This window comes from Haliotis rubra, unplaced genomic scaffold (genome assembly GCF_003918875.1).
Source record: "Haliotis rubra isolate DU_JTF1 unplaced genomic scaffold, ASM391887v1 Scf1003, whole genome shotgun sequence".
NCBI lineage: Eukaryota > Metazoa > Mollusca > Gastropoda > Lepetellida > Haliotidae > Haliotis > Haliotis rubra.
This window is the reverse complement of record NW_025764897.1, coordinates 124,867-183,682: the sequence shown is the minus strand read 5'-3', so window position 1 is coordinate 183,682 and position 58,816 is coordinate 124,867. Positions and strand designations below refer to the sequence as shown.

The 58,816-nt window shown below is 41.4% G+C and overlaps 3 protein-coding genes across 3 annotated transcripts; 1 reads left to right on the top strand and 2 right to left on the bottom strand.

The window, feature by feature from the left end:
• Positions 1–4,774: 4,774 nt before the first annotated feature.
• LOC124267391 (luc7-like protein 3) lies at positions 4,775–5,299 on the bottom strand. The gene has a single exon (XM_046702303.1). It carries the CDS (start codon positions 5,297–5,299, stop codon positions 4,775–4,777), a length of 525 nt encoding a protein of 174 aa, XP_046558259.1.
• A 574-nt stretch (positions 5,300–5,873) lies between these two features.
• LOC124267312 (ADP-ribosyl cyclase/cyclic ADP-ribose hydrolase-like) lies at positions 5,874–29,891 on the top strand. The gene is made up of 8 exons (XM_046702234.1): positions 5,874–6,016; positions 9,364–9,541; positions 17,917–18,055; positions 19,571–19,792; positions 21,483–21,562; positions 22,134–22,220; positions 25,889–25,975; positions 29,654–29,891. The coding sequence occupies exons 2-8, from the start codon at positions 9,384–9,386 to the stop codon at positions 29,796–29,798; spliced, it is 918 nt and encodes a 305-aa protein (XP_046558190.1). The 5' UTR covers positions 5,874–6,016; positions 9,364–9,383; the 3' UTR covers positions 29,799–29,891.
• A 5,942-nt stretch (positions 29,892–35,833) lies between these two features.
• LOC124267380 (metabotropic glutamate receptor 4-like) lies at positions 35,834–45,040 on the bottom strand. The gene is made up of 2 exons (XM_046702295.1): positions 42,965–45,040; positions 35,834–36,343 (listed from the first exon to the last, which is right to left on the bottom strand). The coding sequence occupies exons 1-2, from the start codon at positions 45,038–45,040 to the stop codon at positions 35,834–35,836; spliced, it is 2,586 nt and encodes an 861-aa protein (XP_046558251.1).
• Positions 45,041–58,816: the final 13,776 nt, after the last annotated feature.

Genomic DNA, 58,816 nt, shown 5'->3' with positions numbered 1-58,816 from the left:
GCGTTCAGCTGGATTTTGCAGATCTTTGTTCATCTAGACTTAAGTCAGTTTCAATATTATCACAACCATGCCTTTTGTTCCTCAATAAGAACAATATGATGCTTAAGATATTCCATATAAGATAATCCATAATCAACCTTTACCCTTGAACCACTGACATCTGAAATTGTCTTTGTCCTTGACCTCTGGAATTGTCTTTGTCCTTGACCCACTGACCTCCCCGCTATCCGGATGACCATGACCTGAGACAAGACTGTCACGACAGGCCTTCTGCTTCCTCCTGAGTCTGTACAGCATGCAGCACTATCCGTTATGTTGTGCCTCTGTCTGCGAGTAGCCTACCCGCAGAGCTGCAACGTAACTCACATGTACTTGAGTGCAATATTCTCGGAATAAAAGACCAGTGAACAAGACTTGTTTGTGTTATATTTTACAGCCAAGACCATGGATGAGTTAGCAGCTATCAGCAGAATCAGGAACCTACATTTTAAATGAGTGTTTTCGCCACTTTTAGTAATTTGTCCGAAATATCCTGTTGGGGGGACACCAGATATTTGCTTTACACACACGATGTACACATGTGGTCCTGGACTCTTTAAATAATGGTCTATAATACCTGAGGTGAGGTGAGGTGAAATTGGGTTTAACGTCGTGCTTGAGAATATTTCGCTCATATGATGACGTGCATGCGTGTGTATGTGTATGTGCGGCTGCTTGTACTAGCCCAGACTGAAGCTGGTTTTATAGTGCTAGCCCACTGAGATACCATGCCGCAGTGAAGCACTAATACCCCACTCGGACACATTATACTGACTCTGAGCCGACCAGTCCTTGTTGTACCCATTAATGCCGAGCGCCAGGCAGGGACCAACAAGTACCATATTTTAACGTCTTTTGGTATGACGCAGTCGGGGATCGAACCTGCAACCTTCCGCTCTCCGGGCGGACGCTCTAACCACTACACCACGGAGGCGGTCCTATAATATTTGAAAGGTTATATTTGTATTTATATTTCTCCTCAGTGCAACAGTTGCCAATGATCAAACAGTGTGTAATTCAGTCAAGACCGGCCAGGCCAGTGGTTGACGTCATGAGCATTGATCGATGCAACTACGGATGCATCAACCATGTCAGCCACTAAGTCCAATCTGGCTGTTGCTGCGAGCCAAGTGTATGTTCAGGTGCTGTACACGGTAAAGACACAGACATACTCACAAATCATCGAAACTGAGAGTGAGTGAGTTTAGTTTTACGCCGGACTCAGCAATATTCTGGCTATATGGCGGCGGTCTGTAAATAATCCAGTCTGGACCAGACAATCCAGTGATCAACACCATGAGCATCGATCTACGCAATTGGGATACGATGGCATGTGTCAACCAAGTCGGCGAGCCTGACCACCCGATCCCTCTAGTCGCCTCTTACGACAAGCATAGGTTGCTGAAGATCAATTCTAACCCGGATCTTCGAAACGGTTACGTCCATTTAGATTCATATCAGCATTACCATGAGGCAGGATGAAGGTCAAGGTTCCAATTTTATTGTCTGCGATGTCGGTATTCCTGGTTAGAATTAGTCTTCAGCAACCTTTGCTGGTCGTTCGAGATAGCGATATGGATCAGGTGTTCAGGGGCCTGCTTGATTACACGTGACTGTACCCTGATGTGGATACCTGCTCTGATATCACTAGATTGTCGGAACTAAAACAAGTCATGAATACAAATTCGTACTCGTTCGTTGGTATCCAAGATCCGCTTCCCAGTGGTTACGGTGTTCGCTCGTCACGTCGAACATCCAGGTTCCATTCCTTACATGGGTAGTATGTGTGAAGCCCTTTCTGGTGTCCCCTGCCGTGATATTGCTGAGATATTGCTAAAAGCGGCGTAAAACTGAACTCATTCACTCCAATATGAACCTTTACTTGGGCCCAGACAGGGTAATAACTGTTTGAGATTGAAATACATTTTATAATTCCAAAATAACTTGTTGCAGTGACACAGGAATTATTCTCTTCTTCAGAAGCTACTTGACCCATGAGGCTGAAGTTTCACATACAATGACGACAGCCTATTTTGTTCAAGGGGTTCTAAACAGATTTCCAACATGGCTGCCACAGGGTCATTATCCACGTGTCCATGCGCACTACTCGAAATCAATTGTTTGGCTGAGAATGTTTCTTTATGGTATTTTAAATTTTGACCCAAATTTGTCCTTTGTCTATGTAAATGCTTGCATAATGCAGTGACACTTACTGCCCAGTCGTCCTACCCGTGAAGATCCGGGTTAGAATGAACCTTCAGTAACCCATGCTTGTCGTAAGAGGCAACTAACGGGATCGGATGGTCAGGCTCGCTGGCTTGGTTGACACATGTCATCGGTTTCCAAATGCGCAGGTCGATGCTCATGTTGTTGATCACTGGATTGTCTGGTCCGGACTCCATTATTTACAGACCACTCACTCACTCTAAGGAGCCCAATTCTCTGACATGAGTTGCGTCCCTTGGAGATACCGTAAAGCTTGTCTTTGTTCGAACCCTGGCGCAGGTTTGCGAACACCATACACTGGCTCATGAGTTTCCCCAAGCGGTAAAGAATAAAGTTTGATTGTTTTGAGCAAAGCTATAGCGCAGGCAAAACAAGAATCGTACTCCGGTGGAACATGGATACGAACTTACTGTCATCGGATCATGTCCCGCCTAAGGGACGAAACTTGGCACAGCAGACTCAACTGATGATCAGCCTCATTCTACTTTTTTGCAGCAAACAGTTTAAAAGATTATAACCAAAGGGATGACCTGACCTCTATAATGGTCATCTCTTTCACGTCCAGCAACATTCCGCTGCTCCCAGGCGCGCAGCAAGCCATTTGTCTCGTGTAAGCCCGATAGGTTGCAAAACTTTATATTTAGATAGTATTGAGGCCTTGCCCAACTTTTTTGAAACAATCATGTGTAAGCCCGGGCCTTTTTTTATAATGGTAGCTACACCCCTGGCTCCACCCTTCGATGTCTACTCTTTGTCACGTTTGAGGTACATTCGAACACGATCTTTTTAAGGACTCCGAACACAAAACCTTTCAAGGCATTTGTGAAATTATGGGAAGGTTTTATGGTGGACCTGACCGAATCTGACACAAATGATATCGCATACAATCAGCGTTCGAAATAGCTAACTAGCCCGCTAGCCAAATGCTAGCTCTTTTTTTAATGCACATAAATATGGTGAAGTCAATTATTAAGGTGTCTGCTAAAGCTTCGTGATACTTATTATCTCTTGTCACACGAAGATCGCCTTGTAAAAAAATGTTAATAGTGTTGCGCAAAAGAGGTTAGGAACCATTACAATACAAATGTTACGTTTAACTTGATTGGCTAAGGCTCTGCTAGTATCCAATCAGCTTCGCCGCTGTTATGCTAAACAGTGTACACGCTCATTGCAAATGGCAAATGGATGTTCAATTACCAAACATCGCACCAATTCTGACCGATGTGCATTTTGATCTTGATATTTTGCCGGGACGATGAAGTATGGTAGCAACAATATTTACATAACTTGCCCTCCTGGTCAGTGATTTATCAAAATTAATTCATACACTGCATACAATTCCCATAATTTGATTTGTACCAAATGTTCCTGTGTTTTATAAGGTGAGGTGCGGTCGGGTAGCCTAATAGTTAAAGCGATCGTTCGTCACGCCGAAGGCCCGGGTTCGATTCCCAGCATGGGTACAATGTGTGAAGCCAATTTCTGGTGTTCCAGCAACATCACGGCGGGGCACACCAGAAATGGGCTTCACACATTGTATCCATGTGGGGAATCGAACCCTGGCCTTAAGCGTGACGAGCAAATGCTTTAACCACTAGGCTACCCCACCTCCCCTAGAAAATACTTTCAGTCACAGCACAGAAGTATTTTATATGACCTTTTTATGAGAGAAAACTGTGACATTATGTATTTTAGTGTCCCAGTGACCTAAATTTTTGCTTACACTATCGCCGACGACCGAGATAGCTCAAACCCTCACAACGTAGATGACAATACGCTCTCTCCGCCTTCAACACAGCTATGCGTGTCTGTATCAGGGTGTACAAAGTGCGGCAGCTAGCGACTTGACTGTGGCGTATCTCTGAAGAAGGCAAACACTCTGATGTGGTCAACTACGGAGACAGAAAACTTTGTTCCTTGATTGTTTACACATTCAATCTCAGACTGCATGACCTGCCCTCTCAGAAAACTGTCAGTACTAAAACCACTACAATCGATCTCTTTTGTTGATGAGTGAGTTTAGTTTTACGACGCACTCAGCAATATTCGAGCTATATGGCGTCGGTTTGTAAATAATCGAGTCTGGACCAAACAATCCCGTGATCAGCAGCATGAACACCGATCTACATAATTTGGATACGATGACATGTGTCAACCAAGTCAGCGAGCCGGACCACCCGATCCCGTTAGTCGCCTCTGACGACAAGCATGGGTTGCTGAAGATCAATTCTAACCCGGATCTTCACGGGTCCTGTTAAATTGTTCATAAATTCTACCAGTACGAATTTGACCTTCGAAATATAAACGATTAAAAGAGTCCAGGTATTCACTTAATGCGTGCCCACCCTTCAGGAATCTTGCTCTGTCCTGTCGACCGGTTCCTCTTGTCCTTCTGTCCGTTCTGTCTCTGTTCTGTGGTTCCATCTCTGACTTCTTGTCTGTTCCGTCTTCTTGTGTTCTTCTGACTGGCACCCGTCTTCTGTTCACTTCTGTTCCTCTGTTCTGTCTCTTAATCCTCTGTTCCTTCTGGTTCGTCTGTCCTGTTTCGGCCTGTCTTCCTGTCTTCTGTTCCACTCCTTCTGTTCTGTCCTGTTTCTGTTTTGAAACCTGTCTGTCGACTTTCATCCTTCGAAACGACGAGTCTTCGACTTGTCGACTGTTCTGTTCTGTTCTTCTTCTGTTCGTCTGTCTGTTCCTTCACTTTGTTCTGACTGTTCTGTTCTCTTGTCTCGAAACCTGTTCTTCTTGTCTTGTCTGTTCCTTCCGTTTCACCCTTGTCTTCTGCTTCTTCGTCTTGCCTTCCGAACGAAAACGGTTTTAATTTTGTCTTCTGAAATCTGTTCTTCGACTTTGTTTCTGACTGTCTCCGTCTTCTGTCTCCTGTCTTCACTCGTTCTGACTGTTCGTCTCTGTTCCCACTCCCTTCTTGTTCTGGTCTGTTCCGTCTTCTGTCCTTGCTCTTGTTCCTCCGTTTCTCAACTTCTTGTCCCTTTCTGTTCATCTTCGCTTTGCTTTTGTTCAGCTTTGTTCGCATCTTTACCGAAATCTTGACCTGTCGACTGTTCCGTCTCTGTTCTTAATCTTCTGTTCCTTCTTTGTTCGTCTCTGTCCTGTTCTGTCTGTTCTCCTGTCTCTGTCCACCTTCTGTCTTCTGCCGATCCTCGTCTCTGACTGTTCGTCTCTATCCTTAATTCTCCGTTCCTTCTGTCTGTCTGTCTTTGTCTTGTTTCCATCTTGTGGTCTTCCGGCCCTTTCTGTTCCCACTTCTGTCTTGTCTTCTGTTCTTCTGTCTCTGCTCTACCTGTGTTCTTGTTCCTGTCTCTCACTTCTGTCTCTTCGTCGTTAGAACACTTTCCTAAAACAAATATATATCAAATAAAATCTTCAGGGGGTTTTGTGAATTCGGAACACACAGGTAAGGAGGAAAATATCTCGTATTGACATTTCACGTTTAAAAATTCATATTGCAATCTTGCACTTCTTCCAGATTATCATCACTGGTACGGACGGGAACCACCTACGTTATTTCAACATAAGTCAGATTATCGGATTGGAGCGACTCGCCCACACACACAATCATCTAAGTACACGCTGACCGCAATATGATATTTTAATGTATACACACCTTACTTACACAGGTGATTGTCTTGTCAAACAGGTTGATTAATATCTGTCAAGTTATAACAGGTAAACACACAACAGATAATGTTATTTCAACACACCTGCCTTGATCAACAGTTCGCGGAGTCAGGTGAGTAGACGACTCGGATGCTAACGGTATATTGTCCATGTGTATTTTGATGGCGGAAGAAGTTGCAGTAAAGGACTGAATCCAGGATGGATGAAAGATGCGAGTGAAGAGAGAACTACTGATAACGTTGTACTGTGGCCTTTTTCACGTACATGAAACATGAATAACCTTGATGTTCATTGAAAATGTGTACACTGGTTTATGCTTACAAAACCTTTCGGTTTTTTTATACATTTGGCCACTTTGTATGTGTGTTTTGGTGTCTATATGACGTATGCCTGGAAATAATTGAGTTTGGATCAGACAACCTAGTGATTGTTTATAATAAGCGTTAGGTTGCTCAGGGCTTAGAATATTTACAAGTGGTGGAGATGATACATCCGGTCTAAACACTCCCCGATATATCACCACTAATGGTGAATATAATATATCCAGTACAAATCTCCCCGATATATCACCACTAATGGTGAATATAATATATCCAGTACAAATCTCCCCGATATATCACCACTAATGGTGAATATAATATATCCAGTACAAATCTCCCCGATATATCACCACTAATGGTGAATATAATATATCCAGTACAAATCTCCCCGATATATCACCACTAATGGTGAATATAATATATCCAGTACAAACCTCCCCGATATATCACCACTGGTGGTGAATATAATATATCCAGTACAGACCTCCCCGATATATCACTACTGGTGGTGAATATCATATATCCAGTACAAACCTCCCCGATATATCACCACAATGGTGAATATCATATATCCAGTACAAACCTCCCCGATATATCACCACAATGGTGAATATCATATATCCAGTACAAACCTCCCCGATATATCACCACAATGGCGAATATCATATATCCAGTACAAACCTCCCCGATATATCACTACAATGGTGGTGAATCAATGGTGGTGAATATCATATATATATCCAGTACAGACCTCCCCGATATATCACTGCTGGTGGTGAATATCATATATCCAGTACAGACCTCCCCGATATATCACTACTGGTGGTGAATATAATATATCCAGTACAAACCTCCCCGATATATCACCACAATGGTGAATATCATATATCCAGTACAAACCTCCCCGATATATCACTACTGGTGAATATCATATATCCAGTACAAACCTCCCCGATATATCACTACTGGTGGTGAATATCATATATCCAGTACAAACCTCCCCGATATATCACCACAATGGTGAATATCATATATCCAGTACAAACCTCCCCGATATATCACTACTGGTGGTGAATATCCTATATCCAGTACAGACCTCCCCGATATATCACTGCTGGTGGTGAATATCCTATATCCAGTACAAACCTCCCCGATATATCACTACTGATATATATCACCACAATGGCGAATATCATATATCCAGTACAAACCTCCCCGATATATCACTACTGGTGGTGAATATATATATCAGTACAAACCTCCCCGATATATCACTGCTCCCTATATCCAATATATCACTGCTGGTGGTGAATATCATATATCCAGTACAAACCTCCCCGATATATCACTACTGGTGGTGAATATAATATATCCAGTACAAACCTCCCCGATATATCACTGCAATGGTGAATATCATATATCCAGTACAAACCTCCCCGATATATCACTACTGGTGGTGAATATCCTATATCCAGTACAGACCTCCCCGATATATCACTGGCTAACATATGGTGAATATCATATATCCAGTACAAACTCCTCCCCGATATATATCACTACTGGTGGTGAATATAATATATCCAGTACAGACCTCCCCGATATATCACCACAATGGTGAATAACATATATCCAGTACAAACCTCCCCGATATATCACCACTGGTGGTGAATATAATATATCCAGTACAAACCTCCCCGATATATCACCACAATGGCGAATATCATATATCCAGTACAAACCTCCCCGATATATCACTACTGGTGGTGAATATCCTATATCCAGTACAGACCTCCCCGATATATCACTGCTGGTGGTGAATATCATATATCCAGTACAGACCTCCCCGATATATCACTGCTGGTGGTGAATATAATATATCCAGTACAAACCTCCCCGATATATCACCACAATGGCGAATATCATATATCCAGTACAAACCTCCCCGATCTCCCCGATATATCACTACTGGTGGTGAATATCCTATATCCAGTACAGACCTCCCCGATATATCACTGCTGGTGGTGAATATCATATATCCAGTACAAACCTCCCCGATATATCACTACTGGTGGTGAATATAATATATCCAGTACAGACCTCCCCGATATATCACCACAATGGTGAATAACATATATCCAGTACAAACCTCCCCGATATATCACTACTGGTGGTGAATATCCTATATCCAGTACAAACCTCCCCGACCTCCCTATATCCAGTACAGATATATATCACCACAATGGCGAATATCATGGTGAATATCCAGTACAAACCTCCCTGATATATCACCACAATGGCGAATATCATATATCCAGTACAAACCTCCCTGATATATCACCAATGGATATATCGAATGGTGAATAAATATCATATATCACCAAATGGTGAATATCATATATCAGTACAAACCTCCCCGATATATCACTACTGGTGGTGAATATCCTATATCCAGTACAGACCTCCTAGATATATCACTGCTGGTGGTGAATATCATATATCCAGTACAAACCTCCCCGATATATCACTACTGGTGGTGAATATAATATATCCAGTACAGACCTCCCCGATATATCACCACAATGGTGAATAACATATATCCAGTACAAACCTCCCCGATATATCATTACTGGTGGTGAATATAATATATCCAGTACAAACCTCCCCGATATATCACCACAATGGTGAATAACATATATCCAGTACAAACCTCCCCGATATATATCACTACTGGTGGTGAATATAATATATCCAGAACAGACCTCCCCGATATATCACAACAATGGTGAATAACATATATCTAGTATAAACCTTCCTGCTATATCACTACTGGTGGTGATATCATATATCCAGTACAGACCTCCCCGCTATATCACTACTGGCTGTGAATATAATACATCCAGTACAGACCTCCCCGATATATCACCACAATGGTGAATATAATGTACAACGATAAAGCAGTACTAACAGTGGATGCAATACATATATCTTGACACTGAAATGAGAACATGGGATAAAGCGTCACGGCATGCCTTTGAAAGACATCCATATTTTTCACCTAAAGTAAATTCTGTAGTAATATTAAACTGTCATATTCCTACATATGTCGTTATCTTATCTGCTATATATTTCTATATTTTAGGCCCAATCATCTGAAAGAAAATGAGAAGAATCACAATTTTGTTGTCACTCCTTGTGATGACGTCATGTGTGTATGACGTCACCAGTGACAACCCTGGAACGACGCCTCACCTGTCGGAGATATTTGTCGGCCGATGTTGGGACTACAACCTTATCAAATACAAAACGCTGATGACGATGTAAGTTTCATAATCTCTTATTTATTAAGCGCATTTTTAAATTTATCTCTAAGTAAATATCAAGGAAACGTAATATTATTGTTTAGACGCCTGCACCGGTTTGTGCCTATGTAATCGGTTATATTGTTTGCCTATTGGCAATGATGGTGATTATATAAGGGATGTCTGCATTTTTCAACAAAAGGCACATATTCATACTTTCGGCTGTGAAAGGTTACGCTTGCTAGAGGGGTACGCAAAGTACGCGATCTAGTCTAGCATTGTCACACATCCACTTTGTGGAACCCCGCAGTGGCTCAGTGGGTTAGATCGCTCACTTGGGTTGCTGTCGATCGGGTGCTTCACTCTGAGGGTGTCCGTTCGAATCTCTGAGGGGGCTCAACCGCATAAGCGTTCTACAAACTGTACTCTCAGAAAGTCTTACCAAGCTATAACCTTTGTCACATTTATAATAGGCATTGCGTATCCCAAATGCTTAAAAGACATAAAATGCCTTCTACACACACTACTTGGACATTATTTGTAAGATGTCTTAACTTTAAGCAATGGTATCAGATTTCAACGCAACAATGAACCAAAGGGATGTTTCCTTACATCCACCGCTTGCAAAGTCATAAAGATATTTTATGTGAGCTTCAGTGACTTTTCAAGAAACGGTCAGGTTTTCCGAAAACAATAAACAATTGTAAAGATTAAACAGTGTTGAAATGACAAGTTCATTGTATTAGAATAAATCGAAAGCTGTTCACTTTGTACTGTGAAACCGTATACACATGTTAAGCAAGTGAAAGGTGAACTTTGAATCGTTCGCTTTCCCTTGTATACTGAACAACATTAGAAACGCACAACCCATTTGATACAAAATATCCCCGTCAGACTGAAATGTACCCATGATATCTGAGCATCGTCGGTGCATTTTAGTGTGGTGTGTTTCAAATGTTGTTCAGTATACAAGGAAAAGCGAAGATTCAATAGTTCACCTTTCACTTGCTTAACATGTTCATATTCATATTGTTTTTCGTTTCAAAGGAAGCGGATGTGTGGAAGTTCGGTTCATTTCCAGTGTGTATTGTTTGTTTGTTTGTTTGTTGCTTAAAGCGGCACTCAGCAATATTCCAGCTACATGACGGCGTTAGTAAATAATCGAGTCTGGACCAGACAATCCAGTGATTGGCATCATGAGCAGCGAAATTGGTATACAATGACAGAGCTAGCCAATAATGATTATATACCTGGGTAAAATTGCAACCCTTGCGACACACTTACATTAAAAACGCAAGATTTTTAATTCTAACCTGGTAAGTAAAGTTGTCCTTTGGCAAACTGTAAGTGTTTTAAGATCCCTTAGATAAAACTGTATATTTTTTATTTGTATCCAACAACTATTTATATACTGACTTATATCAAGATTAAGATTAAGACGTGCTCTTGTGTCGTCATTGATCTTCGGTAACCCATGCTTGTCGTAAGAGGGGACTAACGGGATCGGGTGGTCAGGTCTGCTGACTTGGTTGACATATGTCATCATATCTCAATTCCTTGGGTCGATGCTCATGCTGTTGATCAGTGGATTGCCTGGTCCTGACTGGATTATTTACAGACCGCCGCCGTATAGCTGAAATATTGCTGAGTGCGGCTTTAAACAACAAATCAAGCAATCATCGCCTGCTGAACAAAAATGATATACATCGAACATTCTTCTTTCACTTTTTCATTGCATATTATATAAAAAGCCCGTCTTTCCTTGATGTAATAACACTATTTACAAACCAACAGATTCCCAACAATATCTCAGTTACAATTCATGTCAGTAGTTGTACGACATATTAATCACACCCTTATCGATGGATTTACAAATGGTAAGAAATTATCCTAGAGAAATATCTCAGGACGAAATTAACGACTCTTCATAAAACCCAGTTGTGGTCTTGCAAAATTAAAGATATACCTGGTTTTGTCCCTTTTGCTGCAACCTTTATAATCCAAACCGGAAATTTTGGAAGACATTGAATTCTCAAAATAATTGTGAAGAATTTCAACAATAAATGTCACTAAATAAACTATAATCATAGACAGTAAAAGACAGAACTATAAGCGAATCCTTAATAATGGCTTCTTTCTCACAAGGAGAATACAACTGCTTAGACCGATGCTCGTGATGTCAATCACTGAATTGTCTGACCCAGACTCGAATATTTACGGAAAGTAGTCATATAGCTGGAAAATTCCTGAGTGAGCGTGAAACAAACAAAACATATGGAAAATAAGAAACTAAAAGTGAAGTCGATGAAACCGTGTGCTTTATGTAGTTCTTTTACATTCATTGACGGAAAAACATTTAATGTCCGTGAAAATATGAACTGTGCTTTCAAAACGTGATTTATTCAAGAAAATGTGAATTAATTTACACATTTATTGTACATTTTCCTACTTCCGTAATACCTCTATTATGAATGTTTATGAATCTTTGAAATACCGTTCCATAAAAAGGTAAAGCACCCTCAGCAGAACAGTGCCCTGTGACGTCAAAATACTAGGCGTGGGATGATACACCGTTATATCGCGGATCGCGATTTTTTCACTACCTGATATAAACATCGATCACTAAGTAACACATCGAATCTCACCTTAAACATTTTACTTTAATAAGTGGACCCGTGAAGGTCCGGGTTAGAATTGGCCTTCAGTAACCCATGCTTGTCGTAAGAGGCGACTAACGGGATCGGGTGGTCAGGCTCGCTGGCTTGGTTGACACATGTCATCGTATCCCAATTCCGTAGGTCGATGCTCATGCTGTTGATCACTGGATTTTCTGGTCCAGACTCGATTATTTACAGACCGCCGCCATATACTAGTAGCTGGAATATTGCTGAGTGCGGCGTAAAACTAAACTCACTCACTCACTCACTTTAATAACTGCCACACAATTTAAAACTGAAAATTAGTGGTGATAATGTAAATAATACATTGCGACATTCTGCCAACTGTAAATTCATCGGTGCGCCAGATTTTTAGCCATTTTTTGTGAACTCATGATATTTTTTACTCAAGAAAATCAAAATGGGGAACCGGGATATCTACTTATAATTTAGGACTAGGGTTTCGTTTGTTATTTGAAATAGGGGAAAAAAAGAATGGAATGACGCTTGTGTAGACAGTGTGCCGATCCGGGATTGTACGGTCCCTTAGTCGCATAGTCCCGAAGATCCGAAACTTGATTGGATTAACGGGGACCAGGTCAACTGCCGATTGTTTAACGGTCGCTGGTCGGTTCACAGTCGAGACTGCGTGACCCGATAGTTCGGATTGTCGTGTTAGGCCATGTCAGCTCGTGTCGGCTTTAATGGCGACCGGTTGGTCCGTAAGGTCGGAAATCTGATCCGAAATATCATATCGGCCTGGTTGGCGACTCGGCCAAGCGGTGTCATTGCGAGACCGCACGCTCAGCGGCTAACAACGCTAAGATCCGAAATTAAGCGTTGGGTTTACAGGGGATCCGAAAATATATGTCCGTGGGATCACGCAGGTTATTTTGCCATTGATGACGAGGGGGGTCATGCCGGCTGGCCTCTTTGCCTATCTATCTGCTCGGTTGAACAGGCTTTATTGTTGTTGTTTTTTTGTTTCTCCGAGTTAATATGAATGTAGTTTCAGTTTCACAATACACGCGATCGGCAATGTAAGCTGGTCACTCACTATCTCTTATGCCAGCCAGTCCTGCTAGACTTTAAACCTCTGTAAATTGAATTCAAATAAATAAAGAGACGTTTTGGGTATAAAAAGTAATGATCGATCTACTCATATATATGATCTTTTGTTGTTTTATTTCATTTCACGCACAGAAAATTAATGAACGATGATCATTTTTGTAAGTTCTCACCTCAGATTCTTCCGAGACCACTGAGTTTTCGCACTGTAAACGTGGTGCGGTCATTTGGTAAAGGACTTAATGGGCACTTTAAACCAAATGTTAAAACATGCAGTGAAGGAACTGATTATATTCGTTGCCACAAGCTGCATGGAAGTCTGTCGTCCATATGTACTAGACTGCTGTGTTTGGGCGTTCGGATCAAACATGGTGCTGGTGTGTTTAGCACTATTGGTTTTCGCTGTTTTTGACAATGTTTCCTTTCACTCAAACTCAACGGATATTGAATCAGTTGCTTCACTGCATGTTCCAGCATGTTGTTTATAGTGCCCATTAAGCACACAAAAAGTTGCATTTACCTTAGAGTATAAATGACCTCACCACGTTTAAGTCTATGTATGACTATCAAATTAAATGTCAAAGGTCACATGCAACCAAAAAATCAAACATAATTAAAACACAATTATCACTTATTCATGAATATAATATACATTGCTGATTATGAAAAACATAAACAAAATTATAAGCGTACAATCGCAAATCAAAAGTGCAATATTTTGTACTTGGGTTTACTTCCCAAGAAATGAAGCACCCGGGATACCGAACCCAGTCAGAGCGGGTGGGTGAGCACTCAAGTGTAACGGCTGGTTCATTTGCAGATGCCCTCACGGGTCATTGTGTGTGTATATAGAGAGATGTTGGGTTTTGTAAATACATGCTCATTTTTTGTGTATAACATTTTGTAATCAACAGACATCATAACATGTCATGTGTACAAGTATCACACCTGCCTGTCGGTGTAATTACATAATGTGACAGAGACCGAACTCGGGCCATAAAGCAATGCGTTTTGTTTATGGTGTATATATAGCCTGATTGGTGTTAAGTTCAAATTGCATGTGGTCAGTGATCGAAGTTGTGTATTGAATATTGTCATTAGCAGACAGGCAGGCAGACACATATGTGTCAATAAAACAGACATTGAGTTTTGTCTGTGACAACGTCATATCTTATCACAGTTAGAAATTCTGTCAACGCTAAATAATGACATTGGTTTTAAGTATCGAACTGAGAAAGTGACTAGGTAAGAAGAACGTGTGGTGAAATAGACAAATGAAATTATATAAACAGTTAAATCGGTAATCTACTGTCATAACATATAAAAAGCTCGCGCCTGTGAAATATCACCAAACATTAGAAAAATAGCTCACACCAAAGCCTTCACCGAGTATTTACCGGACAACCCGCTTCCAAGCTGCGCGAACCTATATCACTGCGCATGTGCTATGAGCGCAGTCCAGCGCAGCGAAGCCCCGTTGAACCAACTTGGGGGAAAATTAGTGAATCGTTTGAACTCCGATTTCGCGCGGGTTTTTTCATCGCGTTATTTTTCAACTTCATAAGTTGAATTTGCATTTTGGATGATTTGTTTCGTAAGTCCATACCGAAAGGTATCATAATCTGCAAAGTTGTGTTTTACGTTGCATGTGACCTTTAATCAAACTTAGTGCGCATACGCACACACACACACACATACACAAAACAGAAGAAGGAAACAATCAGAATTTGTCTCAAACGGGCTAGTTTTGCGTAAGTACAACTTTGCTTGAAGACCAAAGTGATGCCAAAAGTGGCAAATTATTTCTCTTGATATAATTAATGCGACTTGATAATTATTTCTTATAAATTACCCAGCAGTAACATTTGAACGATAATGACGTGACTGTCTAATGAGAACATACGAAGTCAACATGAAATGTTATTACCGCATTAATCTTAATTTGTCAGACTTAGTCTCCAAATTACTCGTGTAAGACGCAGTCTTGTTATACAACATGTCTGCTAATACAGAGATTGATTATATATTCAACCCAATAACGAAGGGCTCACCATGCTGAATACATCAACCATTTTATAATGGAAAGATTTCCGGAATGTATTGTTTAACAGAAGGTGTTTGTATAACGTGTCCAGTGAAGCGTCAACGATTTGGATTTGTTCGTACCTGTTCCACATTCTTTACACAATTTCCCTGCCTCTCATAAAACTTTGAATTAAGAAAATCCATAACGGGAAGCAGAACCAATGTGTCATTTTAAGTTTAGATAAATAGATTTCCCTTTTCGTGGTATTGAAACACAAGAGCTGAAAGAATAGCACGTTTTAGTCAGTAACACTATTTTGAAATTGTCTGTACAGTCACCCCTTATGAAATGATATGTTGACTGGAGATGCAACATATTGACATTTACAGACTCCTTTAACCGGTTCCAAAATGGTAAATATTGTAACTTTTTGAAAACTTGTTGAATTATAATCAGCAGCAAAAGAACGTTCAAAATTAGACAGGCACTGTAATCAAATCATTACAGAAATGGACATAAAGAGCGGATCAAAGACATTTTTTTGGTACAATATCTTGACACATCAATGAATAGCTGAGCACAATAACAATACAATACGTGAACGTTTGCAGTCAAATCAGACTCTTGACTTCAGTATCTAGTGTGACCACCACAAGCGGCAATAACTGCAGCACAGCGGCTATGCATGGAGTGGACCAGTCGATTGATGAAGGCCATTGGCACCTGGAACCACACTCTGAGAAAGGCCTGGTGCATTAAATCGGCTGTATTTGGCCTTGGTATGACATTATTCAGTCTCCTCTGAATTTCATCCTAAAGATGTTCAATTGGTTTTAAATCAGGACTAAGGGCTGGCCACTGCATAATGTTGACACCGTTCTGCTGTAGGAAGAGTCCCGTGTAGCTCTAGCAGTATGGGCCCGGGCGGTATCATGCTGGAAAATGTTGTTGCGGTGACGTGCGAAATGTGGTATGACGTGGGGTCTGAGAGCTTGGTCGATGTAGCGCACCGCTGTGATGCCGCCTCCTCTCCCTGGACCAAGGTTCTGGAACACCGCAGGGCCCACTCTCTGGTTCAGGCCTATTCCACCCCAGACCATGATGCATACTTCCCCACGAGTCTTTTTCCATAACACATTGGTCTGAGTAACGCTGGCCATGTCGTCGCCATATTCTTGTTCTGCCAGATGCAGCTGATACGCAGTACTGACTCTTATCTGTGAACAGAAAAGTTCTCCATTGCCTGTATCGCCAGTTGTGGTGTTGTAGGGCAAACTGTAGACATTCACGCCGATGACGAGGGGTGAGGATAGGTCAACGGTAAGGTCTACGGCAATGGAGGTTCCCGCTGTTAAGACGTCGGCGTACTGTACCAGTACTGTTTGGTCTTCCGTGTGTTGCCACTGTCTGGCATGCTGTTTCGGATGCCTGCATGAAGGGATTCTGTCGCTCAACATGGAGGTCTTGTCTTGTGGTCACCCTTGGTCTGCCAGTACGGGGGCGATCATTTGTTGTGTTGGTGGCCCGGAAACGTTGCTGCAGCCTGTATATGGTCCGAGCGTTGACCTGGAAATGATTGGCAACGGCTTGTGCAATGTGGCCAGCTTCAAGTCTTCCTAGCGCCTGGTTCCTCTGAGCTGTCGTGAGAAGGGGCATCCTGCTGGCGTTGTAATGTGAATGTTTCAACCAGGTTTGGGGGTGCATTTAATGGGGCTGGTCCTTGTGAACAGCACATGCAGCATGAGTTGCATGAAAAACATGGAGAACACCGTGCCATCTCCGAGATCAGGTAGTGTTTTTGAGACCACTTCCTGGGTTCCATTCTGAGTTTGGGAAGGACTGTCTTTGCTCAGGTAAAGTTGGAGATGTTGTCAACAATATACAATCAAAACATTAAATGAATTTACAGTTATCCGTTTCTGCGAAGGAAACTTCCAAACTGACGTTTCTTTTGCTGCTTAGTATATTTATGTGGCTATTCGAGTCTGTGAAAAAGAATAAAAGTATTTTTTCATGTAGGGATTATAAGTGTTTTATTGTCGTGAGGTACCTAACCAATGGGCTATCATAAGGACTTGGATAGGGATATCTGATTATGTATTTGTTGATGCAGAAACAAACATATCACAAAGAACCTATGCTGGTAGTTCGAGGCCACAAAAAGGATCAGGTTGCAGGCTCGGCCAAATTTATAATTTCGTATCATCGTACCCCGACGACAAAGTGTGAAGCTCATTACATCAACCACTGGTTTGTCTGGTCCAGACTCAATTGTCCACAGACCGCCGTCACGTGGCTGGCATGTTGCTGTGTGGGGCGTTAACAAACCCCCTCCGTGGGACTTTGCTTGCCGTATGAGATGCGGTGGGGATAGACTGGTGGGTGAAGCGTTCGCTCACCACGCAGAAGAGCGGGTTCGATTCCCAACATCGGTACAATGCGTGAAGCCCATTTCTGGAATATTGCTAAAAGCGGTGTAAAACTAAACTCAGATATGTAGTTCCACCTTCTATTTCCAGGTCGATTCCCCACATGGGCACAATATGTTAAGCCCATTTCTGGTGTCCCCCGCCGTGATATTGCTGGAATATTGCTAAAAGCGGCGTAAAACTAAACTCACTCACTCATACACTCATTTCCAGGACGAACGTTGACGTGGACTGTGAAGCTCTGTGGAATGCATTCTTCAAATCGTTTTCCTTCCAACCCCCTTGTTCCCTCTCCATGCAGAACTACCAGGAATTCATGGACATGGCCAAACAAGATCTGCCCGTAAACAAGGTAAAACCTTTCACCTTCACCGGTTACCGCAGGTACTGAAGCTCACCCTTATAGTTTACGAAAGAAAATCGTTAACTTTTTTATCCACTTATATGGGTCTCTCATACAATATTAACATATCCTGCATCCTTTTCATGATAATTCTGCCCATTTGTTTTATATACACTACAGTTTAGAGTGGCTTAAAACCAATTTATCCAAACACCCCTTTTCTTTCTGTGATCACGTGTAGCCAAATTGGCTCATGCATCCTAGATTTGCCCTGATCAAGGTTAGAACGGGAGGTTGTAGTCAGTCATACCAAAAGCGTCAAAGGATGGCACCTTATCTTAGCTCGCCAGGGTGTGGCTCTTGGTTTGATTTCACACATGTCGTTAATTGCATCCCTCAAGCCTTCCTTGTACATGACCGTGAAAATGCGGGTTAGAATTGATCTTCAGTAACGCATGCTTGTCGTAAGAGGCGACTAACGGGATCGGGTGGTCAGGCTCGCTGACTGTCATCGATGTTCATGCTGTTGATCACTGGATTGTCTGGTCCAGATCCGATTATTTACAGGCCGCCGCCATATAGCTGGAATATTGCTGAGTGCGGCGTAAAACTCACTCACTTCTGGTGTATTAAGCTTACACGTCAGACCCGTGAAAGTCCGGGATAGAATGAACCTTCAGTAATCCATGCTTGTCGTAAGAGGCGACTAACGGGATCGGGTGGTCAGGCTCGCTGACTTGGTTGAAACATGTCATCGGTTCCCAATTGCGCAGACCGATGCTCATGCTGTTGATCACTGGATTGTCTGGTCCAGATCCGATTATTTACATACCTCCGCCATATAGCTGTGTGCGGCGTAAAACTCACTCACTTCTGGTGTATTAAGCTTACACGTCAGACCCGTGAAAGTCCGGGATAGAATGAACCTTCAGTAACCCATGCTTGTCGTAAGAGGCGACTAACGGGATCGGGTGGTCAGGCTCTCTGGCTTGGTTGAAACATGTCATCGTATCCCAATTGCGCAGATCGATGCTCATGCTGTTGATCACTGGATTGTCTGGTCCAGACTTGATTATTTACAGACCGCCGCCATATAGCTGGATTATTGTTGAGTGCGGCGTAAAAATAAACTCACTCACTCACTTTTCAGATTCTATTGTATGCCCTCTACACATTGGCACGAGACATACTTGTCCCATTCTGAAAATTCAAATGTAATTTTTCATATTTGGCAAAATGGCCACAAGAAAACAATTAAATTCTTCTGTATATTAGAGCATAAGATAATATAACAGACCACAATAATATCGTCGTTAGTTGTCGAATTCGATGTCTGGTGAGATTTGAGCGCTCAAACACATAATGCGCATATCTTATGCTTGAAAATTGTCCGTGTGTTTTTAATGATTATTTACATACCTCCGCCATATCGCTGGAATATTACCGAGTGCGGCGTAAAACAACAAACCAAACCAAAAACCAAAACTGAAGGTCTACCTTCTAGGACACTGTTTGTATTTTAAGGCGATGTTCTGGTCTGGGACCTATGTCATCGCCCACGAGTATGCCCAGGACAGTGGACGATACGTGACCCTCGAGGACACCCTGATCGGGTACCTGGCCAACAGCATCGTGTGGTGTGGGTCAGCGTCCGACCCCAGCGGAATGAATTTAAGTCGGTGCCCCTCGTGGACTGACTGCCCGCTGGAGGCTAGTGAGTCATTCTGGGCGTCGGCATCCGCAACTGTGAGTATTGCAATACACAGTTGAGTGAGTGAGTTAAAGTTTGCAGTCACATCGACAGTTTTCTGCCATATTGTGTCTAAAACAAGGAATACTTTTGAAATCGGGACTGTTTCAAGACATGAGCAGACACAGGTGCTGGTCACATTACGGCGATGTTTATTACTGATAAATTATTTGTTCTATCTACCAAATTATTATTATAAGGGACTGTTAATAATTTATGGGTGGTGGTGGTGTGATGCTGATTTTAATGTGAATGACCCCCACCCGTACAGTTTATGTACAAAGTAGGTGACCCAACCCTGCATGTCATGTACAAAATCAATGCTCGTCACGCCGAAGACCTGGGTTCGATGTGGTCATCAATTTTGAACATAAAATATATATTTAAAATTATGGGTAGGGGGTCCATTGATTTTGTACATGACATGCAGGGGGTTCACTTATTTTGTACATAAATTTTAGGGGGGTGTCATTCACATTGTACATGCTTCTCCATAATAATCATCAACACGCACGCACGCACGCACGCCACACACGCACGCACGCACACACACACACACACACACCATAAATTATGAACGGTCCCTAAGTTGTCTGAAGATCGGACTGATGGACGTGAACCCACTCTCCGGGCGCAGCGCACGTGAAGTCCGGGTATGTGCTTTGACACGCCAGTTCGACTGCACGTGGAGCACGAATTCCATGTACAGTGGATGCTGTGCATTGACTAATACACGAGGAAAAGCAACTTCACGTGCACTGCGTCACTGTTAAGTTGAAATGGAATGGTCTGCCCTACTTGAATACCCGAGAAGATCCGGGTTAGAATTGGTCTTCAGCATGCTTGTAACAAGAGGCGCCATATTGGACACGTCAAAACATTAAATACACAACAATCTCGTTTCCTGTTGACTGGGTTCCGTCCTGTTGCGCAACTTAGTACAATAACCAGTCCAAAATTCTGAGACCAACTCATTCAACTGGATATATAGATATTAATCAGTATTATTTGATACATCTAATCATGTATGTATATTGCAACACTACGCTCCTTATAACCCTCGCAAACACGTCGTGCGGCGTGCTCTGTCGTACAGCGTGCTCTGACAGACGGAAATCTGGAAATCGTGGAAATCTCAAAACGAGGCTCCGCCGCTAGAAATGTTTGGCGGTCTTGTACGACCTTGATATCTTATCAAATCACATTGTACGTTACAGAATAAACCGAATGCGCGCTAAAAACACATAACAGGTGTAACCAGTGAGCCAGATGAATTGTGATTCATTTTGCTACCTCTTCATACAGGGACAGTCTGTGACCTCTTAGTTAAAATCACGCTGCCTAAACCTCTTTATAAAATATAGAAATTCAATTCATTTGTAAATACCATTTCCTTATGAAACAAGGAATTGGAATTTCCTTTAACCATAGTTGTTTGTAGTGTCTCTTTTCATTTTCACACAAGAAAATTCGGATCGGCTGAAAAGAAGGTCATTGTCTGAATTGGTTCATGAGACTCATGTTTCGGTTTGCGGATGGTCAGGCACGCTGACTTGGTTGACATATGTCATCGTATCCCAATTACGTAGATCGATGCTCATGCTGTTGATCTCGATTAATTATATAGCTGGAATATTGCTGATCTCGCCTTTGTAAAACTATGTAACACATTGTATCTCTTTAAAGTTTGCCAAATCTGCAAAGGGCGTGGTCACTTTGGTGCTTGACGGGTCACGTGACGGCAAGCCATCATACAGCAGACAAAGGTATCTTGTTCATCTGTTAACCTGACAATATCTCCACATCTTTTCGCTACATATCTGCAGTGCATGTCAAAATACTGGACTTAATAAAGAGCTAACATGCACTTAAAGAGCATCCTTACTACTTTGATGGTTTGGGGGCGGTGGGGAAGCCTAGTGGTTAAAGCGTTCGCTCGTCACGCCGAAGACTCGGGTTCGATTCCCCACATGGGTACAATGTGTTAAGCTAATTTCTGGTGTCCCCGCCGTGATATTGCTGGAATATTGCTAAAAGCGGCGTAAAACCAAACTCACTCACTCACTCACTCTCTTTGATGGTTTGCTTGTTAAACAGTCATTGCCCATTTTGATTTAAACATATTTTTATTCATGAAGATGAATTGGGATTACTGCTTATGTTAACACCGCTCCCATGTAACGTATAATACAACATGAAATGGAGGATTTGACGTCATCGATACTGACCATTGCATAAATATAATATTTTTAAATATATATAAATATATACAGATTACATGAAATACAACTATTCTCTAAGTAGTTGGCATTGTCCATTTTCACTCTGTACTTCCAGCTTCTTTGCTAAACACGAGTTGCCGAACCTAGACGAGAGTGTCCAGGTGCAGGTGTTGGTCACACATGCCATCGGAGGTCCGGCCAGGTGAGTAGTACGTGCGTGCGTGCGTGCGTGCATACGTCTATCTCACTCACTCACTGTTTAACGTCAATTCCTCAGGTGATTCATTAACAGGAAGCCTCTCCTCCAAATAACTCTTAAGTGAATAAATACAAACGCACACGCACGCACGCACACACGCGCGGAGTGTTACAGAAGTATGAATGTTACGTACACACAGATCGTGTTCTGATTGCCAAACCTTCGTATAGCCACATACATACGTACACACAATATGTCTGTAATATGCCCACGCAAGTCTATGATATGTGGCAGGTCTAGATTTCTGCTCTGGGCTCCTTCTTATATAGGGGCGGTGGGGTAGCCTGGTGGTTAAAGCGTTGGCTCGTCACGCCGAAGACCCGGGTTCGAATCACCACATGGGTACAATGTGTGAAGCCCATTTCTGGTGTCCCCCGCCGTGATGTTGCTGGAATATTGCTAAAAGCGGCGTAAAACCAAACTCAGTCAGTCAGTCCTTCTTATATTTTATTCTAATATATAAACAAACACGAACGCATGCACAAACACGAGTTAACCGCTGATGTGACCACTGACACCTGGGTTGAGACTATAATGATGAATATTGATCTGGTTGTTATGACAACACGATTTATAATAACGACATGTTCTGAGTATTAATGCTTACCTGTAGTTTGTAAGATATTGCCCAGACTGATTCATAGTTACCTCTGACATGTAGACGGTTCTGTTGCATGTCTATTTTTGTGGATGCGGGAAAACATAATTAAGCAATACCAGGTATCGCTTTTGTGTTAATTAGGGAAAACATAACGAGTCACTGTTTGACGGGGTTTACGGTCAAATATGTTACATCAAGGCCTATTATCTTCAGTCGATCATTGATTTCAAGCACTGACTGCCATATTGATCGATGGCTTCTTTTAATATTATAGGCTTCCCGAGAGATCGTAAGTGTTCATTGTATGGCCAAATATGACGTCGAATATTTGGTTTTTTTTATTGTTGATTAAAGCAACGTTTCATTAGTATAGTATTCCCAGAAATTATTAAGAAAGTTGTTTCGGCATATTTCAAATACATGTATATGAATTATAGAGTTTTACTTAAATTAATATGTTGAGAATTGATTTTCTTTTCAGTACTTTGTGAGACCTCCTTGCCCTGCAATACACGACTGAATGCGCCTAGGTACACTAAATTTAAAGATCAAAGTTTGTAGGAAATGGTGTGACAGCGTATCCCAATATTCGACCACTTCTTTCTTCATATCCTCAATATTTCTAAGTCCTTTTGGTTTATTCTGTCCTTCATTAGTCCCCACACATTCTCAATAGGGTTAAGATCTGGGCTGAAGCTGGGACAGTCTAAAACTTGAACATTTTCGTCCGACAACCACTGTTTTGTGTAGCCCGCAGTGTGTTTTGGGTCGTTATCATGCTGGAAAATCCAATTATCTTCATACCACAGTGTTCGGGACGGTGGAAGGAGGTGACCATTTAAGATGCCATATATCGTTCATTCGTCAAATTTCCAGTGAAAATACACAACGGTGTCACTCCATGTGATGATATCCCACCCCACATGTGAAATTTCGGGCTATGTTTTGGGTTTTGGTAGATAAGTTTCACGGTATATTTTGTCCAAATTTTCACAGTTCGGAGACAGAACTTTCATCAGAAATGTAAACATTATCCCAATTTTGATTTTCGTGAGCCCTACACCAGTTGAAACGTCTTTCTTTTTGTGCATCTTTCATCAATGGTGAGGGAATTCCGTGCTTTACATACCTGAGGACGTCCTCTTTTAATCATCTCATTTCTGATATTCTCAAAGCTTTTCAATTTTCCACTCACAATCTGACCAAGTCGCCGGCGATCTGTAGTACTGTACTTCCTTGGCGACCGCCTCCGTGGTGTAGTGGTTAGAACGTCCGCCCGGAGAGCGGAAGGTCGCGGGTTCGATCCCCGACCGCGTCATACCAAAAGACGTTATAATATGGTACTTGTTGGTCCCCTGCCTGGAGCTCGGCATTTATGGGTATAACAAGGACTGGTCGGCTCAGAGTCAGTATAATGTGTCTGAGTGGGGTATTCATGCTTCACTGCGGCATGGTATCTCAGTGGGCTAGCACTATAAAGCCAGCTTAAGTCTGGGCTAGTACAAGCAGCCGCACATACACATACACACGCATGCACGTCGTCATATGAGCGAAATATTCTCAAGCACGACGTTAAACCCAATTTCACCTCACCTCACCTCACTTCCTTGGCCTCCCTGCCCCTGTCTTGTGCTCAGTCTCAACTCTTGAATGAATATTCTTCAAAGTTCCGTATACTGTACACATAGGAATGTCATGTCTACTAGCTAACTCTTTTGCATTTGTCACACCCCTTTCAAAATCTTCTAGAACCATCTTTCTTTTCTCTTCTGCTGTAAAATCTGCCATGTCAACAAAGGAAGGCGTCTGCTACACCTTGGAGATAACTCTTGATGTAGTAAGGTTCATTCTTAAGCCTACAAGAGTTGTCTCCCATTACCTTACTACATAATGTAAGACCTATTTCAAAATTCTATTTTCAGTATTAGGAAACAAAGATTTTTTCAATAATTTCTGGGAAAACTGTATTTCAGATATTGTTCTTTAGACGAGCGGTAGCGAAGCCTACTGGTTAAAGCGTTGGCTCGTCACGCTGAAGACCCGCGTTTGATTCCCTGGGTGCAATCTGTGAAGCCTATTTCTGATGTTCCCTGGAGTGATATTGGTGGGATATTTCTAAAAGCGTTGGAAAACCCAACTGCCTCACTCACTCTTAGGATAAACAAACATGTCTTCGATAGCATGATTGAGTTAGTGAGTTAAATAAAGGCTATTTTCACACATTTAGCAACGGCGGATACAATGAGGACTGTTGATGTGACGACAAATACTTAAGACGGACATTTGGGGGTGGGTGGGGGGTAGGGTGGTTATAATAAGGGGAGATAGACCGAATGTTTTCTTAATGCATTAAACAACGAAGGAGATAGGGCCACGATGCACATATTAACACAGTTAGGTCCTTTGAATAAAATTTAGAAGCCAATCACAAAAGCCAGCGTTCAAATGGGTGCAAAATGAAGAGCCAATTTCTTGGGTCTCCTGCCATGATGTTCTGGAATGTTGATAGAAGAAAGGCACTCACTCACTCACTGAGTGGCTTTCAGTCTGTCTATCCATCTGTAATAGTTGCCGGGGCAACGCAGATGAGACATGTATGTCATACAGTGTGCGAAGTAGTTTCCAAATTTTGCCAGCCAGTCGGGCTAGCTATGCTTGAAAGTTACTAGCCCACAAAATAATTCACTAACACGAAATTCGAATGAAGACACGGGTTTCATTATTAAATTGCTAATATGATGAACATTTTATCAGACCATAATCTTGCATGATTTAAAAGTATATTATAACCTAACAAGTCGGGGAGAGTGATATATTTACAAAATGACCCCATGAAAATTCACTAGCCAGTCGGGCCAGTTACTGTGGAAATTTACTGACCCGTCTGGATTTTTACTAGTCACGAGCTAGCGGGCCAGTGGCTATTTCCCACGCTGTCATAGTTGCTGTTCCCTTCTGTATCACAGATGATGTTTCACAAATATTAATTCCCATTATACTTCTGTGACAGAGAGACGTGCAACAATGGCTCCATAGTTGACCTGACAGATGATATTAGAAACCGGAACTTGCAGTTTAAATGCATCGACGATCCCCCGTGAGTATTATTGATGAGCAATGTACAATGGTGATGATGATGATGATGATGGTTGTGGTGATGATGATGATGATGATGTTGATGATGATGGTGATGGTGGTGATGATGATGATGGTGGTGGTGGTGGTGATGATGATGGTGATGATGGTGGTGGTGGTGGTGGTGGTGATGATGGTGGTGATGATGATGATGATGATGATGATGATGGTGGTGGTGGTGATGATGGTTGTGGTGATGATGATGATGATGGTGTGATGATGGTTGTGGTGATGATGATGGTGATTAATGTGATGATGATGATGGTTGTGGTGATGATGATGATGATGGTGGTGATGGTGTTGATGATGATGGTGGTGGTGATGATGATGATGGTGGTGGGGTGGTGGTGGTGATGATGGTGGTGATGATGATGGTGGTGGGGGTGGTGGTGGTGATGATGGTGGTGATGATGATGGTGGTGGTGGTGGTGGTGGTGATGATGGTGATGATGATGATGATGATGATGGTGGTGGTGGTGGTGATGATGGTGGTGATGATGATGGTGGTGGTGGTGGTGGTGATGATTGGTGATGATGATGATGGTGGTGGTGGTGACGATGATGGTGGTGGCGGTGATGATGGAGATGGTGGTGATGATGGTGATGGTGGTGGTGGTGGTGGTGGTGATGGTGGTGATGATGATGTTGATGGTGATGGTGATGGTGTTGATGATGATGGTGGTGGTGATGATGATGATGGTGGTGGGGGTGGTGATGATGATGATGATGATGATGATGATGGTGGTGGTGGGGGTGGTGGTGGTGATGATGGTGGTGATGATGATGATGGTGGTGGTGGTGGTGGTGGTGATGATGATGGTGATGATGATGATGATGATGGTGGTGGTGGTGGTGATGATGGTGGTGATGATGATGGTGGTGGTGGTGGTGATGATTGGTGATGATGATGGTGGTGGTGGTGGTGACGATGATGGTGGTGGCGGTGATGATGGTGATGGTGGTGATGATGGTGATGGTGGTGGTGGTGGTGATGATGGTTTTCTGATGGTGGTGATGATGATGATGGTGATGATGATGGTGGTGGTGATGATGTGATGATGATGGTGGTGGTGATGGTGGTGATGATGGTGGTGGTGATGATGTGATGATGATGGTGGTGGTGATGATGGTGGTGATGATGGTGGTGGTGATGATGGTGATGGTGGTTATGATGATGATCAAGTTGGTGGTGATGATGATGATGGCGGTGGTGGTGGCGATAATGGTGATGGTTGTGGTGGTGGTGATGGTGACGATGATGATCCGTGAATCATAATCATAATTAATGTCGATAGATAATGATGTGGAGCCAGGGTTTTCGGTAACTGCGCTTAGAGGTTCCAATGACAGAATGTTATTCGAGTTTTCCTATCACCAAGTCATCTTTCAAATTGTATTTTTAAAAGTCTAAGAACTTGCTAGCTTCTCAATGTGTTCTTACTTCTCACTTGTGAAATCTGTCTAGAAAGTAAGTCTAAAGCATAAATGTCATCAAACCTTTTTTTACCTCTGCGACAATTGTCGCACAACATGCGTAATTCCATTATGGAATCGTTGTCATGGAAACTGTTTACTAGCCTAACCCACAGCCGGCTGGCGCATGGTAGCCCTGGGGTGAAGCACACCAACAGTATTTATGTCAGCACTAATATCTATGTATCTCTGACCCTACTGTATCACCTGTTTGTATCAATGTCCACCACCCCAGGGACCGGAACGGCCGGAGATTAAACCGGAAATTATAAGATTTAATACTCCGTACATATGACACTTTGAGATGATTAACGAAACAGTGCTTCCTAAACATACAGTTCCACAGCATCATAGGGGCGGTGGGGTAGCCTAGTGGTTAAAGCGTTGGCTCCTCACGCCGAAGACCCGGGTTCGAATCCCCACATTGGCACAATGTGTGAAGCCCATTTCTGGTGTCCCCCGCCGTGATGTTGCTGGAATATTGCTAAAAGCGGCGTAAAAACCAAACTCAGTCAGTCAGTCCACTGCATCATATGAAACCGCTTCTAGACCTGAAAAATAAACAATGGGTGATGATTAAAAGTACAAAACTAAACTAAACTAAACTACATGTTCTTTTTGGTTAAGATAATATTTAATATTTTAAAATTAGAAGTATATTTGGGATATGTTGTCATGACAATGAGCTCTGTCATATTAATGTCAAAAAACAACATGTCATTATTTTGAAAGTGCAGTATGAATAATGTTTGCGTGTATTTACGTAAACCAGACAGTAATGGTCAGATATATTTAATCAGGTATAGTTAGATCAGATAAAAACAATTTTATGCTTCTGGTTGTTATTTTTTGTATCTAATCTAAACCATCGAAAACGGAGCTGTTAGCTTAATGACGCATTTTGACGAAAAGGTATTAATAACATGTACTGTTACAGCTGCACCTTCATGCTCATGTCGGTCGCATCAGCTATATACAATCAATGTAAATAAATGATTAAATGTCATCAAAGAATGACGTATATAAAATTATATAAATTTATATAATTAACTGGAGTTTACATTTGTGTTGATGGTCAACATTGTGTCTGATTTGAGGATAAAAATAGTAATAAATATATGACAGAATTGATGTCATAATATGATAGAAGGAATTGCGAACTCTGCAGAAAAATGAAACGAAATAATTATTTGACGGTGACGTACACGTAGCAGGGTATCATGGCGTAGTTTCGGGGATTGTTTTCAGCCGAGTCATGATTTGACAACTTTGTACATTTTTGGTGAAATCCAAATTCCAGAGTATACTGTCTTCTTCCTCGCAGTTAATTATAGCATTGAGGCCAACGGTCCTTAATGTGTTAAGTTATATATTTGTCAGGGGCGGTTGGGTAGACTAATGGTTAAAGCATCCGCACGTCACGCCGAGGACCCGGGTTCGATTCCCCATATTTGATGGTGAAGCCCATTTCTGGTGTCCCCCGTCGTGCTATTGCGGGACTATTGCTAAAAGCGGCGTAAAACTAAACTCACTCACTATATATTTTTCAACATCCACAATAGTGATGCAGGTCTACGTTCAACACTTTGGTGAAGCCCACGAGCGGAGGTATGGCGCTGACAAACCCGGACACGTATTTGGGATGAACGGGGATTCGAACTCCCAACCTTAGGTTTTTCCCCACCGTTTTGAAAAATAACTTTCTGATTAGTTGTGTTAACCCACGATTGATGATCCATGACAAACCTAGATACACGATCGGCGGTATCTCGGTATCATAGGTTCCTAGAGCGCAAAAGGGACAGAACTCTTCCAGCGAATTGTGGATCTGAAGACGACTGGTTGACCGTCCCCTAAATACACTTTGATAACAAATAAATGTTACAACGTCAAACATCCGGAGTTCAGCGGCCCCAGTTAATCAGTTTCAGAGAGGAAGAAGCATTCTTTGTAGTATGAGTGACCTTAACAGTTGAATAAAAACACAAAGGTCAAGGTCAACACAAAGGTCAAGGTCAAAGACTAAAATATCGCGGAAAAAACATAACCATTCATTCCTTTACTAACAAAACAGCCGAGTAATGGATTTAGGTCAGGTTAGTTGATAAACATATTGTCGACCAGCAATTTGTTAAAAGTATACAACCATGACTGGTTTTAAATTCAGAGCAATCGTCCATCTCCTGTGTGCCGACGACCCGGAAGCCAGAGAGTGCAAGCTGGTGAAGCTCCATCTGGCTCCAGACAGCGGGAAACCTGCGAGTGGTCTCCCCTACCTGCTCAACGCTCAGTCGAGGTTTTCTAACGAATAAATGCGACCGATTCCTTTTTGTGCTTTCTATTGTTCAGACTGTTTTTAAAGAATGTAAACTTAAAATAAATAGTTACATAATTCAACAGCTTAATGACGTCTAGTTATTGTTGTATTTCATTTCCATGTCTCTGTTTTGTACCTTTAAGAGACCCCGTGCTCATTTTGAGTACCTCGAATCGGCGTTAAACGAGAACAAATATATGTGTCACATTCATTTACGTGTGGGCGGTGGGGTAGTCGAGTGGTTAAAGCGTTGGCTCGTCACGCCGAAGACCCGGGTTCGAATCCCCACATGGGTACAATGAGTGAAGCCCATTTCTGGTGTCCCCCGCCGTGATATTGCTGGAATATTGTTAAAAGCGGCGTAAAACCAAACTCAGTCAGTCAGTCATTTACGTGTACTGCTATCGATGACGTCACTATCGTGTTTTGAAGTCATTGTCTTGTGTGTACGTATAATAAAGGCCCCAACCTTGTCAAACGTTATCACCCGTTCATCATGCAACCGCTAAAAGGTTAATACGAGGTATTCTGAACAGCAATTACGCGCTTTTCGACCGAATCTGTCAACAGAGTATAGACAAAAATAGTAAGTTAGTAAGGTCTCACGCCACTTTTGGGAATATTCCAGAAATATCACGGCAGGGACTCCTAAAATGGGCTCCACACACTGTACCCATGTGAGGAATCCATCCAGGTCTTTGAATGACGACCATTAAACGGATTAACCACTAGGCTACCCACCGCCCCTTTGAAACTAGGGAAATCAGAATGATAAAATGAGAGTAGCTAGATCCTTCGAGATCATAAGCCATAAGGCCTGTAAGTCTCGCGAGGCGCTACTTACGGTACCAAGAGTATACATGTATTCAAGAAACAGTTCTGGTTCAAATTTGCGCGACCGCCAAATATGACTTTACTAGATCGGACCAAGTGTTTAACCATGCCTGGCTGTCAAAGCTGTTAACAGTTGCAATAGTTGGCTAATTTGGGGATGGTTAGATCGGAAATTCGTTATTCATGTTATTCATCTTTATTTTGTAGTAGTGTCACATCAGAACTGTTTCTTAAGTCAGTGATGAGGTAAAATGATTTTGAGTGAGTGAGTCAGTATGGTTTGTTTAACGAAGTATTTAACATATTCCACTTTTATGGCCTATGCCAGCTTGAAGAAATAGATTAACACCAAGTGATGTAGTTCTTGCACAGCTGACACGTGGGTAAAACACCCACCAGCACGGGGGTCGTGCGGGCTAACCTAGAAGCACAATGGAGGTGGGATCGGGACACGATCAAGGTTTCTATCGTGCCAAAGAGACGCAAGTGTGGACAACGTCCTGGAGAACTGAGCCACGGGTGGTCCCGGAACTGTCCTCGATAAATATGTTGTATTTTGAATAGAATTGTTATCGTAGATGTTGTATTGTACAAAACACAGAGCATTTCAGTTATGAGGCAGAGCCATCCAGTTATGAGGCAGAGCATTTCAGTTATGAGGCAGGGCATTTCAATTATGAGGCAGAGCATTTTAGTTATGAGGCAGAGCATTTCAGTTATGAGGCAGGGCATTTCAATTATGAGGCAGAGCCATCCAGTTATAAGTCAGAGCATTTCAGTTATGAGGCAGAGCCATCCAGTTATGAGGCAGAGCTTTTCTGTTCTGAGACCGGAACATGCAAACTCTGGAACGCCACAGCAATTTCTGACAAATTCAAGGTATCCATTCTTTATGTAGACGAAGGGGTCGTAGACGTAAAAACGGGTATAATGGGTGAGTGGTACAAGCATGTTAACTTTTATATCCATTTTGTATAAAGGTAGCAACATTTTCGGTTGGCATTAGTATACAGAATTTGTGAATTGTGGGACAGAACGTATACCTACATGGGATACTGAGTATATAATGGGTGCTTAGATCTTCATCCTGTGGACAGATGAGAAGCACGTGATATTCATCTTCAATATTAGCACCGTCACACATTCTGGATTCACACAACAGGGTTGGTTCTCAGAAGCATGACATATGTTTTTATTATACATTAGATCATAATGACCACATCGAAACTACCACAGAGATGTTCTTGATTGCCTTACATTTACTACTGCTAAATTCTTTACGCACATTAAATGTTTAAACAGTGAATATGAATATGAACATTTTCCAGTTTGAATATTCCTAGTCCATTCTAGCTGAAAGCAATCCTTGTATCCTTCTTGAACAATGGATAAAAAGCTGTAACCTCCCCAACTCCCTTCCAATCCATGCATATCTAAGACACAGTTGAAACAGTGTATTTGTAATCAAATACCATATTCCGTATCTTCAGGAGAGTCTTAGGCAAAAGCCCCTTGGTACAAAAGCCCATCGACCAAAAGCCCCTCTGGGAAAATATGATTAAAGGCAAGAAACGATTAATGACATGAACAATTGTATTGCTTTATAATATAACGACCCTAAATGACATATAGATTCATATGTAATTAGCAAATAATTTTAGCGAATAAGAAATAAATCAGATCAAAGAAATGATAACAAATCAACAAGAAATTATTAATGACATGAAAAAGTATATTCCATCACAATTAATTAAACAAATCAACACAACCTAATGTTGTGGCCTGAGGCGGAAAGAAAGTCCATTTTGTTAATGCCGCAAGGTTGCGTCGTCCATTATCTGTGTCGAACAGACATTCTCCATCTCCTTTACATTGATACGATAAAATACTTAAAATATTTTTTAAAATATATAAAAGCAATGGGAAAAGTTCACTATACTTTATTAAATATAAAATACGTTTTCCTACTTAAAATACTGTATGAAATATATAAGAGCAGTGAGAAATGTTCATTCTTTTATGAAATTTATGAATCGAGGGGCTTTTGACAGGGGTGTTCAAATTAGGGAGGGGCTTTTGTCCAGAGGGGCTTTTGGTCGAAGGGCTTTTTGACCGGTACCCCTTCAGGAAACGTACATCACGAGAAATACCTTAAGTACAAGAAGTCAAATGATTTTATTCAACAACCAATAACTACAATTAACAGCGAGGAGAAAACAACTCAGATTGTTAGTACATCATCAGTAACGCGTGAATCTCTCGCCAACGTCATGACGCTGTGTGTTAAAATGTACAAGAAATAAAATTTTCAAGTAAACAACAAGAACAGAAAAACAAACCCAACAACATAGAATGTAACGTTCTTGCCATTTGAAGCAGAATCACGAAACATCAAGATAATTAATTAAAGAATATAAGTGCATGCAAACTCATGAAAGAGTCATTCAGGCGATAAGGAATGATGTAGTCATGACAACAAATACCAAAGTGCGTTTTTCAAGAAATACCTACAACATAGCTTAAGATGAACATGATTACAGGTTCTACTATACAAAATAAAAATCAGCTGCTCCCTGAGCGAGTATCGTACGTAAACTTCAGATCTGATGGAGGCATGTGACAACTCATCCTCGATAATCTCCAGGGTATACGTTACGATAAATCTCCACTAAACCCGGGATGCATCTATGGCTCGACCCGATAATTTTATTACCTTCCTTTGCTGGCTCCGCATTCTCACAGTAGCCAATCAGCTAGGCCGCCGTTACAACCGAGCTTGCCAGTGTCAACAAAGATAGCGGTCGCAGACGCGAAGGTTTGTTCGCAGTGCGACTCAGATTTGGAGGGAAATCATACAGACAAATTGACAGGTCTGAAAGTTTAGAAAAAATATACATGTATGCAAGAACTCCTTCTACCTCTTTCAGAGTACCTCTGCATCAATTGTGTTGCCAAGTTTAAACGCTTAGATAATCTAAAAAGCGAAAGCGAGTTGTGATTGGTACGCTCAACTTCCCAGCGTAGACACCTGATTGGATAAAAAGCCAGCCAAGGGAGGTAATAAAACCATCGGGCCGTAAATGAATCCAAGGTATAGTGGAGAGTGATCTTAACGTATACCCTGGACATTATCGAGGATGGTGACAGCTGTGATTGGATGATATTGTGTAAAATATTTATGTTTGTTAAATATACATCCATCCAGTAATTAAAACTGACCCCTTTTTTAATATCTAGTGCTGCATTTTTTAACAGGTGACTTACGCTGAATGTGTGCTCACATAGTTTTGAGCAGGTGCCATTTGGTGCGGAACTGGGGTTGATGTGTTCAGCTTCCTGTGTTCGAAAATATTCGTGGGTTCGTGGGTTTTTTGTAGTTTAAAGGCCAAACTGTACCAATATGTACATGGAATGGCTGTTGATTTAAACAAAATATATAACGTAATTATAGAAGTCTATGGGAAAACATTTGGTTTTGTGTTTTGTGTTTTGTCTCGCGAGGCGCTACTTGACGCAGTGCACGTGAAGTCGCTGTTCTCGTGTATTCGTCAATGCACAACAACCACTGTACGTGGAACTCGTGCTCCACGTGCAGTCGACGTGGAGTGTCAAAGCGCGGACACACCCGGACTTCACGTGCTCAGCGCCAGGACAGTGGGTTCTGTTCCTTGGGCTTTGTAGTGCATGACAAACTGAATTACTGACGGTTCCGCTCAGAATAACGCATTGAATGACAGGAATTATATACTTCTCATCAAAAGTTTAGACTCACTAGTGTAAATGTAGCCACTCACTTCAGGTAACTATTCTAAACTAAATTATGCAAAATATTCCATACTGTTTAGGAGTACTGTTTACACATGAACTGATGTATTATAAAACAAATTCGTAACATTAAAAAGATTATTGTGAGTTTAGTAAATGATGAAAATCAGTGAAAATTGGCGAATTTTTAACAAAACTTTAGAAGCAGCTGTTCACATGCACGATATTTGCACATGCTTTTCAGCAATTTGATGCATGATCCTCGTGCAATTCATATGCATAAAGTTTGCAGTTGGTTCCCCCCAAGTTAGTGGAGAAATCAATCTTCGATGTAACCATATATATATACATAACATATAGTGAGTGTTCTAAGTGAGTCTACATTTTTGAAGAGAAGTATATATACAACATATATTAATAAAAGGTAGAGTATTAGTGACTATGTATTTCCGTATGTTAAACTGCAGCTATTTTGATTAACACCATATCCTGTTTAAACCTTCTCATGAAACACATTTGTATCTGTTCTCTTTGTAAATAACCGAAAGTGAAAGCGATTATTCAAAAGGACGTTTTCAAACTGTTTCCATGACAATAACTGTATAAGTTCATTTTCAAAATATAATCATATACACAAACTCATTAAAAACACACGGATAATTTTCAAGCATAAGATACGCGCATTATGTGTTTCAGCGCTCAAATCTCACCAGACATCGAATTCGACAACTATTATTGTGGTCTGTTATATTATCTTATGCTCTAATATACAGAAGAATTTAATTGTTTTCTTGTGGCCATTTTGCCAAATATGAAAAATTACATTTGAATTTTCAAAATGGGACAAGTATGTCTCGTGCCAATGTGCAGAGGGCATACAATAGAATCTGAAAAGTGAGTGAGTGAGTTTATTTTTACGCCGCACTCAACAATAATCCAGCTACTGGTTTGGTTTGTTGTTTTACGCCGCACTCGGTAATATTCCAGCGATATGGCGGTGATCTGTAAATAATCAAGTCTGAACCAATCAATCCAGTGATCAACAGCATGAGCATCGATCCTCGCAATTGGGAACCGATGACATGTGTCAACCAAGTCAGCGAGCCTGACCACCCGATCCCGTTAGTCTCCTCTTACGACAAGCAGGGGTTGCTGAAGGTACATTCTATCCCGGACCTTCACGCGTCCGGAACTGACCGAGAAAAGGCGGGTTAGAATCGATCTCTAGTAAGCCCTATTTGTCGTAAGAGGCGACTAACGGGATCAGGCGGTGAGGCTTGTTGATTTAGTTGATGCATAACCGTATCCCGATAGCGTAGATCGATGCTCATCACGTAAATCACAACGGAAACTCGATAATTTACGTACTGCCGTCATATAGCTGGAAAATTGCTGGGCGCGGCGTTAAGCCACAAACAAACAAACACACGATCATGGATTAATTGGTTGTACTTGGAGAAAGTTGGCGTTCCGTTCAGTGTTCACCGAGATGTTCGTGACAGTTGTCGACCTGGCGAATCTTGTACTCCCGGCGGGCATGACTGTGTTGGTCTCCAGATACATGGCAGCGTAAATCTTTGGTATATACAAAAAGCAAAGGGCGACGATATTGTTAAGAATTAGAACAATCGACAGCATGACCGTCTTCAGGTACTGCCTGTCCGCTGTGAAATATGAAGGAATGAACGCTGACCACAGAACCAGGGTGGTGTAGACGCACATGGATATGAAACGAGACTCGTTGAAATTGTCCGGTAGTTTCCGGGTCTTTACGGCAAAGAAACAGCAGACGACAACCAGAACGAGGTTGTAGGACAGGAACGAGGCTAATCCAGGTAGGGTGAAGTCGCAGCTCTGCTCCACGTATCTTTCAGTCCGCACGGGCATCGATAGCTTGGGGGAGGGGGCGTATATGAAAGTGATTGCGATGCATATGGCGACCTGAAACAGAGAGTTGTTATGAGTGAATGTTGCTTAACATCGTGTTGTTTATAAAAACAGCAAACTGGTTTACAGCCAGTGAGCGAGTGAGTGTGCTGTTGTTACGCCGCCCGAAGCAATATTCCAGCAATATTACGTCGTGGGACACCGGAAATAGGCTTCACATTTTGTACCCATGTGGGAATCGAACCGGGATTTTGACGAGCGAACGCTTTACCACGAGGCTACATTAGCGCGATGACGAATAACGAGGTGAGGTGAAATGGGGTTTAACGTCATACTTAACATTATTTCACTCATATGACGACGTGCATGAGTGTGTATGTGTGGCTCCATGTACTAGCTCAGACTGAAGCTGGTTTTATAGTGCTAGCTCACTGAGATACCATGCCGCAGTTAAGCATGAATGCCCCACTCAGACACATTATACTTACTCCAAGCCGACCAGTCCTTGTTGTACCCGTTAATGCCGAGCGCCAGGCAGGGACCAACAAGTACCATATTTTAACGTCTTTTGGCACGGCGCGCATGGGGATCGAACCTGCGACCTTCCGCTCTCCGGGCGGACACCCTTATCACTACACCACGGAAGCGGTTTAACGAATAACGAACACAGAGATACCACTAATTTTAGATGCTTTATAGTTATAGTTATAGTTTATAGTTCGCCATAAAGGCAAAAGAAAAGCAATTTTTTAAAGGAAATTGTCAAACTTCAGTCTGAGTTATTTAGTATGAAGTAAACATTGCGAATACATTTCCTGGGCTTAAACGTTTAATTTTATGAATTGTTCCATTAATGTTGCCTCATTTAAGGTTGCTAGTCACTTTTAAAACATATCGCTAAAACACACCATGGTACGGAGAAATCGAAGTTTCAAGGTGAAATGAACATGCACGTGCATTTGCTGACTGAAATGGCTATACAATGGTGCAGATTGTTGGTCTCTGTCACTATTCGATAGCTGACTTCAAGATGCCAAGATTAAATGCATGTCAAAGGGATCAAGCTATTGGTAGACTAAATGCAGGCCAAAGTGCGGATGACGTTGCCCGTACTTTTAACGTCCATGTTACGACCATTTATCTCCTTAAACTTCGTTATGCAGCCACGCAGACCACAGCTGACCGTCCAAGAAGTGGTAAGCCAAAAGTGACCACGCCCAGACAAGACCGGTTCTTCTGTCGTCAACATCAGGCAGATTCATTTCTCTGTGCCAGTGAAACAGCACAAAGGACCATTGGAGCTCACCAATAACCTTTAATGGCCGTACCGTACGACGTCGACTGAAGGTCAACAACCTGAAATATTGCCGCCCAGCTTCGTGACCCCACGTCACTGTCAGGTTCATCTTCCGTGGGCAACACAGCATCTGAACTGGCGTCACAGACAGTGGAACCGTGTGAGCTTCTCAGACGAGAGTCGATTTTGTCTTCCCCATGCTGACGGACGTGTCAGGATATGGCAAAGACGAGGTCATTGTTATGCTGATGAGAGTGTGATGGAAAGGAACGGATTTGGCGGCCCATGTGTAATGGCAGGTATTGGCTACAACCAGAGACTAGGACCAGTTGTGTTTCAGAATATTGGTCCTGGAAGGGGGAATGATGTAAATGCTCAGCGGCACATTGATCAGGCTCTCCAACCCCATGTTGTGCCATTTTTTGCCAGACATCAGAACCACAGGGTAACACAACAACATCTGCAACATCACAACATTGCTGTTCTGCCCTGGCTATCCATGAGTCCCGACTAAACCCAACTGAACATTTGTGGGACGAAACTCAAAGACGATTAAACCAAGTTCGTCCAAGGCCAACAAATGCTGTTGAACCATGAGCAGCAGTGCTACAGACAGTTACCAACATCCCACTGAACGTTACCAACAATTTGGTGCATTCCATGTACAGGCGTTGTGCCGCAGTGGTAAATGCAAATGGCGGTCATACACGGTATTTTGTGACCTTGTGACCTTGATGTCTGATCATCCAAGTCCATGTTACGGCACTATCCCAAACATTTGTCAACCAAATGATCTGTGCAACAGTTAACCTGTATGCATGTATAGTATGACCAGAAATTATTGAGAATTTTAGGAGTATGTTTAATTGGATTTCTAGCATAAGCAACCTTGACCAGCTATCAAGTGCTTGGTTTCATTCAAGAGAGACAACTCCGTTTATCCTTTTTCATTAGTTTGTGAAGATTTATCCCCCTTTGTTTACTTGCTAGCAGACAAGTAGAACAGGCATCCCTTTGTCCACTGTTTATCGTGTTTTGAAAAATATTGCAAATGGATATGGCATTGAGCACCAGGGAGGCTCAGGTAGGCCCAGAAATTGGACTGTCGATGACAGGAAGTGGCTTGGTATTCTTGTTTCTAAAAACAAACGAAGGAGTTTAGAAAACTTAAGGCTGGATATGATTGATAGAGGAACTGTGGCTGTCTGTAAGGAGACAATTAGAACTGAGCTGCATGCAATGGGTTGGCAGAAAAGTCGAGGAATTCCATCACCGATCATGAAACCTAAACAAAAGGAGCGAAGGTTGAACTGGTGCTTCCAGCATAGAAATTTTAACTGGGACAATGTGATTTTCTCTGATGAAAGTTTTGTATGGCTGTTTCCTAATACACTGAAATTCTGGACCAAACAAACTGAAAAACCTTTGTATCAGCGCCCAAAGTACAGTCCGAAATTTAACGTGTGGGGTGGCATATCTGTGTTAGGGGCAACGCCCCTCTGTGTATTTGAAGGGAATATGAACAGTGAGCGGTACACAGATATTCTCAAGGGACATTTATTTCCATCTGCTCACGTGTTCTATGGAAATTTTTGAATTTTCCAGCTGGACAACGACCCAAAACATCGTTTAAAGCATTCACAGGCCTGGTTTCGGACCCAAAATATGACATTATTAGATTGGCCAAGCTATAGCCCTGACCTAAATCCAATAGAAATTGTTTGGGGACTTATGAAGGAAAGTGTCAATTAGAACAATCTGACAAATATTGCTGAAATGAAAGAAGAGGTGGTCCGATATTGGGACAGCATGGACCACGACTTTCTAACTTCTTTGATCAGTAGTATGCCCCGCCGCATTGAAGCCTGCATTGCTGCCCATGGTGACTTGACAAAATACTAACTGTTCACCTGTCTTTGAATCTGGAGTTATGTTCTGCTAATATTCACATTTAATACGTGAGTAATGAGTGAATTCTTTTTTTAAATTACAATCTTTACATTCCCAATAATTTCTGGTTGTACTGTATCAGTTCCATATTGACTTATATGGAATATGTATTGAATATGTTATAAACTATTTATTGTACTGCACGTGCGTTTCTTTTGCCTTTAAGTATACATGTCGACCAAATCATACAGAAAATGGCCAGCTTTGACTGCTTGCACTGATGGGGTGTGGTTTAAAGTCCACTGCAAGATTAATCGATGGTATATTACAGAAAAAGGAAAAGTACGTGACTATGCTAGGAGTATGTGTGCACAAATGTACCAATCGGACGTGACTGCCGAACTTAAATCGTATTGAAACAACGTGACGAAGACCCAGTGATGTTTACCACAAGCAAATAGATATGTGTTTTAAACCACACTTTACTATTATTGTAAGTAACGTTCCCAATCACATAAGTGACTGGTTTAATTTATTAGTGAGCCCACATACAAGTAATATGTTTCAAGAGCTACGGCTTTTTGTCTAACGCCTGCAGGCTTTGGACTTTTGGGATGATCAAACAATCCAGACAGGCTGAAGTGAATGAAAAATGCCTACTTGTTATTGCGTTCTAAATGAAAATCTGTTGAGCATGTTCGTGACCCAAGATTCAAAATCTTCTTGTTTGTACTGTATTTAATAGCATCCCAGGTGAAATTCATTCAGTGGAATAAACTGAGTAGGAAATGAAGGTATACAAAGATGTCTGTCGTTAAAGTTTGATTTTGTCTGTTTAACTATAATTACGTTTTCCTATAACAGTTTTATCAAATGTGATCCGTGCCTGTGTCTTCTCGTATTCAAAATATATTGGTTTAAATAATTCTCGAGTATTATGAGAAAAGAATTTGCAGTCATATGTTAAAAAGCAAATTCATTGGTGTCTAAACATGTTTGTACTGTGTGAATTTACCTGTAAACGTCCGTGTCAGAATTGATCTTCAGTAACCCATGCTTGTCGTAAGAGACGACTGACGGGATCGGGTGGTCAGGCTCGCTGACTTGGTTGGTCCCAATTGCGTAGATCGATGCTCATGCTGTTGATCACTGGATTGTCTGGTTCAGACTCGATTATTTACGGACTGCCGCCATATAGCTGGAATATTGCTGAGTGCGGCGTAAAACTAAACTCACTCACTCACTGTGAGAATTTATGTTTTTTTACTTTTAGAAGTTTAAAATCGATTAACACATATAAAATTAATGGTGCAGAAGTATTTTTGGAATGATTACTAAACGCCGATTCATTTCCTATATATATTGGGGCGGTGGGGTAGCCTAGTGGGTAAAGCGTTCGCTCGTCACGCCGAAGGCCCGGGTTCGATTCCCCACATGGACTATAAATTGTTATTCTCATGTACAAGTTTGTTTGTTGCTTAACGCCGCACTCAGAAATATTCCAGCTATATGGCGGCCGTCAGTAAATAATCGAGTCCAGACCAGACAATCTAGTGATCAACAGCATGAGCATCAAGCTACGCAAAATGGATACGAAGGGTTGCTGAAGACCAGTTTCAACTCGGATCACGGGTTCATGTACAAGTGTGTGCCCCGTTTCACACGAGCGAGTCGCAAATTACAATTGTTATCGCAATATCACGGCGGATGAACACTAAAGCGTTTTCAATCAGTATACCCATTTTGGGATCGAACTCGGGGCTTCCCCACTTGGCTATGCAGCCAGACCATTTAGCAAAGGACTATAGCATTTGCATCATGAAGTATTGACTCGACGTACAAAATAGTTACACACAACGTCAGTAAACAGTAAATTACGGTTATAACGAACACAAAAAGACCATAGCCGTAGTTCGTTATAACCATAGTTCCTTATAAGCGTGATCGTTATATAACCGTAGTTCCCTATAAGCGTGTTCGTTATATAACCGTAGTTCCTTATAAGCGTAGTTCCTTATAACCGCAGTTGGTTATAACCGTAGATCCGTATAAGCACGCTATAGCGTCAGTTCCTTATAACCGTATTTCGGTATACTCGTAGGTCGTTATAACAGTGTTCGTTATAAGCGGGATCGTTATAACTGAAGTTCGGTATAACAGCAGTTCCTTATAACCACAGTTCGGTATAACCATAGTTCGGTATAAGCGTAGTCCGGTATAAGCGTAGTTCGGTATACGCGGGATCGGTATAAGCGAAGTTCGGTATGACAGCAGTTCCTTATAACCAAAGTTCGGTATAAGCGTAGTTCGGTATAAGCGGGATCGGTATAACCGAAGTTCGGTATGACAGCAGTTCCTTATAACCACAGTTAGGTATAGCCGTAGTTCGGTATAACCATAGTTCGGTATAACCGTAGTTCGTTATTTACCGCATGTATTAAAAGTTTGACCTTCTTTGGTTCGTTTAGTACGAGGAACCGTTCTTGAAAATGGACAGATCTACGTTTTCGTCATGAAAAATATAGTTCGTTGGACATGTCGGATGTTCTGTAGATGTGGTGTGACAAAAATGATCTTCTGTTACGTCTGTACGTGGCGACACGTGATTGTCTAGAATCAGAGGGATTTATTCCGGCTAAAAGGCATTATGTGGGAAACAGACGCGCCGAACAGATCATGCATTATGATGCAACTGGAAGACAGATTAGTTTCCTATATTCACCACGAACCTCTGTCTTGGATTAGCGCGGCCATTAGTGGGCCACGTTCTTGCTGATTACTGTAACATGTCGCAATAAACGGCGATTAATCTTTCTGAATGTTGTGTTTCCCGATATCATCTAGGAAACAGCGTGGACACATCATGTAACCATTGACATCACAAACTCTTAGTAATAAACTTTTGGCCGCGAGTCCTCTGCACTGGATATCCTCGTGGTTAAAGCGTTCGCTCGTCGCGCTAAAGACCCGGGTTTGATTCTAGATATTGGCACAATGTGTGCAGCACATTTCTGGTGTTCTCCGCCGTGATATTGCTGAAATATTGCTAAAAGCGGCGTAAAACCATACTCACTCACTCACTCGTCACGCCGAAGACCAGGGTACAAGAATCTGCATCGAAACATCGCACTCACGAAATGAAATAACTTGTTATCCATGAAGGTTGTTAGATATCGTATGGTGTAAAGCCCATTTGTGGTGTCCCCCGCCGTGATATTGCTGAAATATTGCTAAAAGCGGCGTAAAACCAAACTCACTCACTCACTGATATCGGATGTCCCAGCTTCTAAAATGCAGCTCAAAGGTGAGTGAGTATGAGTGAGTTTAGGTTTACGCCGCTTTTAGCAATTACGCCGGGGAACACCAGAAATTGGCTTCACACGTTGTAGCTGGTGGGGAATCGAACCCGGGTCTTCGGCGTGACGAGCCAACGCTTTAACCACTGGGCCACCCCACCGCCACTCAAAGGAACAAAACTGTACACTTACCTGAATCAAAATAAGCCCGGAGGCAATGATGACCTGGGACTTTGGGCTGACTAGCTTTGGTCGTTTTGTAGACCTCTTACTGGATTCGAAGATCCTGAAGATCCTGCTGGTCCTCGTGAGAAGCGGACTGTAGATCCACGAGAAACTGATGCAGAAACAGAAGAAACTGATCTGGCAGCTGGCCCAAGATGGCGGAGATATCAGGATGACAACAGTCACGAAGCCAAGGAACAACCCAACCAACATCAAATAGCTCATCTCCCTGCTGGATGCTTTGATACACTTTGATGAGTTGAAACGAATGTACAGGACGAAGACGATCGTTGTTGCTATTACTCCCAGAGATGAGAAGAATAGGAGCATGATTGACAAGGGTTCTCCCCATAGTAGGAACGTAGATTTGATTTCAATGCATGATTTGTATTTTGTTGAAACGTCTGGCCACCAGTAGAGAGGACATGGCGCACAATTGGTACCGTTTTGCACAATGTATTCATTCTCTCTGCATTTCTTACACTCCCAGCAACATCGTGGTTCCTTTTGGATGAAGAATTCTCCAGGGAGACAAGGTTTGCTACAGACGGATTCAGGGATGTCTGCGTCCGCAGCTCGGTAAAAGTAGTCCCATGTGATGGTATTGTTAAACAGGAAATCAAGAATTCCCCTTTCACAGTCGTAGACTCCTATTGGTATCTGCTTGAACGAGTCTCCCTCTCTGACAAGCTGTTCCACCATGTATCTGCCAAGAAGATTCCCGCTCTCGTCGAAGGACACACGTCCATTGTTTCCCATGAAGGACAGCTTCTGTATTTGGTCCAGCAGACCGGGTCCCGTTATACAGCCCCGTGCGTCAGTTCCATTTCGGTCAGGACATGACTCTTGTAGCAGTGCATGTGCAGCATGTGCAAATGTCAATACAGCGTCCATTACCGGGGTGACTGTGGACACAGGCTTGAAGCTGGTTGGTGACAATTTCATACTCCCATCACAGAGATTGCCAATAGCTGGATCAAAAGAACATGCGAACTGACTCTCCCAGAATTCCTTGAACCAAGGATCGTTCTCCGACAGGGGATCTTTCTCCTGAAACCATTCTGTAAAACCAGGAACCGCTTCGGAGTAGAACGTGAAGGTGAAGGCTCCGAGAGCTACCTCCCAAAATTCAGCCAGGTTCTTGATTCGTTTCGCCCAGCCGTCGCTGCCAATCCAGATGTACCTCTTTAGGTCCGAAGCTCGCTTCACAGCCGAGAAGAGCTGCTTGGCATGCGTCGGCCCAGAGAAAACGACTACAACCTTACCGTGGGCTTTCAGTTCCAGAGCAACCTTGTCATACTCCGACGGCTCTGAACCCTCGGCAACTTTATGAGACGTTCCTATACACATTCCCAGCTCTTCCATCCTCTGCTTCAAGTTCTTGAAGCCAAGTTCACCATAACTGCCTTCTGAGTACACCACAGAGACATAACTCCAGCCGAATGTTTGAATCAAACTTACGATTCCTTCAACTTGGAATCTATCAGGAGGCACAACTCTCAGGAAGTATGGATACAGTATTTTGTCACTCAGCTCATCGCTAGAAGACGCATAACTTATCTGTGGAACATGAGCTGGTCCGAGAAGGGTCGCTGCAGCAATCGAGTTCGAGCTCTTCATTGAACCTACGACTCCGATGACATCATAAGCAGGTGTCGCTGTTCCGTTAGTTGACGAACAGGTGTCGTTGCATGTGCATGTGTTTGGCTGAGGGAGAAAGGACAATGATTGGGCAATGGTCGTGGTTTCTTTAAGACAGTCGTCGACGATAACAAAGCCGAGGGATGCTTGAGGTAGAATGGAGTTATCATCGTTTATTTGTTCCACGGCGAAAACGAGAGCTTCGATAAATTGCAGAATGACGGTTGAGCGTAATTGGTTGCCGCACGGTTTGACCTTGTCGTAACTGTAGATGGGAAAAATCGCCCCAATGTTGATGTCTCCTGGTTTTACATAGCGCTTCACGGGGAGATCGGGAATGTAGAAGTGACAAGAAACGCACAAAAATGTTCTCCAGGCGAGAAAGAGCAGGAACATTGCCATCAGATATCAGAAGGTCTTATCATGGAACAGTCCAAGCGTACTTTTAATGTTCAGTATACATCTCGGGCTAATCTGAAAAAAAGAAGAAATCCGAATTAACAATAACGTGCATTTGCTAGCCAGGTGAAGGGCGATTTTTCCGGGGTGTAACGTAGAGATTTAAGCGTTCGCTCGTCAGGCCAAGACCGGTGTTCGATTCCTTGTATGGGTACGGTATATGAATCACATTTCTCGAGTTGCCCGCCCTATTATTGCAGGGATAGGGTGGAGTAACCTAATGGGTAAAGCATCCGCTCGTCACGCCGAAGACCCGGGTTCGATTCCCTACACGGGTACAATGTGTGAAGCCCATTTATGGTGTCCCCCGCCGTGATATTGCTGGAATATTGCTGTTGGCGGCGTAAAATGATACTATCTCACTCAAGCATTATCACTTCACACATTGTACCTATGTGGGGAATCGAACCCGGATCTTCGGAGTGACGAGCCAACGCTTTAACCACTAGGCTACCCCACCGCGCCAAAAACGGGCGCGAATCATTAAAGGGTAAATCTTATGTTATGTTTTAAAACAAACCGAGTATTGACGAAACCTTGTGACAGTTACCATATAATTTAGCTAAATGTATTGTAAACATATAAGCCTCAAACCACAGATTACCAGGTAGTTTGCAAAATACTGAAAAATCACAAGAATTTGTACTTTATGCACTGACCGCCTCCGTGGTGTAGTGGTTAGAGCGTCCGCCCGGAGAGCGGAAGGTCGCGGGTTCGATCCCCGACCGCGTCATACACTATAAAACCAGCTTCAGTCTGGGCTAGTACAAGCAGCCGCACATAAACATACACAGGCATGCACGTCGTCATATGAGCGAAATATTCTCAAGCACGACGTTAAACCCAATTTCACCTCACCTCACCTCACTTTGTGCACTACTGGTATCGGAGATTAATTTCATTTTCTACTTCAATCAATCAATCTTTATTTCTTGTAGTGGAGGCCACAGGCCCATTCTACATTTACAATTGACTATGAGAGAGTATATACAATATACAACATAAACAATAACATACGCTTCGGTTATGATACAATATGTACAAATGACTGTCTATGTCGCATAGCAATATATACATAAACTGCTAGATTTTTAAAAGTTTCTGGATTTACATCTTGCATTAACATGTTAAATTTAAGTGCAATAGGATCCAAATAGTATTTCTTTGGCAAACGTAGAGACCTTAGATGTTGTTATATATTACATAACAATATAAAATGGTATTCGTCTTCAATATATCGTTCTTTGCATAAAAGACATAATCTATCAACTTTACTTTCTTTAACATATATGGGGCGGTGGGTTAGCGTACTGGTTAAAGCGTTCGTTCGTCGTGCGGAAGACCCGGGTTCGATTCTCCAATCGGGTACAATATGTGAAGCCCATTTCTGGTGTCCCCCACCGTGATATTGCTGGAATATTGCTAAAAGCGGCGTAAAACTAAACTCACTCACTCACTTTAACATATCTGCCAGTTTCAATTCGAAGCCGCTGTGAAAAACATCTAAATTGAGCAAACGCAATAGTGAGTTCTTTGACATACAATTCTAAGCCAAATGATGATTTAACAGAATTATAGTTTGAATATTTAGAGCTGCGATCGAGGGTTGCATGCCAATCTTGCTCATAAGATACTTTAAGTCTGTATACAAACACCGACATAAAATTTCTAACATTAACTACACATTGTTCCTCCCAAAGATAGCCAAATCCATACATGTAGAGAGTATGTTTGATTTTAGAGGCCCAGTTAGTTTTCCCACTGGTACAATCTAGAACTAATAGATTATACATTTGTTCACAAATCTCGTATCAGGAATATAGCATATTTTACACAATAAGCAACGGTCCTATCATAAGTAAAATATACATTGGATAAGTCACCCATTTCCTCCTCTGACAACATGGTTCGACGTTGGGGATTTAACCCCCAGAAGTCGTTTACATACAAACATTTGTAAAATTTCAACTTCTATATAATTATCTAAACCCCATATCCGAACCATAGAGAAGAATAGAACTTCTTTCAGTGTCAAAAATCGTAAAAAATAGATCAAATGGCAATGAAGTTAGTACATGAATATGTAAAGTGAGTGAGTTTAGTTTTACGATCTTTTAGCAATATTCCATCAATATCACGGCGGGGGACACCAGAAATGGGCTTCACACATTGTACCCATGTGGGGAATCGAACCCAGGTCTTCCGGGTGACGAGCGAACGCTTTAACCACTAGGCTACCCCACCGCGCCAAGTATATGTAAAGATTTAAGTACACTATACAAATATCTTTTCGCTTGTAAAGCTGCACTATTTACATGAGAAGTCCATAACAAGTATCTTAAAAAATAACACCTAAATATTTAGAAGACGATGCATTTTCTAGTTGATTCCCATTCAAAACCCATTTCTCATGTTTCGATAACTTGCGCCATTTTCCATGACAACAACTTTAGTTTTTCCTTAGTTTACAGATAACTGATGACTTTCACAAAAGCCTTCTAAAACATTAATACGTTTTTGTAGACCATATACATGTACATGTATAGTATCAGCAAATAACACTATGTGTTCAGCAAATAACAAATAATAATTGTACAACATCAGGGTGTAATTGTATTCCAGAGTAACAGCTTGACGCAACTTCTAAAGCTCATTCATTGATAAAGAAGGAAACGAGCAAGGGCTTAAAACGCACCCTTGACGCAAGCCATGTGGGCAATGAAATAATTGAGATAAAGATAAAGAGCTATCACGAACCCGTCCCTTGACACAGTTATATAAAGAAGTTAATGCGTTAAACATTTTGGAGAAATGCCTCTTCGTTTAAAAACATACTATAATTTGGATCTATTCACAAGATCAAAAGCTTTTTTAAAATCAACAAAAAGTGCATGGATGTTCCCTTTTTTCTTGATAAATATCGTTGAATAACTGATTGCAGAATAAAAATATTATCAGTTGTGCTGTATCCCTTTCTAAATCCTGCTTGTGATTCAACAATCTTATCCTACGAATCTTCCCAAAACGATAGCCAATTATTAAGTTCAGATGTATAAAGTTTGCTAAATGGACAGAGGAGTGATATTCCCCTGTAATTGTTGGGGTCATTTCGGTCACCCTTTTCATACAATGCTATAATAATTGCTGTGCTCCAGCTATCTGGAAATACAGAAGAATCAAACAAGGTAATAAGGTATAAGGTAATATGATATCCATTGAGTGTTTAAAAGGAATTATCCTCACCAGGAGATATAGAACATTTTAATTTTTTGATAGAACACTTTAATTTATTGATAGCTTCAGAAATTTCCTCTTTAGTGATTGGTGAGTCTAAAATATTATAAGCCATTTCATCAATAACAAACTCAAAATCATCACCAGACAGTTCGACAGAAAGATCATCAGTAGTGTCACAATTTTGGAACAAATTGCTAAAATGGGAAAACCTCTCCTGTGAGTGTATATATTTTCCATGTGTTTCAACGACTGTATACTTCTTAAACGTATTCCAGAAATATTTCGCATTACTTTTATTCTTCATTACTTCACCCATGATGAATATGTTATAAAGTCTTTTCTTTTCGCGTAACAGGCTATTACACATATTTCTACAATCAACATATAAATTAAGTGACGCACTGTCCTTTTTTCTAAATATTTTTAACAATCGCTGGATCTCTAGCTTGGGACATCAACATTCATCGTTAAACCAAGGCTGATTAGTTTTAGCACTTTAGCATTTTCTTCTTCAGTGCCGATCTTTACTAAATCTGAGACAGAAATATATTCCTAATTATTAATGTTAATACCCATCTATAGAAAAGTTCAATTCCCGAAGGAATTGTTATTGTGTGCCTTTACTCGCGAGAATGGTCAGGTATATAAAAGCCGGCCTAGCGATGTTTCATTAGAAACAATACGATCCAATGTAAATTTTAGCAAATACACACATGTATTCTCTAAGGGTGAAACGGTATGCTCTTACCACGGTACGGTACCTATTGCGGTACAATGCCTTCGGTTTGGTCTGTGTCGGTTCGGTATATGAGATATAATCATAATGCAGAAAAGAAACGCATAGATTTTGACAAAAAGATTCGATTTCTAGACATTTTAGAAAAAGGTATAAAAAGGTTAATAAAATGACCGACTTTTTGGATTGCATTACGGTATACCAAACCGAAGGCAAAATACCGATGTTCTACTAATACCGCGGTATAGCGTTTCACTCCCAGTATTCTCTCTATCAGATTTACAAGAATAAAAGTCTGTTCCTGCACGAATAAGAGGGCAATGTGCCATATCTGTGTGTTCAGAGATAATTGTCAGTAGATATGAACATAGATATATAGATATGAACAAATAAATTAAGTAAAATGCAAATATTATGGATGACAACTTCTTTTTTGTCATTTGATTCCAGAAGGATAACCAGAAACGTGATACAAGACTAAAAGCATTGGTGTTGTCTGTGTCGCATGCCATGCAGTGTGAAGAGTACGCGTGTATGTCTGTGTTCGTGACCGCGTGTGTTTGTCCGGCATGCGCTCCTGTGTGCATCTGCGCGAACACGCGTAACGAGTCATATCTATCAATTTTGTGTGTACAATACCAAATTTTCTAATTCCAAACGAATAGTAGGATGGAGCGACAGGCTGCTCACAATTTAAATATGACTTGAAACTTTGTCATGAAGGCCAGTTTCTGTCAGTATCGGAAATATAATTCCATGATCTTATAGTTGAGGGAAAAAAAGAATCATATAACTTGATCTTGATCCTGCGCTTGGGCGGATACAGCTTTTTCATTCACAGTTCATTTCTACCCGTTTTAACGAGAGGTTCAATGGTCATTTAATAAACTTTCCCCAGATCCGCCTAAGCTGCATTTTCTGGAGTTATATTTCTAAGTATACAGGAGCTATATTATTATGAATTTCATAAAATAGACAAAGCTTTCTCTTTTTTCTTCGTTCATCCAGTGTTCCCATCCTGTCTCAAAATTTTGAATTTGTCGTGAGGTATATCTTGCAAAACCCGTAACTATTCTGGCAGTATCTAACTGAAGATCTGTTATTTGTGGAATTTCGAGATACGGAATTATTATCCTGCCTTATTGTCAGCGAAAGATCAACACCGTTTGTTCCGTGAAACTGTTGTAAAGGCAAACAGGTGACGATCGCCGATAGCCTAAAGCTCATAACAAAATATAATCTACATAACAGTAAAATGACATCAATATCATAAAACTATCTGGAACGTGTTCCGATACATTTACTTGTGCTTACAGAAAAAACGAAGAAGTTAACCATTTTCAGTTGTAATGTATGCGACGATATATCGATTAAATAATTCTCGGTATATTTCGGTTACGATTAATCTACTACAAAAAGCAAACCTTATTTTAAATCTGAAACAAACCATGTATACGCAATTCTTGTGTTTTATGGCGAAATATTAGTCAAGCACCTTATCATAAAATCTACTCAACTTCATTTATATAACATTTTTAAAGATTTTCGGCTCTTTAATCTTAGAATGAATGTATAAAATATTAATGCTCAAATCAGCTTTTAAGTACTTACAGTTTGGGCGGTCCGTGAAGGTAAGCAAAGAGCTGTTGCTTTAACCACCTGCCTCTGACGACAGCGCGAGAGTGATTGTCTGTCACAGCGCGTGCGATGTACATTTCAACTAATGATATAGACAATCAATAGGGCTTCTGTCGCCGAGGTCAGAAACAGCTCATGAATAGCGCGTAGAGTATGAAAGTAGACAACTTGTAATTGTTTCTAATTACCTCAGTGATCGTTGATGCATTCTGACAATTCGCCTGAAAAATAGAGATTATAATTCGCGCCTAGGACAGTTGAAGTGGGTAACCCAGATGACAAAAAAATAAAAATAAATAAAATAATAAAAGAAAAAAGAAAGAAAGAAAACTATAAACTAAAACGAAGAAGAAATGTCCATTTGCCGTAAACCATCAGACAAAAACATTTTGACATTTGGTTTTTATAAGAAATACATATATTCTATTCGTATTTTTCACCACTACCGAAAACCCCATATATTTTGAAAATATTTATTCCACTCTCCATTGAAATGAAACTCTCTTAACCTGAAAAATGTCTAACTCAGAAACTACATGAATACTGAACGAATTGATCCATACTAATATATCTGTCTAACGATCTAACCACAGTTAACCTGTGAAGGTCCGGGTTAGAATATTGATGTTCAGTAACCCATGCTTGTCGTAAGAGGCGACAAACGGGATCGGGTGGTCATTCACTCTAATCACAGTTAATCTTGCCAGGATCAATGTCGGGAGATCGACACGTTTTGCAACAGACGATTAATACGTCGTTAATTAGGTAATTATGTTTTATTCCCCAGGTGTGTTCAATTAATTTCGGCATCGAAGGCTCACCATTACATAACCCTTCCTCACCTTCTCCATACGTTGTCCGATAGCTCAGTAAGCACAGAATCTAAGTTAGATTTCCAACCCTTGGGCGGTCGTACAGAACCGGTGTAACCGTGGAAGCAGATTGACTGAACTGGTCTTGCTTGTCGTAACAGACGCCTAACGGGATCGGGTGGTCAGGCTCGCCGACATGGGGTGGACACATGTCATCGTATCCCAGTAGCTTAGATCGATGCTCATGATATTGATCACTGGATTGCCAATTCTAATTCGATTATTTACAGACCGCCGTCAAATAGCTGGAATATTGTTGAGCGCGACATTCAACAAACAAACGAATGTCGGATTTCCACTTGCCTGAACTCGCTGTCATTCATTACCGTGCCTTCTCAACCAACCGATTCAGCTTTGATGACACACACACACTTGCTTCTAACTCTCACTGACAACCCCACCACCCCGCACTGTGGTGTTCAGAATTGAGACCGCCTCCGTGGTGTAGTGGTTAGAGCGTCCGCCCGGAGAGCGGAAGGTCGCGGGTTCGATCCCCGACCACGCCATACCAAAACACGTTAAACTATGGTACTTGTTGGTCCCTGCCTGGCGCTCGGCATTCATGGGTACAACAAGGACTGGTCGGCTCGGAGTCAGTATAATGCGTCTGAGTGGGGTATTCTTGCTTCACTGCGGCATGGTATCTCAGTGGGCTAGCACTATAAAACCAGCTTAAGTCTGGGCTAGTACAAGCAGCTGCACGTACACATACACACGCATGCACGTCGTCATATGAGCGAAATATTCTCCAGCGCGACGTTAAACCCAATTTCACCTCACCTCACCTCAGAATTGTAATCGTTAGAGAATAACTAATACATGCAGTTTGTAAGTACGCACTTTGGTATTCAACATTGTACAATACCAGATTATCATTAAAAAATAACATATCATAACATTTCCTCACTCAACTTATCATTATTATTTTTCATAAAACATTTTGCTATTAACACTTACACATAAAACAAAGAATTCAGACAGTAGCTGAACCAAATCAGCTAACATACACATACAGCTGAATCCTAAATTCATGGAAATTATCAGGGTTTCTGAAGGTATGGTGAGTTGGTGAATTGTTAGCCCGCCTTTACCAATATACCGGCAATGCCGACAGATGAAAGCTTCCATTACGGCATATAGTCTGTGAGTGGATCGATAAATGAAAAACCGTCTTATCGATGGCACCAGAAAGGTAGCCATGTCTACTCGCTAAAAAAGAGCAGCGTCAAGCCTACTGTTTATTACATTTCAATGATCGACTGACTGACTGAGTTTGGTTTTACGCCGCTTTTAGCAATATTCCAGCAATATCACGGCGGGGGACACCAGAAATGGGCTTCACTCATTGTACCCAAGTGGGGATTCGAACCCGGGTCTTCGGCGTGACTAGCGAACGCTTTAACCACTAGGCTACCCCACCGCCCCTTTCAATGATCGAAGTGAAATAACGTTATAATAGTTGACCAATGTTATTCAAGAATAACTTACCACATATGAACCACATACGTTTTACCAGCACTTGTGTGAGTTCTATCATCTGTAGTACTTGTATTACGACCCGTGAAGGCCCGGATAAGAATTGATCTTCAGTAACCCATGCTTGTCGTAAGAGGCAACTAACGGGATCAGGTGGTCAAGCTCGCTGGCTTGGTTGACACTTGTCATCGGTTCCTAATTGCGCAGATCGATGCTCATGCTGTTGATCACTGGATTGTCTGGTTCAGACTCGATTATTTCCAGACTGCCGCCATACAGCTGGAATATTGATGAGTGCGGCGTAAAACTAAACTCACCCACTCCAGATCAAGATCTTCAAGTATACGAACGGAAAAAAGTTACGATGCTAAACATAAAATTGCCTAAAATAAAATTTAAATAAAAATGTAGAAAAGCACTTTGCATGAAATTTGTGCTCAATGAACTTACGTGCTTTTTGCATGCTTTTTGCCACCTGAAGTTCACACACCTGATATTGAAAATTGAAGAACGGTAGATTATTCTCTAGCCTCTGAATGATTTGGAAAACACGTTAATTTCAACCTAAACTGCGCGTACTTCATGCCACGGCATGCTGAAAATCAGCGCCTCCGCGCCGTGGGCATGCTGAATACAGGATTGGGCCAAAATGAAGTGGCCAGACATTTTGTTGTCCATCGAAACACTGTTATAAGAGTGTGTGTTTTTTTGGTAATTTGTGGTATCACATTGATTGAGTGATAGTTATTATGGGTCACAATGTTTAAAGTTTTGAGTGTGGGTTTTGGCTCGCATTTCGCATCATATGTGTTATGGCAATAATATATTTAGCGGCATGCCTTTTGAGATAGCACTTCAGAGTTGCCTCCCTTGGCTGGCTTTGTTTTGGTTTGACTTCCGGTCGTATGTTCGAGAAAATCGCCTAATGTTCTTAGTGGATAATGATGCTGCCTAGTTTTGCTAGAATGCTCGAGAACTGTGTAAGAGCTATATAAAGGTTGGTTGTTGCGTTGTGCGGCGGAAATATCACATGACTGGAGTTATACACATCAGAATCTGTCTGCCGTCATCGAGCTGATACACATCTGCCTACCGTCGTCAAGTCTGTCTGCAAACATTTCAAGACCGACCGTGCTTATCTATTCTACTACTGTCATTGTAAACAACCTTCAATCAGTATATCTCTTCTCACCGTGAATGTCAAGAATGTCAATGTCATGTTAATATTTTATACTGGTGACCCAATATTTTAGATTTGTGACTCAATTGCATTGTACTAGATATCTGTATTGTCATTCATTGTAGCTTGCTCATTGTTTGCTCAATATATTATTGAATATTTTAGACTTGTCTGTCTTCTATTTTGCTGGTTGAAAGGGGACTTTTAAACCTTTTGTCAAGACAAATTTATTAACCGTAACAACACAATATCATCTCTATGGAGACGTTTTCACGCGTGACGTCACGTCAGCAAGATAACCACTTTCGGCCGACCCATCTAAGGAATCGATTCCAGACTGCCAGTTTGACTTTCGGACCATTCCTGGAGTACGTCCAATCAGGTCTAGGACTTACGGAACCATCTGGACAGCTCAGATGGCAGGGCAAGAGTGTACAGACGGCTGGGTAAACGGTATGCTGATGTGTGCGTTGTTCAACGTCGACAGTTTGGTGGCGAGGCGTTATGGTATGGGGGAGCATCATATCTCATGGTCGGACACAACTTGTCATTGTCAATGGCAATCTAACAGGTCTGCGATGCAGGGATGAAATGTTTGGGCCTCATGTGCAGCCGTTCATTCAAGGACAGAGAGGAAACTTAACGCTTCAGCAAGATAATACCCGTCCACATGTCGCTCGTGTTGTGACATATTTCCTGAGACGGCAGAACATTCCGGTACTCCCCTGGCCAGCTGTTTCTCCTGTATGTCCTTGATCGAGCACGCTTGTGATGAAATAGAGAGATGTTAACGTCAAGCCCAGAATCAGCCATTGACGTTAGCTAAATTGGTACAAGCGTTGGTTCAGACATTGAATAACTTGCCCCAAGCTTTCTTCAATCGCATGGTTTCGTCTATGCGTCGTCGTTGTCAAGCCTGCATCAACGCCAATGATGGACACACACGATGTTGATGTTGTGAACTGACTTTTGACACCACATCTCTTCAAGGGCGTGTCACGATGCCTAGTGTCAAATCATACAGATTTCGATATTATCCAGATATTAACAGTTAAACAGTGGTTAAGGAAAACACCACACATTATGTTGTTATTATCTTTATGCACTAAAAAATGGCCTAACATCAAATAATGCACAGTTACTTTATTCCAGTAGTATATTTGTGACTGCTCATTTGAACAGTTGTCTCTAATATGCCAACAATCAAATATACTCGAGATGAAATATTTTTACACATTATTTTGTGTGTTTTCCTATTAAGTCGATATTTAAGACTTATAAGGAAATTTATCATCGGAATTACTGTCCTATCTATTTCTTTACCCTGCTCTTTCCACTAACAGTCACTTTATAGTTCAAGGCCGAGATGTTTAAACCATTATTCAGTTTAATATCTAGCTGCGGGATGGGATTTGTTTTCTAGCCACATCGAAGAGATTCTGTTACGCTTGCATTAAATCAACATTAAAATCAAAATCAATATTTTCACAATTTGTTATAATTACTATCTACGAAATTATGTATATATGTGAACAAATGCATGTTTTATGGAGCGGCATTAATATAAGCTGTTTAGGCTTGTTTACCAATCCTTTTCGTTTCCGAATAAAATATGTTTAAACCAAAATCAACTTGACACTTTTCTGCTCAGGTAGATATTCTACAGATTATTACTTAAAACACAAGCTGCAATGAAAGGGCCTTGAACAACTAAATATAGTGATTGGTTCACCAAACAATCTAATGCTACTATTTATGAATGCTTCTATTTATGAATTCACCTAACCGTAGATATAAACAATGAACAACAGCGGGCATGAGACGGATCCTTGTGGTACTCCAGTCATTACTGGTTTATCTTAGGACTGTAAGCAGTCAAGTTGCTATCGAGTATTTGAAGCGATGGGATAGTCTTGTGGTTACAGCGTTCGCTCCTCACGCTGAAGACCCGGGTTCAATTACCCACATGGGTACAATGTGTACAACCCACTTTTGGTGTCCGCGACGTGATACTGCCGGAATATTGCTAAAAGCGGCGTAAAACTATACTCACTCATTATCGAGTATTTTTTAAATAACACCTTTTCTATCATTTTCAGCAGATAGTTTTCTAAAGTATTTAATGACAAGGAGAATAGAAGCGGAGAAAGGTTTTCACCCTGTCGTACACCATCGTGACAAATGAAATACTCAGAGAACGTGTTATCAATGGTAACTATATGTTTTATGTTGCAGTGCACAAAACACGTGTTTTCACTAAGTTATTTTTTTTTAATTGAAGTCATAGTGCGTCTCTCCGTACTTCATTGAATGCTTTGATTTTCCAAAAGAAACTGAATATAGTGACATTTTTATTGCGATTTTAACAATTTGCATACCAACAATGTGGGACAAAGGTGGTGCTGCGCTGTGGCGACCCACATCCCCAGAGGTCTCACATTTTATCAAACCGACGTTATCAGCATCCACAGGGCTGGTTAGATGTAAAACTTGCCAGCCCTGACCAAAACTTACCTGCCCGCAAATAATTTAGGTTTGACAAGCGACGTAGTTTATCATGCAACTGGAATTTATCATTTATTTTTACATGTGAATTAATAATGATTAATAATCATTTCCAGAAATATGATGAACTTGATATATTCATATACATGTCTAAATTTTAACCCCACCGTCGGGCCGGTGAATTTGATAATCTGGCAATCCGTGTTGAAAATAACCCGTCCCGGGCGGTCGGGCAGGCAGGTATTTCGAACGCTGAGAATCTGTTGATATTTAACTCTTATACATGTGATCTCTGTGGGGATGTACAGCGAATTCCCGTTATGCTAATAAAGGTTTGTTGATCTTCTTTTGTCTTGTTAATCACGGGTAGGATTTCAACTGTTATCATCAACAAATGAGTTAGTTATCAGCTATGGGGATAAACGAACTAAATCTGTATAATGACAGTCTGGCTGTAATCCTACGAAGAACTAAGTTGTCAATACAGTGTGGAATAGTTTACAGACAATTGCTAGTGCTAATACCCACTCAGGACTAATGGCCTTGTCAATGCTAACAATTTGTTCAGGTCGGAGGTGCTGTCCGCCTAATGAAGTCATTAATAAGATTGTGACTGACGTCAGTGTTAAAATGCATAGATGATTCAATAATTGCTCGCATTTATGCGTAATCGCATTAGTTAAAATATGTGACATGTTTTCACTGAAGGTAATTATCTTGAACTGTTAACTCGTCTTTGCACATGTTCATAAACACATCGGTGGGACAGGAAAAGCTCAGCCTTGCGTGAACACATTTTTTTCTCCACAGTCAATATCCGCCAATTTCAAACGACGATGTAGACAGACAGACAGACAGACAGATAGATATTTTATTTCAGTCTCACCTCACAGAGGATACATATATAAACATACTTATATATATAACACATAAGTGAGCCCCCCTTTAAGGGGTATGAGAGATTATAATGTATACTGTATTAATGCATTATATATACTAAAAATAAATAATGATATAGTTAATTATTACCCATGTGGTAGTTCGTAAAGGAGTTTCATAAAAAAAGTGTTTTGACACATATTTATCATAACACTTCGAGTGATTTGATTGGCTAATACGTGAACTACAATACCGGTACTACTTTCATCACTCATTCAATTCGTGATTTTCATTCAGAAGTTTTCACACCTTCTGAGGGCATTTAAAACGAGAACACTTCTGTGAAATTAAATGAAATTTATTTTTAGTGTAGCTACAAGCATATGTTTTCAATCCTTTAATAACTCAAGTTTCTGTACATAAAAACGAAAATAAAACAATCTAAATAAGTAAACAACAACGTCTACTAGGTCTGTGGTGAGTGTCAACAAATATGGCGTCGCCCGTAAAAGTTAATGATTGGTCAAAACTGACGGATAACTGGTTGGAAGAGTTGTGAATATTATCAGGCCATTGAATACCTTCAGCGTGTATGTTGTCAGGACTGCACAGGGAGTTTTTAACACACAACATCAAAAGATAAGGGGCGCTCTTGTATCTCGATCACTGCAACTGTCATCCGCGTCCACTTGTCCTCCCGCACAAAACATGTGTTCTACTGCCACTGCCATGCCTCCCGTGGTTTCTCATGTAGGGGTTAAAATCACTTCTCGGAGTCGGAACACAATAGGCTTGAAATCGTCTTCAGTCGAGGTTGTAGTGTGTTTTCAGGCCCAAGTTACGGCGGAGTCTTCAACATAAACATCGAATCTCGACAAGTTGGAATTCCAAGCTGAGATTAGCAGGCGTCACGGGCGTCCTCCGCCAAGCGTCGCCGTATTATTTACAGTGACTCGTCTTCCGATGAAGAACATTCACCACAACTATTTGAGACATACAGTTCCCTGTTATTCACATTCGGCTTCTGCTGTTGTGTGTGTCGCTCCTAATGCTTCCTTTCATCTGTTTGTTTGTGAACAGTTCTCAACATGACAAGTAGCCCGACAGTGATGGCCGACTGACGTTCAGGCGTGATTTAGGTCACGTAGTTAAGTTCAAAATGTTTACACTTTACAAGTGTTCTGATGAATTACATT

Excerpts from the sequence above, each read along its gene's own strand:
- LOC124267391 (XM_046702303.1), bottom strand. The coding sequence starts at position 5,299 with ATGCGAACAAAGCTGAACAAAAGCAAAGCGAAGATGAACAGAAAGGGA.
- LOC124267312 (XM_046702234.1), top strand. The coding sequence starts at position 9,384 with ATGAGAAGAATCACAATTTTGTTGTCACTCCTTGTGATGACGTCATGT. Across the intron at positions 19,793-21,482 it reads GGGCGTCGGCATCCGCAACT|TTTGCCAAATCTGCAAAGGG; the intron begins GTGAGTATTGCA and ends ATCTCTTTAAAG. Across the intron at positions 21,563-22,133 it reads CCATCATACAGCAGACAAAG|CTTCTTTGCTAAACACGAGT; the intron begins GTATCTTGTTCA and ends CTGTACTTCCAG.
- LOC124267380 (XM_046702295.1), bottom strand. The coding sequence starts at position 45,040 with ATGGCAATGTTCCTGCTCTTTCTCGCCTGGAGAACATTTTTGTGCGTT. Across the intron at positions 36,344-42,964 it reads CCGGGCTTATTTTGATTCAG|GTCGCCATATGCATCGCAAT; the intron begins GTAAGTGTACAG and ends TCTCTGTTTCAG.